Source organism: Sander vitreus, chromosome 12 (assembly GCF_031162955.1).
Source record: "Sander vitreus isolate 19-12246 chromosome 12, sanVit1, whole genome shotgun sequence".
Taxonomy (NCBI): Eukaryota; Metazoa; Chordata; class Actinopteri; order Perciformes; family Percidae; genus Sander; species Sander vitreus.
In genome coordinates this window covers 3,321-75,409 of record NC_135866.1, presented here as the reverse complement: position 1 = coordinate 75,409, position 72,089 = coordinate 3,321, and the positions used below count along the sequence as shown (strand labels likewise).

The window sequence follows — 72,089 nt, the reverse complement described above, 5'->3', positions numbered from 1 at the left end:
ACATTTGAATATCATAAGGACCTTCGCCCCCTGACGATGTCCGTGCTCGGGCCCTAATCATTTTAAACTTCATCTTGTAAACTGGAAAGCTGGGAAATTTTAGAGACTACACAATCAATTCCACTATTGTACCAGCCAGTAACAATAATACAATCGGGCTCCTTATGATGATTATTTAATGAATACTTATCATTGAGTTTTTTTTGTTTTTTGTGTGATCAACAATTTTTTATTAGAAAAGATTGAAATGTTACATTTACAGTCACATTTACTCTGAACATGCATAGCACAAACTACAGTACGACATTCAATACATAGCTCATGAGAGATAAAAGAGAAATGGTGAAGTAGATGAAAGATAGCAGTTAAAATGTTAAAATTAGCTACTCAGTATAAAGCATTCCCCAGAAAATAATTAAAAAATAAAAATAAGTAAGTAAAATTAAATAAAAAGAAACAACCATAAATCTACATTCAGGTCAGAATTTTCTGTTTCACAATGTGGTCTTGGATGGACAGTGTAATCTGTGACCATGCCTGGATGGTTGTTAGTTTGGCCTTGTTGAGGCGTGCAGTTGTACACTCAAGAGAAGTAATATACTGGTAGGCAGTTAGCCAGTATTGTGTTAGGGTAGATTAGAGTGGAACCAAAACCTTAAGATGGTCTTTTTTGCTGCCGTAAGCCCTGCCAAGAGTAGTCTACGTTGGTTGAGAGTAAGAGATAGCGGTGAATGATCGTTAAAAGGGCAGAGGGAGGGACTAGGTTGTACGACAACATTCAGTAGTGATGACATTATAGAAAATACTTCCACCCAGAAGCGTCTGATTGGGGTGCACTCCCAAAACATGTGCATTGTTGTGCCCAGTGCCTGATCTGGGCAGTGAGTGCAAATAGGATTTGGGACTAATTTAATTTTGAACTGTTTCAAAGGGGTAGCATATGCCCAATGTATCAGCTTGAAGTGTAGGAGTTGATGCGCAAGATTTTTTGAAGCACTACTCAGATTTCCCCATATATTTTCCCATAATGGAACTGGGCCCAGTGTTTTCAATTCCCTTTCCCACACCCTTTCTACAGCTAGGTGTCCCGAATGGTGAAGGAGTATTGCATTGTAAATGAGTGTTACAGTCCCTCTGGAGTTTTGCATGGGTCTGACCCACTTCTACATGAGATGCTCCGGAATCTGCTGATCCCAGGGCAGTCCGTAAGCCGTCATAGCAGATCTCAGCCTAAGTTAGAGGAAATATGACGTACCTGGCAGATCAAAGTTGTTTTTTATATCTAAAAATTGGCGAGGTGCTGCATTGTCAAATAAATCGCCGAAGACATTGACTCCTTTACGAGCCCAAGATGGAAATACAAATCGCTTCCCACCTGACTGAAAGTTATAATTGTTCCATAATGGGGATGTTTTATGAAATTTACTTGTTACACCCAGCATTTTTTCAGTTTTTCTTCAGACATTAAGGGAATTGATGGTTCCATAACGTAATTGGATATTTTTGCGACCTATGCCTGTATAGAGTAAGTAAGTCCTCTAAGCGGTGTGGTTCAACACGTGCCGCCTCTATTGCCCGCCATGGGATTTGTGAATCCTGGTGTCTCCACACCTGCAATGACCTAATTTGGAAGGCATAGTAATAGAAATTCAGATTAGGGACCACCAGGCCTCCTGTAAGATTACTTCTTTGTAAAGTTGTTAGTTTAATTGTGGTGCGTTTTCCACCCAAGATAAATTGTGACATGAGAGTGCATTTCAGAAATAAATTTAGGTGGAGGAGCAACTGGAATCATAAAGAACAGAAAATGTACACGGGGCAAGATATTCATTTTGATAGTTGAAATTCTGCCTTGCATCGAGACTTGAAGAGAGCCCCATCTCTTTAGATCCTGTTTTACTTTCTTTTTTATACCACAAAAGTTTTCTTTAACAATTTTATGAAGATTAGGATAAATCTCTATGCCAAGGTAGGTGAAGGACATACAGATAGGGATGTCAGCTGGTAGCTGAACATTCTTAGCTGCTGAATTCAGAGGGAGAATGGCAGATTTAGACCAGTTTATTTTATATCCTGACATATTGTGAAAATATCTGAAAAGATTCATAACTTGTGGTAAGGATTCCCGAATATTGGAGGAAAAGAAGGCAGTCGTCGGCATATAGCAAAAGATAGTGTCTAGAGTGGTCTACACTTACAGGGGATATTGCATTGCTGTCCCAATGGCCTGTGCCAGAGGCTCCAAAGACAGGGCAAACAATAGAGGTGAGCACGGACAGCCTTGCCTTGTTCCTCTGTGTAAATTAAAAGCTGCAGATTGAAAGGTACGAGTAAGGATGGAGGATGTGGCACCACTGTATAGCGTTTTTATCATAGAGATATACTTTGGACCGAAACCAAATCTCTCCAGGACCATCCATAAATACCCCCATTCAAGGCGGTCAAATGCCTTTTCTGCATCAAGCGAGAAATCAGCACAGTCTTCTTCAAGGGAGTCAGCAACATCAATAATATGAAGGAGCCTTCTGATATTATCAGATGCGACCCTCCCTTTAAGGAATCCTGTTTGATCACAGTGTATGAGTTTGCCCACTACAGTTTCCATACGAGTGACCAGCACCATAGAATAGATTTTCATATCTCCACAAATCAGTGAGATAGGCCTGTAACTGGAGCACTCCAGTGGGTCTTTGCCTTTTTTAAGGAGGACGGTTCTGGGACCATCCTACCTGGTCCCAGAACACTACATAAAATTCAGGGGGTAGGCCATCTAGACCAGGTGATTTGCCTCTATTCAAGGATTTCACTGCTGATTCAAGTTCTTTCAATGATATAGGATTTTCCAGGCCTGCCATGTCATCACTATCTAATGTAGGCAATGCTAGACTGTGAAGAAATGTGCCACACCTCTCCGCATCCAGTCGGCCTTCCGATGAATAGAGGTTACGGTAAAAATCTTTAAACTCGTTATTAATAGTATCAGGTTGTGTTACAACTTGGCCCTCTGTTGTACAAATTGCATTGATTAGTGGTTTTGATTCACATTGTTTAAGTCTGAGGGCTAGTAGCCTGCTTGGACGGTCACCATCATAGTAGTATCTTTGCTTTGTTCTATACAATATGAACTCTGCTTTTTCAAGGGATATACTTCGGTATTCCCCTCTAAGTGCAGTGAGTAGGTTTATTTTGGTTACTGAAGGCGTTGTTAATTGCTCCTGCTCTATTCGTCTAATCTGTCTCTCAATGTCATTAAGCCGTTTGCTACGTTCAGAATGCAATTTAGAAGAGAAGCCAATACATATACCCCTAATGAAACATTTAGCTGACTCCCACAGTATTTGAGCAGTGGTGCAGCTTTCTTTGTTGTGATTGATAAATTCGTTAAGTTGTTCTTTCATGTGTTAAAAAGGTCTTATTACTGAGGAGAAAATCATTGAACCTCCACCTGTGCACTTTGGGGTGATTAATAATTGGTGTCAGTGTACACATAACTGGGGCATGGTCAGAGAGTAAAATGGGTAGCATATTAACATGACTTATGCTATTTATGTGGTAAAGTAGTCATTGTTTTCAAAAAATTGTTCATAAACCTTCATTTGACTAGTTTATTACAGAACCCAGCCATCCGGCGCCACCCACCACCACAACTAATCTCTCCACCAGAGGGAAACACTGTCTACGTCTCCTCTACCACACCATGGAAGATGGGAGATTCATCTTGGAGGGGGAAAAACATAATACCACATCACAGATCTTTTTTATAAAGACAACGCCAGAAAACAGAAGGGATGGAGTTAAATTGCAGAGTACTTGGAGAGGAAGGTGCTTTTAAACACAGGATTGTTCTTTCAAGTACTTGTAGAGACAACAATAAAATCTGCGAGTCAGGCAGGCAAGATGCTCCGCTTCTGAGACACTCCCTGCGGTACACTATAAAGTTTCTACCATGCAAGGACAGGTCTAACAGACAAACAAACAATTAAAAAAGACTATGTCCTAAATGTATTATTATTTGGCCTCCCCTGTAAAAGAAAAGATTAGGCAGGGCTTGACATTAAGGCTTGTCCGGGACAAGTGGATTGTTTTGTAGGGCAAGTGGAAGAGAAATTTACTCGCCCCACTGGACAAGTTAAAACTCAAACAAACTAAAATGCCATGTTACTTAACGTTATGTGCCACTCATTATGTCTATGTTACCGATTTGAAACAAATACATAATTTCCCCACAATCCAGGGCAGCGGACCCAGCAGTAGCCGGTCAGCGAAGCGCTAACGTTAGACCCAGCCCGCTGTTCAGCTCATTCTCTGTAAACGATGCAGCTTGAAAGCACGGCGAGCCAGCCGGTGTTAGTTGGCTAAGATTAGCTTGCTAACTCCACCTTAACATTACCTCCTCGCCACATCGTTCACAGAAAACGAGCCGAATACAGATGACAATCGTGGCGATAGCAGTGTGCTTTGTGTGGATGAAGCATGAAGTTCATTTGGCACCTGGCTCTCTGCCTCGTAGCGTTACTACTCCGCTGCTCGTTTGTCCGTCAGTTATTGTAAAACCTCAGCTCCGTGACTTGCCGGATTCAATATCAGCTAATAATCAACTGTAAAGTAGCTACACCTTTCAAATGATCCCTTGGTAAATCAGCCTCTGCCGGGTACAAAGTGAAATTGTATTTAAAAAAATAAAATAAAAAATAAAAATAAAAAAAGTTAACACCAACATTTAGTGGCAAAATCCATTGTTATGTCTACAAAATTATTTTAGATATAGTACAAGTTCAAGTCACCACTACCTCTGGTCAAAATATTGACTTAGTATCTCAATATATTGAGTTAATATCTCAAAATATTGGCTCAGTATCTCAATTTGTGTTGACTTAGTAACTCAGAATATTGACTAAGAATCTCAAAGCAATGAGAACATTTAAAATATTGACTTACAATCTCAATATATTGACTTAGTATCTTCAATATATTGACAATACCTCAAAGTATCAAATTAGTATCTCAATATATTGACTCAATATCTCAAATATATTGACTCAATACCTCAAAGTATCAAATTAGTATCTCATTATATTGACTTAATATCTCAAATATATTGACTCAATACCTCAAAGTATCAAATTAGTATCTCAATATATTGACTTAATATCTCAAATATATTGACTCAATACCTCAAAGCATCAAATTAGTATCTCAATATATTGACTTAATATCTCAAAGTATCAAATTAGTATCTCAATATACTGACTTAATATCTCAAATATATTGACTTAGTATCTCAATATATTGACGTGGTAACTCAGAATATTGACTAGGAATCTGAAAGTAATGAGAAACTTTAAAATATTGACTTAGAATCTCAATATATTAACTTCTGCACACCGGCGTGCAAATATTACTTTGTATTATGGAGTCTGGAGATCCTTTTTTCCTTGTTGAAGGGGAAATCTATTGTTGGGACACGTTTGTTTCTACTGTTTCAACTGAACAACTACTGTTATTAATGCTGATATAGTGTTTGGATGCTTTCAACGGTTTGTTCAAATTCTGCATTAGCAAAACACAATTTTTTTTTATAAAATGATAAATCTTTACCCGGACAAGTGACTTTTGTGCATGGACAAGTGAAACGTAAATGTGCTTGTTCAAAGGACAAGTGCCTCAAAAAGTTAATGTCAAGCCCTGATTTCCATTCATTCCGATTCTGGTTCTTATCAATTCTCGATTCCGATTATTTAAGGGGTGGAGTCACGGGCTTATTCCATAGACAAAAAAAAGAACATTTTATTTTGATTCACTAGTGATTTACAGTTTTACCTGGCTTTTTCAACGCAAAATAAAGCCACACAACACAACAAGCGCCTGGAAGTACCGTGGCCTCTACGAAAACCAAAACTTGCGCAAGTGAAATTTTAATCCGATGATCAGATTCCAAACCGAATTTTCTTAACGATTCCACACAAAAAAAGATTCCATTAGAATCATAATTTTTGAAACAATTCCAAGTTGTAACCGGTTCTCAATGCCAAATGCTACCTGCGAGTAACCTTGGGTGGGTCTCGTCCTTCTTCACACTGGTTTCTTACTGTGGCACAGAGCAACCTGACTGCACACAGACAGGCAACCACCCCAAGGTTATGAATACAGAAAGTGAAAATTAGAGCAGGTTCGATGGCTTTAACAGTGCCAGTAATGAGAGCCCCATGGGCTCAGAGGCCATGTGTAAATTATTCATGGAGGACTTCAACACATTTGGGTGGTTACACAAGATTGAAATGACCAAAAGGAGTCTAGTGCAGATTAGAACCTGAAACTGAAGGGAAGCTTGTGTGCAAAATGGGTGACCTTTCCCAAGGCTATTTGTGAGACCCTCATTAACAAGGCACGTTTGTTTAGTCCTGTGACAAAAAATAAAATGAACACAGTATCAAGTGTCAAATATGATGCATCCCTATATTCCTGGTTGCCCCGATTGTCACCACAATGATTCTTGTTGGCAACCCGCCTGAGAAATATCTTCCGGAGACAGTTGCAGATTATTAATCCACAAAAAATGCAGTAAAATAATGTAAAACTATTGGGGAAAGTTATGGGCTTTCATGGCTGGCCATAATGAAGTATTTAACTGCCAAAAACTGTTTAATTTGTTACCAGCTACGCTTCCCAAAAATTGCTTTTTCCACAAACAAAAAAAATGATTGCAGTATCCTGTGTTATGAGAAGTTGAGTGTTAGTTATAGTTTTTAAATGCTGTATGTTTCAAAAAGATATTACAGACAAGTCTTGCTGACATGTATTAAATGTAGCTAAAGCTTCCAACGTAGTTTTGACGCCTCACATGCAAAGGTTTGGAAAGGTTAACCACTAACCCAAAAAAGGAAATTACAGCGTACTGGTAGGATCCTTTGATTTGACTGGATGTAGGAACATATTCAAAAGAGTGTTCGGTATGTGGTGTAAGTAGTAAAGCTGCACAATATATAGGTTGTTTATCGTCATCGCGATATCAACTGGCGCAATAAACCCATCGCAAAAGGCTGCGACATATCACAAGACACTCAGAGATTTCTTTCTGTTAGTTGAAAGAAAATATCAGTAGAAAATTGCACTTTATAATGTAACTGTTATTCTTTTTAGTGGTGCCTTTTATATTAAATTCAATGTATAATTTGTTCAATAAAAGAATGTTGGAAATAATGAACTTTCATTTGTTTTAAATTCAACAAGCAAGATTTTAACATCTGTTTATTTATCGAAAGTATTTTCCTCATATCATGCAGCCCTAGTAAGTAGGATGTTGCTATCCCAGGTTTCACTGAGATAAAAGTGTAAGTACATCTGAAGAAACTGAGGAAAATCAGTGAGAGACAAACTTTAGTTATAGTTTAGCAGCAGCAAGGAATGAAGTTATCCCAATCAGCCAGTTTGGTAGGCAACGGTCAATGTGGACATCCTATACTTGATGCTGGCTGGTTACACCCAAGAGTGGGGTGAGGCTTGAAAATACAAAGCAATAATGACAAGATGGTGATAACACCAGGGATGTTATAATGCTGGGGGACTTACCCATGGTGGTAGCTCCGAAGTTGGCACACTTTGCCTCACTGCTTTCTCTTCATGCTCCAGGAATGATAAGGCACGGTTTATCCTGTAGTCCTTACTGCCATGGTTTTTCCTCCAATAGAACAACACCGCGAGTCCAATTAGAACCCAACTAAAGCTAAACCCAAAGTATCCCAAGACGTAGATCGGGAAGATGATAGCGAACGTCTTGCCAAATTTCATCCACATTTGGGTGACATCTGTCAGAGACGAGCGTGGCTCTTCGTCCAGCTCTTCTGGGGACAGAGGTGGGCCTATAGTGGAGCTCACCGGAATGCTGGGCGCAGCAACAGGTCCGTTTGTCCTGACACCTGGTCCAGCCGACCCCTCCATCCTGTCAGTCATTTCCCCACTGGTAAGACATTTTTACAGACATGTACAGCAAATGTTAGGGTCTTCCCACACATGGCAAAGGTCAAAGAATGCCAAACAACACTATAGACATGCTGTCTGGAATCAAACAACATTAAGCATGACAAAGAATCAACAAGCCAACTATTGAGCATCATAAATGTACCATTGAGATTCTGTGTCTTAGTTTATTTGATTAGTGCCAACACAGAATAACACTAAATAAAAGTGTAGCGACAGCATAGGTGGAAAGATGTATAAAAAATATGTTCCTTCTAACAAAAGTCCCCAAAAAACCGACCTGGCTTTCTCTACTAAAAACAGTAAATACACATACTAGAAAAATAGTTTTAAACACTATAATATAATTTGAAAAGGTATCTGATATTATGAGATTATCTATCAAAAGGGGGACCCACAGATAATTGTTTAGTAAAAGGCCTAGAGGCTCCATGTTAACGTTACAGTAATTACCCTTAAACAAGAAGGCACTTTAAAGTTGTTAACATGTAACTTAAATATCTAAAACATTCAAACTGATCCTCATCTGTGTACTCATGAAAATACTATTCGTTTAGTTTAGTCCAACATGTTTTCACACTATGTAGCATATTCATACAGGTTCAACTGTTATGCCAGTGTCTAACCTTTTACATGGTGAGGACGTTTTAAGAAACTCCTTTGCAATAATGTCAAGTTGTGTTACCTTGATTCCTGGGGAAAGTGGCAACAGTACGAACTTGAAAGGTTAGAACCTACTATGCGAAACGGTTCGAATTACTCTTCAATTCGGCATATACCCAATACACCTACACACACGTTTTGTTATAGAATTTCAACTTTTAAAATTGCTTCAACCGTTGCCCCCGCAATCGTCTGCCACCAAAACACAGCGCCGTGGTGTGAAGCGGTTATGAAAGTGGAGGTTTTACTGAGATATGTGTTGTTTGGTTTGGTTGTATGTATGCCGAATAGAAGATCGCCGACTACTAAATCCAAAATCCACTTAAATTATTACTAAATGTGCGTACAATTTTACCGTTGAACACATCAACTGTTATTTGCCAGCTTTTTTGAACAGAGTCTGTCGTGACGTTCTCTCCACAAAGTGACACGTATCGGGGCTAGGGTTTGTCCACTAGCACTGCGTAAAAGCAAACACCAGCGAAAAACAACTTGACAACGCTGAGCAGGCAACCCACTTACCGGTATACGCCTGCGACATCCGCTCTTCCCTGAAAACTAAAATTCACTCTCCCAGCCAAGTCCACAGCATGCCGATCAGCAAAACTCTGATAATCTGTCTCCCCTTCCGTACATCTTGCTCTAAGGGCGGCCGGTCCCTCTCAACCAGCCTGCAGGAAACTGTCATTGTAGGAAAGAGGTCAGCCTCAGACAGGGAGGGAGCTTCAAATCGACAAACACAGCAGCAGACATTGGCGCCATCTTGCGGTTTGAAAAAAACGTTGCTATTCCACTGTTTTCACGAAATGTGAAAATGGGTTTTGAGGTCTTTGTTTTTGAGTAATTTAAAAATGTGAGTGTTAATGGTAATCCAGTCCAGGTTTGGCACGTCTAAATGCGAAATGTTTGTACTAGACCTGGTCCTATATGGTCTGGGTGGAGAAAAAACAGTGAAATCGCCCTTTTTGTTGTAGACTACATGGTTAAAGGTTATCGGAGTAAAGAGTGGGTTCAAACAGTAACAGTATGAGTCTACTTAGGAATCAAGACCAGGTTTGACGAGTTTTTCATTTTTATAATATAATAATATAATAGCCCCTTTTCTGTTTTTACAAATAGACTAAATGTGAAATTAGGTTTTAAACTGCACATATGGGTTTTACCATTATGCCTAGTTATTCAGTTAATTGTTTAATTCTATTTTCTGTAGGCTACATTTAAATGATCTAGGCTACTGGGTGGTTTAAACACCTTTACACTCCCAATAATAACATAGTGGTGGGGACACAGCCTAAATCATTGTATTTTATACTCCTGATAGTCAAATGTATATCAAGTATTAAAATAGGCTACACGACTCAGCCTGGGAGATACCAACCATGTGTAGTAGAACTAAAGCTAACAATTTTCCCTTTTTTTCATTTTATATATTTCTATTTTTATTCCCTAAAACGCAACTTGAATATGGCAGATATGCCAAAGTTGCGTCATAGTGTATCTGGTCTGGGGAAATTATACGACAGGTGATCAGGTCAACTCCATTCTTCCTTGGCCAATCCCTTAATGACATCAGGGATACACACGTTTGACCTTTGACTATGTCATCCTATTTGTTGCTAAGCATAGATAAGCCAGCCTGGTGTTTTAAGAAACATAGTTTAGTATGTCAAATTTAAAGAGAATATTGTGAAGTGGAATATAAACTAATTTTGAGCAGATTTAGAGCTGATACAAACTTGGATAGCACATAGTTTGCAGAGAGGGTATTTATCCACCATGTCATGGTAGTGTTTATAAACCGAGTATAAATCCATACACTGAAAACAACGTTGAGTGTCATTTACTTGGGAAAACCTAGGAAAGTTTTTACACTTAGAAATTGTAAGTAAATTCTACAAGGGCGATCATCAAGTAAACTTCAAACCTCAGGTAATTTACTGATGTTTATTAATATGGTTATTGAATTTTACTCTCTCATTCTTTGTAAGTTTTACTTAAACTCTGACTGCTTCAAACTGAAAAATCTCACCTAAAACCAACGGTTTTTCAAGGTCATTTTTAAATACTTTTTCTAACTTTTATTTATGGACTATATTTAAGTAACATTTACACAACATTTTACATAATTTTTCTGCAGTTTAAATTACCTAAATTTGTTCTTAATGTTTTTGTTTGTTGAAACAATGACTTAAAAAAAAAAAAAATCTGTGATGTGAAGGTTCTGTGATGATTTTTTTTTATCATATCATTGATACATCCCACAAGAATGCTCAACATTTGTTTGTTTTTCCCTGAACAAGGACAGAAACTGTTTTCAGGCCAACCAGCATGCAAAATAAAAAGTTGTGAACCACAAAGTGAGCCAAAATAATTTAACTTTTTATATGACTTTATGAGGATTTCTTTTCATAATTTTTTTTTTCCATTGGTGGAAATGGGCTTCCATATATATTACATTTTTGTTTGTTAAAAAACAGAAATATGAACAATTTTTGCAAATCAAATTTGGAGAATATTTGTTCAAACGGACCAATAAAGGCTCCATTTTAAAAAATTTGAATTTTCTGACAATTATTTGATGGTTCAAGCAAGTTGTATTTAAAGGGGAAGTGAATAAGAATTCAATATAATGTACTCAAGTGAACTTTATGATCTGAAAATGTTTGAATTTACCTTGTAGTCTTTGATGAGTTCCCCTGAAGACTCCCCCAGGAATTCCATCAGTGCACGAATAATGGCCTCCCGTCTCGCTTCATGTGTCGCTGTTTTAACAGACAGAAGATACTTGTATAGGAAGTACTACATGTTGTCAATAGAAGCAACATCAAAATTCATACAAAACTATGATATCCTGGATCTGCACTGGTTGGTCCTCTGAGGGCATTACTCTTAACTGCTGTAGGTTAATCCACTTCAAAGTAACTGTATGCATTTGAAACTTTAACTCACCCTTTCCCAAACTATGGGTCGGGATCCAAACTGTGAAATGTCAATTTTGTGAATTTATTTTCCAAATTAAAATAGAGCATGACTCTGTTCAGCTCAGGTGCATCTCTCTCTACCTCGCTCCATTTCTCTCCCTGAAGGCCGTTTCACATTGTACGCGGCATGCGCTCTGCTCGCCGCTAGGTTGTCCTATTCCCAACTATATTTGTTGTGCTTGCCGTCGGGCTCAGCGCAAATTTACGCCATACATGCGCCAATATTTGAATGCACGTCACGTCTGCGTCCGGTGTTTACATCAGACATGCGACATTGTGGATATTCAGTGGTGATTTGGTGGAGACGATGTTTCTGTCTTTGAAACAAATGAAAGCCTTGGCACTTGCCCTGGTTGTGAGGAGAAGACGGAGGAAGGCAGCGAGAAGAAGGGTGTGGGTGCACGAGACCCTCAGGTCCAGAGAGCAGTTGGGGGAATTCTAGCTGGTGAAGGAGCTCCGCTTTCACTGTGACCGGTTCCAGGGGTACTTTCAGCTCAACAGGGAGCAATTTGACAGTCTGCTGACGAGAGTCGGGCCTACGATTTCCCGGATGCAACAACATTCCGAAAGCCCATTTCTACAATGGAGCGTCTGGCTATTTGTCTCTCCCTGACGTGTGGCTCCAGACAAGACAGTATGGAAAAGTACTTCCGAGTCGGCCCCTGCACCACTTTTTTGTCTCCTCTCCTTTATGTACCTGTCCCTTAGGTTCTTCCACCTTTTCTTACACTCCTCCTCTAAATAGATGAAGACGTGTGGATTATTTTCATTTCTAAATAAAATGTTGCATTTCAACACTATGTGTCATTCCATGTTTATATACTTAAGTAAGAGGTCTGCAGTCATTGCAGTTGGGTATAATAAAGCTAAGATATGAGCCTACATTCATACATGCATCATTCATTCTCTGGAAAACACTTTGTTTAATGCATATGTGCAATTAATTCCTCCAAATCTGGAGCTTACACATTTGGAAATGGGTAGTTATTCTGTGTAAAGGCCATATACCTACCTATATACCTATATGTGAACTTCAATGAAAATGAACATGACTTGTGTCAATCAGTCCAAACATATTTTACATCATATAAACATACAAAAACAATATTATTATTGTGTAATAACAACCAAGTGTAAATTGTAATTTCCCCATTGGGGATCAATAAAGAGTATAAATTATAATTTTTCTTTTATAAAAAATACAAATATATCCTACAAATACCTGTATGGAGCTGTATAATCAACTAGGTATTTGGTTTTCGCAGCTCACAACAGTAGCTATAGTTCTTCTCAGTTGCTTTGGTGCATTTCTCAGATCAGAGATGACAATAATGTGTAACTTTGTCACATAGGGAATAGTGCTCCCTTTCATGTGCATTGTTGATTAGACTATACTTCCAGAGTGAACTGTTAAATATGGACAGCAACACAAAGCAGTTTCACTATCTTGGTATAAACAATGGCGTAAGGACTTGTCAGTTTGATTCCTAAATACTTGTTTTGGACACATTCATTGGTACTTGCTTTGGACACAAACAAAAGATTTCCAGCAAGATACCGGATTTTTCAGGTCAGTCACTATGCGGTGCAGTTTACACCAATTGTTTTAAGAAATGCACTCACTGTTGTGCAAATGCAATTATGATTTGACAAATGCACCAAAGTAACTTAGAAAAAAATGTAACATAGGATTGTATTTCATTGGAGACATATATGTTGATTTCACATAGCTAAAACAAATCTGAATGATTTAAATTAAGAGGCTACAATAATCTACACAGCTGGCATGCCTGTTATGGTGAAATATGCTTCCACAGCATAGTTTTGTGTCCGATGTCTCTGTACGACCTCGAACTTGTGTCGTAGCCTATACAGCTCTGGGAGATCGCTTACGGCCAAAATCAACCTCTCGTCCATGTTCCGTTTGTGGATCCACGTGTATTCTGTGTTTTTTTTGTTTTTTTTCCAGACACTTGAATGCACATCACAGCGCACTGCGGCCGCTCTTGCGGTCTTGAGCCGAAAAAGTTTGGGAACCCCTGCTTTACCTGGTTAAGTGAATCCAGAAGTGGTTGTATTTTGGTCCCAGCTACTCCGCCTTTTTTGCTGAATATCTCCTGGATTTTTGGAGTGTAGAAGTCCAGCTTAGTGAGAAAAGTTATTTCCAAGGGAACCATTGTGATTCTTTTGAATTCCTCCTTGATCTGAAAAAAGGAGGTACGATTATGCTATTTAATGCAACACACAGACATTTGTTTTACCTGAGCTTCAGAGAAAAGAGCAGGCCATCTCTCCTGGAAATCTTGCATGGCGGGGCACTGCTTTACAACTTCCTGTATTCGGAAGGAGAAAGATCTTTTCATTTTCTCAGATATTATTCGCTCATTGTTTTTCTTCTTAATTTCTTGCAGCATGTCTACCCTCTCCTTCTCTAAAATGGCTTCCGTGTCCCCAATTGGCAGTGGAGGCAGGTATTTTACCTCTGCTTTCTTGGGCTTTTTGATGCCTTTGCTTGAGCCATTCTCATTTGACCTCTGTCTTTTCAGCGAGTTCACTTCCAGCTCTGGACAGGCAAGTTGACGGCCTCTCAATTTTGCACGGTAATTCCCCATTTTCCATTTCATCCTCTGCTGCCACCCATAAATGCCATTAAAAGACCCTTTTTTCCCTGAGACATGGGAACTTTTCGATTAAGGCTTCGACCACTGTCAAAATTTGAATCCCTGTGGGGTATGCCGTGTAACCAAAAACCACCTCTGCAAGCTTCTCCAGTATGCTGCTTGTCAAACTTGGGTGGTTGAGCAGGGCACCATCTTTCAGGAATGCTTGGTTTCCAGCCTGCAAATGTTGTTCTACATCAAAGGAAAATGTTGGTATTTCAAATCTGGCTGGCCATGGTTGAGAGCGTTGGGAAGTTCTGCTTTCATCAGAGGAGGAGAGAATGATGGTGTCTGATGATGATGAGTGGGTGGAGATAGTATCAGAGGATTCTTGTGGTGGAGGCAAGTCAACCTCTATTTCTTCCACTGAACTGAGGGTGAGGAGAACTGGCTTTACTGGCACAACTTTTAATGTTGCCTTATCCTCCACATCTCCAATGCTGGTTAGAGTGAAAAACTGACCATTGAAATCCATGTCCTGATAATGCACAGAAAAATCCACAGGAATATCAAAAAGAATCTCTGATAGCACAAATAAGGTCTGTGAGGCTGCTTGGTATGCCTGCAGGTAGAATGAGTTTGCGAATATCGTCGTCTCCAAAAATGATGCGGAGCTTTGCTGGGGTGCCCATCCTGGCAGAGAAAGCTGCATCATAAACACAAAAATGGTTTGTTAATCTTTACAGACATTCACTCTGATGTGAAGTTGCAACTATATACAGTGTGCTGATGTTAGCCTTACTCATTAGAACATGATCATTATCTGCAGTTTTTCAGTTAAGTCCAGAAAAAAAGTCCTCATTTCTGACCAGAAATAAATGCTGGTTGTTACAAATACGATTCTAAATGCAGCATTGATATTGCCTGTGCATAGGGCTGTCGAGCTTGAAGCCTGTGAATGCATCTGCGGATGGAGCAGCAGGATAGGGGTGTGTAATGTCAGAACAAACAAAGCTCCAAACTCGATCGTCGACAAACATCCCGACATTTGTGTCTGCTAATGAGCTGGCATGTGGTGCATCAGGTTTACCAGGCGTCTTCCTGCCAGAGTGTCTTGCCACCAAAGATAAAAATCTGGAAGATCCTTTTGCTCAATTACGTGCCTCATTGCTTGTGCTCTCCAACTCAACAAGATCATCATTGTACCCTGTTTTTTTCTAGTCTGGTGACTGATACACTGGGTGTTATATGAACTACCATCATTTGTAGCACCTCAGTCTGTATTGAGCAACAGAGCATACCTACACCACCATTCCAGCAGCATAGGTTGTCCCTGAACAGTTCACAGAGCTGGCAATACTCAGTACTCTTTGAATCTATAGCTAATGCTTTGATACATCTTCAGAGCATCCAAAGACTACTCATGTTGTTTTTGCTAACCAAGTGTGTGGTTTGACTGCATTCGAGTTGCTGGGAGATGGTTTGCAATCATGAGTTCTGGTGCTTGTTTGCAAGAGAGAGCCAGATATTCTTGAAACATCCTGTGTATGTGACAACTCTCTGAAGAAGCTAGTTGTGCGTGGATCTCATGGGTCCACTGAGCAGCTGCAGGATCAAATTCTCGGATCAGCTCGATAGTGCTCAAGACATGGTGCCTAGGTATGAGCATCTGATGAGGAAAAAGCTTCAAGAAATACTGCGATGTTCAGATCTCAAAGCTGTCTGAGATAGCAGTATTGCTATCATGCAGCGTGAGCTTTGGTGACCAAACTATCGCCTCAATGCTTTTCAAAGTCATTACTCTGCCTATGCTCATCTTCAGGTACTTTCATACCTATCATCAGAGGCAGCATTGACATAACAGGCATCACTTTTCACTAAACATTATCACAGTTCTGAGTTTAAAATTTTGGGACAAGATGTAGTTAGTTTGTCTTATCACTCCACTTGTAAAGGAGACTGCAGTGGATGACATCATTTAGCTCAATGAGCGAAAAATCCTTTACTTGATGATGGACATCAAAAAGACGACACGATTCAATGGAATTTGATGCCTTCAAGAAAGGTCACGTACAAACATCTGGAGGTACCCAGATGTAGCATGAAAGTGCTCAGCTTTTCGGACAGTGCACTGTTTTCACACCATGCACGGGAATTATTCAGACTGGATAAGCAATCTGAACATACTGCATCTGCGCCATCAGTTCTCAGTTGAAGAAACAAACGGATCTGCTAGCTGATACTCGTTTATCAGACAGATAACGTGACAGCGGAGCAGAGAAAGAACTTTCAACGAGCCTGCGACCAAGTGAGCTCGCAGGTTGTCTGCTGCCACACACATAACTGGTTCCGTTTGCCAGCTTTTCGGAGATGGAACGACAAAGCCATCTCATTTCTAAAGTCCTCAGAATCCGTTAGCAATGGCTCTAACACTTTCTGGTATCCAGACTGCTGGTGTCCACTGCTACAATAGCAGCTAGTATTGATGGATGTTAATGCTGATTGAGACTGTGCTGGGATGCTTTCCAAGATCATACACAGCTGACCATTTGTGTGTCCTTGAGTTCCCAAAAGGATTGCACACCTCAGAGTATATTTACAGGATAAGACTAAGTCTGTACACTCAGAAAAAATAATTCTCCTGGAAGTTGGATCCATCATGAAAAGATTGGTGCTGTAAGGCTCTTGCCGAATTTCTATCAGTATCCAATAGTTTTTCTTGATTGCGTTTGTTGGCACATACTGGAATGTTTTGCCCTCTTTTTCATAGAGTATATACTCCTTTGGTTCAACAACTGAAACATGTTCCTTTATGAATTCTCTTCTCTTGTAGGATGTTGAAAAAGGACCAATGCTTTGCCAAAAACTGAGCTGGTTGGGTGTGCCTCGCTGAAATTTTAGCTAAATCAGAGATTATAGCTGAGTCCAACTCACAGCTATGGGTCCTCAGAGTAGACTTGATCAACTCTCTTATAACAGGAACTGATGCTGTGCATGATATGAATTGAAGCTCATCCACAATTTCATCAATGCACTTGTTTGACACATTAAAGGTGCTCTCTAACTTAAGAAAAAGGCTGCCAAACTTCTCCTTTATGATCCGAGATAGATCCTTGTCTTCCTCAATCAAAGGTTGAGGATCCTCCTCAGATTCAAACAATGGCTCATCCTGAGCAACAACTGGATCTGAGTATTTTTTCAATACTTCATCTTTAAAGTCTTCAAGGCCATGTGGAGAATGTTTCCCATGTCTGTGCGAGGCGAAGGTTGAATATATGTTTGAGCTGAAGGTGCAGTTTTTGAATACACATGCAACGACTTCAAATCTCCTCAAATGGCTTCCAAGATGTTCAAAATATTGCCTCTCTGAATCAAAATAAGCGGAACTGCACAGGACGCAACTAAAAGATAGAATATCTTTTGATGTCACTGCCACGGGGTGCTGCTTGGATAAATGAATATTAAGGGCATTGAACGTCTTAAATGAACAACGGCAATCCTCATAAAGGCAAGGTACTGTCTGGCCACGGCTAACCATTCCATGTCTTAGTCTGTAGTATTTCAACAGTTCTGGCCGTGTGTCAGCTTCAAATCTACATGTTTTACAAGGCCATTTCATCTTTTTTTAAATCTGGAAAACACAGACAGAAATAAATCAAACCTCATCTGAGTAGATTTTTCATATCGAGTATAAAGTAGTATAAGTCAACTTAAAACTAAGAATGAGAGGTACCTAGGGTTTTAGATTTACCTTACATTAGCCGTTCAAATCAAATACTGTAGTAGAAGAACTTTTCCGGAGGAGGCTGTAAAATACAAAGAAATCTATTAATGCATCATACACAAAGTTACTTTAATGCCAGGGGTAATGGAGAAGCAGCATTTCATGGGCTATATTCAAATCAGATTGTCCTTTCAACTTTTGTATACATTACATTTTATGCAACACATAACTTCACAATTCAAAATATATTCTGCTTCATTTTCATTTGGAATAGTATGTATATTCTGTGATGATCGTAAACAGCTTACAACTTATGAAGTGCAAAGCACTATACAATTTTTTTTTTACCTGAATAGCCAGATGGCTTTGCTTGTGACACAGCTTGCTGTAGTCGCTGCTTGAGAGGGCACCGTGTCACATGTACAAAGTTGTTGCTTTGGGCTTAAGGACAAAATAATACATTAAAACTACAGAATACTACAAGAAATACTACATTAAAAACTACAGAATCATGCAACCAAAATTAACGGTACCACTGTCAAACCAATATATTTTTGATAATATGCTGTCAAAATATTTGAAAATATCTATCTTTCATACAGAATCGGAACCATTTCCATATATGTTAAATCTTAAATTAAGAAAATCCTGCATTTTTGCCGCTGTGATTCTGTTCCTCTCCTCAAAAAAACGGGAGAGCATTGTTGGTCTAGATTCACGTTGTTGAGAGAGAGCTGTGTCATATGTATCAAGAATTATGCAGAATCAAAATTTAAACGGAATCAGAATAGAGAACAATGAGGCTTCATATCAAATTATGAGCAAAATATAGACGAGGGAATTAGAAATAAAGGGATCCAAATAAGGTGATGGTCCTTAGGAAGCATGTGGAAGGAAATTATCACAGCAAATGTGTTTGGATAAATCATTTTAATTTTTTCAAATTCCCACAAATTAATCTGAATTTCAGATACTTAAGGCTAATCAGTAGCTCTATAACAACTCAAAAAGATGGTAAATGCATCATTTCAACAAGTGGTGGTTCTTTTAGTTGAAATATGACACATAAAGTTTTTTCATATATGGAATAAAAATATACAGCCACAGTAAGAAACCAATCTGAAATGCCACTATATTAATCATATTTAACATGATAAACTGAGTGAAATTTTTTGGGAATGAACATCTCTCCTGTCCTCTGTTTGCTCTGCAGATGCATAGACTCTCTGTCTCAGTAAGATTTTAGATTTGTGGCAAACTAAGAGTACACTGCAAAATAACAAAGGATAGCTTCCTCTTTAGCTTATTTATAATAATTAGCATCAGGGTTTTGGTGAGGTCTGGCAGAGGCTGCTCGTGGCCTCTCCAAGCCGACTTAGAGATGCTGCGGATATTTGAAACGTTTTTTTCTCTTCCTTTCCCCGCTCCTTTGTGTAGTGGTTGTGTACTCTGTCGTTGCCTTGTGTTAATTCTGCGAAGGAAACTCATCATTTTGGCAAACCCACCATTTATTCACAGCATCTAGCGAAGGATTAATCATACAGCATGTGTCCCGGTTTACACACACACGTCTCACTGCAAGTGCAAAATAAAAAGAGGTCAGCTGGTTAGCTAGCGACACATGTCGCACTGGCCACATTACCACTGTCAACGTTACATTAAAAGAATGTGCTCGACCGTTCGGGAGCTACACGTTTCATAAACAAAATAAACCACTTGTTTTGTATAAAATTAAGATAATTAATAAAAACGATGGTGGAGCTCGTAACTTGTGCACTTACCAAGGGGACAGCAAGGTCTCACTGCTGTACCCTCGGGGTGCACGACCCAAGTCCACAGGTACGCACGTTTAGTGACCATAGTAAAATTAAGCTACAGTGATACGTGAAGGGTGATAATGGCAACTGGGATCATATTATATTATAACTCTGTTACATATGCAGGAAAAACCCTGAATGACTCACCTTCAAAATGATTTAGCTGCTCCTGCCTCCATTAAACGTGACCGCCGTCGTCGTCTTCTTGTGTTTTGGCGGACAACGAAGCGCATGCGTCCTGTAGGCGCGTCACAAGGCGCATGCTCGGATTCAAAACACCCAACACTTTAAACTTACTTGGTATTTCTAAGTTCATGTGCAATGACTATGAAACCTTTGACTATTATATGAAAATATATAATAAAACTTACTCTTCCCACACAGTTTATTTATTACATGAATTACATATTTAGTTTTACTTGAATAATTCCAGTTCTCACTGATACTTACATTTAGAAAATAAAAATTGTGACAGTTAACCTAATAAATATTACTACACCAAAAATCTTTTTTTTCAGTGTACCATAGACAGTGAATTATATTTTGAGAAAAAAGATTGCCGTGCAGTAACAGTTGATATAAAGTAAACTTGTGGAAAAACTTCTATAAAAACTATTTGAAACTGTACAGAGCAACAATCAATAGAATGAAATAATTTGCTGCTAAATAAAGTATCCCTTTTTCTGGGAAGTGAATATATTAATATTACAAACAAAAACAATAATTTAAAAATAAAAATAAATAAACACTTAAATTATGAAGACTTTTTTTGACAGCCTTTTTCAATTTAAAATCAATTTTTCATTTCTATTTATAGTGTCAAATCATAACAGAAGTTATCTTGGGTCAGTTTACAGGTAGAGTAGGTCTAGACCACAATATAGACCCAACAATTCCCCTCAAGAGCGAGCATTTGGTGGAGTGGTGAGAAAAAACCTGACTCTTGGTTGATGGCCATCTGCTGCTACTGGTTGGGACACAGAGACACAGATACAGACATACAGATATACTGAAATATGATTCATAATAATTATAGCAGTTGACATGATGAACAGTGGCAATTATAGTAAAAATAAAGATAATAGAACTATAACTAGTAATAATAGTAGTAGCAGTGCAGGGCGTAGCAGGGCATCGAGCAGGACTACAGCAGCAGCTGCAAACATGATCCAGGTGTCACCACAATCCAAGGAAATGTGCAAGGTGATAAAACAAACGGGCTCAGAGGAAGACGATCCCCAGAGCGGAGTCAGTAAGCACACAGATGGAGAGATAGAGAAGGAGCGAGGAGCTCAGTATGGCATAACAAGTCCCTCTCCAGTCTAAACCTATAGCAGCATTATCTGCTGCTGCTTTGCCTTGGCTGGTCCAAGGAGAGGAGAGGAGAGGAGCCTGATTGGTCGACTGTGATTCTGTGTTTGAATAGGGTAACCCTCTTCCATCTACTCAGCATCGTGACCCAGCTGGGGCAGGACTAATTATGTGATTGGTTGGAAATGACAGTGGGGCAGTCGTCACAGGTCCCCACCTATGTTTGCCGCACACTTTGAAAAAACAACATACATTTTGTCTCACTGTGCTTTATACTATACTATTTAATATATATATATATATATATATATATATATATATATATATATATATATATATATAGATTGTGCAGGTTTTCCTACTTACACAGCATGTAGAGGTCTGTAATTTTTATCATAGGTACACTTCAACTGTGAGAGACGGAATCTAAAATCCAGAAAATCACACTGTATGATTTTTAAATAATTAATTTGCATTTTATTGCATGACATAAGTATTTGATCACCTACCAACCAGTAAGAATTCCGGCTCTCACAGACCTGTAAGTTTTTCTTTAAGAAGCCCTCCTGTTCTCCACTCATTACCTGTATTAACTGCACCTGTTTGAACTCGTTACCTGTATAAAAGACACCTGTCCACACACTAAATCAAACAGACTCTAACCTCTCCACAATGGCCAAGACCAGAGAGCTATGTAAGAACATCAGGGATACAATTGTAGACCTGCACAAGGCTGGGATGGGCTACAGGACAATAGGCAAGCAGCTTGGTGAGAAGGCAACAACTGTTGGCGCAATTATTAGAAAATGGAAGAAGTTCAAGATGACGGTCAATCTCCCTCGGTCTGGGGCTCCATGCAAGATCTCACCTCGTGGGGCATCAATGATCATGAGGAATGTGAGGGATCAGCCCATAACTACACGGCAGGACCTGGTCAATGACCTGAAGAGAGCTGTGACCACAGTCTCAAAGAAAACCATTAGTAACACACTATGCCGTCATGCAGCGGACACAACGTCCCCCTGCTCAAGCCAGCGCATGTCCAGGCCCGTCTGAAGTTTGCCAATGACCATCTGGATGATCCAGAGGAGGAATGGGAGAAGGTCATGTGGTCTGATGAGACAAAAATAGAGCGTTTTGGTCTAAACTCCACTCGCTGTGTTTGGAGGAAGAAGAAGGATGAGTACAACCCCAAGAACACCATCCCAACCGTGAAGCATGGAGGTGGAAACATCATTCTTTGGGGATGCTTTTCTGCAAAGGGGACAAGATTGAGGGGAGGATGGATGGGGCCATGTATCGCAAGATCTTGGCCAACAACCTCCTTCCCTCAGTAAGAGCATTGAAGATGGGTCGTGGCTGGGTCTTCCAGCATGACAACAACCCGAAACACACAGCCAGGGCAACTAGGGAGTGGCTCCGTAAGAAGCATCTCAAGGTCCTGGAGTGGCCTAGCCAGTCTCCAGACCTGAACCCAATAGAAAATCTTTGGAGGGAGCTGAAAGTCCGTATTGCCCAGCGACGGCCCCGAAACCCGAAGGATCTGGAGAAGGTCTGTATGGAGGAGTGGGCCAAAATCCCTGCTGCAGTGTGTGCAAACCTGGTCAAGAACTACAGGAAACGTATGATCTCTGTAATTGCAAACAAAGGTTTCTGTAGCAAACATTAAGTTCTGCTTTTCTGATGTATCAAATACTTATGTCATGCAATAAAATGCAAATGAATTACTTAAAAATCATACAATGTGATTTTCTGGATTTTTGTTTTAGATTCCATCACTCACAGTTGAAGAGTACCTATGATAAAAATGACAAACTTCTACATGCTTTGTAAGTGGGAAAACCTGCAAAATCGGCAGTGTATCAAATACTTGTTCTCCTCACTGTATATAATACTGTACATAGAATATGAAAATATTTGATTTGCATATCATAGAACAGTGTTTCTCAAATAGAGCTCAACAGTCCCGCCCACAGCGGGTTCTGGAAGTAAAAATACAATGCAATTTCTCCATTGACAAATTGGAGTATAAGCCATACAATTTTACCCGTCGATGGTAGACTTAAAACCAGCTACGACATGACTCAGCGATTGTATATGCTCATATAGATGCCAAAAGTTCATGGGGCACCAACCTCGTTTTGAGATAAATGTCTTTTATTTGCGATGTCTTGGATAAGTACTCCATTACCCACAATCCTGAACTGAAATGATATGTTGTATGCTTATGAGTCACATCGTAGCTGGTTAGCCTAAGGCATGGTCTAAAACTCTTTATGTACGGATTTTTCCAGACATCAATGGGAGAAATGAATTGGAAACTTACATCTGGAACCCAAGGTCTCTTGGAGGAAGGGCGGGACTATTGAGCTCTATGGGGGTACACATAGCCCCTAGGGGTACTTTGAAGTACTGCAGGGGGTATGTGAGATGATTTTCTTTAAATGTTAATTTAAAAAAAAATATGTCATGCATAATTCCTAAAATAATTATACTGTAATAATGAATGAATTTGGTGATTCTAAACATTTGAAATAGCACTTAAGTGTTTTTCAATTACAATGTTGTTGTTTAAAGTGGCTAGATGTAACTTTTAAATGTTTACAAGGGTAGCAGGTTATTTCTTTATATATGGCTAATTGTATTTTAATGTTATTTTAGAAGTTATCTGTTGTAGTTATGGCTGATACTGGGGCAGGACCATCACATGAAAGAAGGGAATTAAACAAAGAACTAGAAAATGCATTTCCTGCAGAAAATGCTTGTGAATGCTGAATAGCTAAATTGCTAAAGCTAAACTGGATGAATAGCATAAATCCGTAAGAAGAAGCTGAAGTTGTGAGAATAGTCGGAAAAGTGGGAATGGTTTTAATTAGTATGAATTTCATTGACAAGTTCAATAATATATATATATATATATATATATATATATATATATATATATATATATATATATATATATATTAAGGAATTTAATAAGTTCAAATGGGCGTTTTACAGCGAGGACTTAAATGAGCTTGAGTGTACTCAAAAGAAGTCAAGGTTTCCTTAAAGTGTCTTTGTTGGAATACGGATAAAACATCAGATGAGGGCTAAAGCCTGAAGAGTTGGACTATAATAACTTATTTTTTTTATTATAAAATTTTTATTTGTGTGTGTGTGTGTATGTGTGTGTGTTACAGACATTAACATCAAGATTAATTTATATTAATTATATATATATATATACTGTATACTACGGTGGCCCTGAAGTGCAAATCACAACGGCAAATATGAAAACACAACAGCAAATAGTAAAACACGACAAGAAATATGAAAACACGACAGCAAATATGAAAACACGACAGCAAATAGGAAAACACTTCAACGAATCATAAAACACAACGGCAAATATGAAAACACGACAGCAAATAGGAAAACACGACAGCAAATAGGAAAACACGACAGCAAATATGAAAACACGACAGCAAATAGGAAAACAAAATGGCATTAACTTCTACGAAAAGGTAGGGCCTATCTAGCAGAGGACGGAGCCTTCTGATTGGACAGACAGACTGTCTGTCTTTTAACAGGAAGGAAAGGTGAAAAACACGGAAAAGCGCCTACTTTTAACAGAGAGACAGTCCGTCTGTCCAATCAGGAGGGTCCGTCTTCTATTAGATAGGCCCTACCTTTTCCGGTAGAAGTTAATGCCATTTTGTTTTCCTATCTCTGTAATCAGCTAATGACCGTATCACCAGCTGTTAGACTGCTCCCATTAAGAGACACAGAGAGCGACCTGTGAAAAGAAGCTCAGACAGCCTAAACGATAGATGGCACCAGTGAAATGGCCTCATCCTGAGCACCACAAGCCCTTTGCGAACGTATTGGTATCATTTGTGTAGATACAAATAAAAAATTGCTCAGAAATCGCAGTTTCAAAATACTCTACGTTTGCGTTTTGGCTCAAGAGAAAATGAGGATAAATAACATTATCATCAATGAAAGATCCACCAACCGTCTTGTCGCTCTGAACAGATAATTCAAAAACTCCAACTCATATCGCTTAAATGAACATATTTTCTGAAACTTGACAAGCATACCTATGTTTTCTCATATAAATCATGTATGACAAGTAAGAATTGTGGGCGTGAGAGCAATTTATAGAGAAGAGACTAAGATGATTTTTTTCAGAATCAGAATCAGAATCAGAAAAGGTTTTATTGCCAAGTACGTTTTTTACACATACAAGGAATTTGTTTTGGTGTTGTAGGTGCATGTCACACATTCTCTAAAATAAGTTAAACAAACAGGTTAAACAGAACAAAAAATAGAAGTATATACACACACACACACACACACACACACACACACACACAGAATGTATTAAAATAAGAGAGTAACAATTAAGATAAAAAGAGCAGATTAAGTACAGTGGCATGTAGAGCCAGAGGGGGGGTGTGGAGAGAGTCAGGGTGGTTTCCGGGCCTTGTTGGTAAGGCTAGTGGCAGATGGGAAAAAACTGTCCTTGTGACGTGAGGTTTTGGTCCTGATGGACCTCAGCCTCCTGCCAGAGGGGAGTGTCTCAAAGCGTTTGTTGCTGGGGTAGGAGGGGTCACCCACAATCTTTCCAGCACGCTTCAGAGTCCTGGTGGCGTATAGGTCCTGGAGCGGCAGCAGATTGCAGCCAATCACCTTCTCAGCTGACCGAATGACACGCTGCAGTCTGCCCTTGTCCTTGGCTGTGGCAGCAGCATACCAGATGGTGATGGAGGATGTGAGGATGGACTCAATGATGGCTGTGTAGAAGTGCACCATCATTGTCTTTGGCAGGTTGAATTTCTTCAGCTGCTGCAGGAAGTACATTCTCTGTTGTGCTTTCTTGACGAGGGAGCTGATGTTCAGCTCCCACCTGAGGTCCTGGGAGATGGTAGTTCCCAGGAAGCGGAAAGACTCCACAATGTTAATTGTGGAGTCACAGAGGGTGATGGGGGCAGGTGGGGCTGAATTCTTCCTGAAGTCCACAACCATCTCCACTGTCTTTAGAGCATTGAGCTCTAGATTGTTTTTCTTGCACCAGGTCACCAGGTGGTCAGCCTCCCACCTGTAGGCGGACCCGTCACCATCAGAGATGAGTCCGATGAGGGAGGTGTCGTCCGCAAACTTCAGAAGCTTGACAGACTGGTGACTGGAAGTGCAGCTGTTGGTGTACAGGGAGAAGAGCAGAGGAGAAAGAACACAGCCCTGAGGGGATCCGGTGCTGATGGTGAGTCGGAGAAGTCTTTCCCCAGCTTCACATGCTGCTTCCTGTCAGACAGGAAGTCAGTGATCTACCTGCAGGTGAAGTCAGGCACACCAAGCTGGGAGAGCTTCTCCTGAAGCAGAGCCGGGATGATGGTGTTAAAGGCAGAGCTGAAGTCCACAAACAGGATCCTGGCGTAGGTTCCTGCGGAGTCCAGGTGCTGGAGGATGTAGTGTAGGGCCAGGTTGACTGCATCGCCTACAGACCTATTGGCTCTGTAGGCAAACTGCAGGGGGTCCAGGAGGGGGTCAGTGATGGCTTTGAGGTGAGAAAGCACAAGGCGCTCAAAGGACTTCATAACCACAGAGGTCAGGGTGACGGGTCTGAAGTCATTAAGTCCTGTGGTCCTTGGCTGCTTGGGGACAGGGATTATGGTTGAGGTCTTGAACCAGGCTGGCATGTGGCATGTCTCCAGTGAGGTGTTGAAAATGTCTGTGAACACTGGAGACAGCTGGTCAGCGCAGTGCTTCAAGCTGGATGGGGAGACAGCATCCGGTCCAGCAGCTTTCCTGGGGTTCTGTCTCCTGAACAGTCTGTTGACGTCTTCCTCATTGATGGAGAGAGTCATCACTGAGGTGGGTGGGGAGATGGAGGGGGGGACCTTTAACGTGGGGGAGGTGGAGGTGATTCACTGAAGCTGGAGCTGTTGGGAGGTGTCGCGGGGGATGGTATCAGGGAAGACCCTTTGTTGGGAGGTGTTGAGGGGGATGGTTACAGGACTGACCCATTGTCCATCAAAGCAACAGTAGAACTCATTAAGGTCCTTGGCTAGGCGTCGGTCGTTGGTGGAGTGGGAGACTTTGGGCTTGAAGCTGGTGATCTGTTTCGCTGAGAACTGGTTTTGGAGTTTCTCAGAGTACTGTTGTTTAGCCTCTTTCACCGCCTTGCTAAACTTGTACTTTGCTTCTTTAAGTCTTTGTCTCCACTCCTGAACACCTCTGCCTTATCCAACCTTAACCTTCTGAGTTTGTGAACCAGGGTTTGTCATTGTTGTAACTCACCCTGGTGCATGATGGAACACAGCAGTCCTCACATAAGCTGATGTATGTCATCACAGCCTCTGTGTACTCATCCAGACTGTTGGTTGCAGTCCTGAACACATCCCAGTCAGTACAGTCCAAACACGTCTGGAGATGCTCCACAGCTACACTGGTCCACTTCCTTGATGGCCTCACTACAGGTTTGCAGAGCTTTAGTTTCTGCCTGTAGGCGGAGATCAGGTGGACCATGACGTGGTCAGAGAAACCCAGTGCAGCACGGGGGACAGCGTGATAAGCATCCCTGACTGTGGTGTAACAGTGATCCAGAATGTTCTCCTCTCTGGTCGGGCATCTAATATGCTGTCTATTTTTAGGTAGTATATGAGTGAGGTTTCATTTGTTAAAGGACAATAACTAGGGAGTCCGGGTTGGTCCGCTCCACACACAGTATCTGGTCGGCGAGCATGTGCTGTGCGACCTGCGGCGGGATGTAAACACCGACCAGAATGAATGAATAAGGCTCCGTGCTCTAGCGATGACATCACCCACTGTAAGTCACAGAATACACACCCATTATAATCAATGAAAATGCCTGAAAGAACACTAAACTGAAATGCTTAATAGACCCTGAATAGCTGAATTTGTCCTGAATGTTTTAAATTTGGATGACATCTGTAGGTGAAAGTATGAAGGACATAGATTTTGAAGTTAAAGAGGATTTAAAGAATTTGAAGCCTGCTCTCATTGACTTTACTTGAAAAAAAGCTTAATGTTTTAAAAAGTATTAATAGCAGAACAAATGTTGAAGAAGTCCCATCATGTGCTTAAAGAGCTGAACATTTTGAGATTTGAATGTTTTTTGTAGCTGAATGTATGCAGAAGTTAGAGACGACCAAAAAATGTACGGAATACTAAAAATAAAGAATTGAATAACAATACTGTGAATGCTGCTGAATCAGCACAACAACTAAAAGCTTAAAGGGAAAGTGAAAGACGACGGGGAAATCCGAGTCACACTCAGTCAGGCTTTCAACAGATGGTGACAATAACGGGATTGTTAATGATTTAAAGTGGCCATATTATGCTCATTTTCAGGTTCATAATTGTAATTTGAGGTTGTACCAGAATAGGTTTACATGGTTTAATTTTCAAAAAACACCATATTTTTGTTGTACTGCACATTGCTGCAGCTCCTCTTTTCACCCTGTGTTCAGGTCTCTGTTTTAGCTACAGAGTGAGACCTGTCATTGCTGTAACATCTTTGTTGGCAGTTGCACATGCTCAGTAGCTAGATAAGGACTACATGAGCTAGCTATTTGTTTCTCCAACTTCGGCCTGTACAAGGCAGGATTAGATGGAAGACTTTTTCTAAATGAGGGCACACTTCCAACTTTGCGTGGAATACCTGTAGAACAGGGACATGGAAGTAGTTCTATACAATTTATTTTGTCGATTAGGTGAATTTGTGTGTTGTAGCAGTGTTTTGCCATTGAGAACGAGCTAGCATGCTAACGGTTAGCCCCCCTAGCCCCCTCGTTGCGGCTAGTGACGTAAAAAGAGTTTGAACAGCTCACCCGGAGACTGAAGGCAGGACACATTCAGAAACCGTATCTCGCTCTAAACAGCATGGATGGTTTTTTTCAAAGTTTGTATGAAGCACAAGAGACACACAATTACACCCCAAATAAGACCCCAGAAAAAGTGTTTTTTTTCAGAATATGTGCACTTTAGAACTGACCCCGAATTGGCCCTCAGGTATGTAATATGTCTATTTCCTTTATAAAATAACTTTAGATTGCACAATGTGGTTGTTCATCAGTAGCCGACATTAAATTATGCCCCCCCTTCCATTTAGCACAGATGTGTTATTCCTTTTAGTCCGTGTTTGTGTTGGCCTATTATTTTCTTCTCCCTTGTCCCCCTGTACCAGTGTAAAGCGTTGTGGGTTTCATGAAATGCGCTATATAAATCAAAGTTATTACGTTGGTTGCTACAACAATCTCTTAAAGTGCTCATATTATGCTCATTTTCAGGTTCACATTTTATTTAGAGGTTGTACCAGAATAGGTTTACATGGTTTAATTTTCAAAAAACACCATATTTCAGTTGTACTGCACATTGCTGCAGCTTCTCTTTTCACTCTGTGTGTTGAGCTCTCTGTTTTAGCTACAGAGTGAAACATCGCACTTCTGTTCCATCTTTGTTGGGAGTCGCACATGTGCAGTAGCTAGGTAAGGACTACTAGCTAGAAGCTAGCGCTGCTAGCGGTTAGCCACCTCGTTCTCAATGGCAAAACACTGCTACAACACTATAGAACTACTTCCATGTCCCTGTTCTGCAGGTATTCCACGCAAAGTTGGAAGTGCGCCCTCGTTTAGAAGAAGTCTCCTGGCTAATCCTGCCTTGTACAGACTGAAGTTGCGTGTGGAAGCACCAGAGACACAAAATAACACCCCAAATCCCAGAAAAAGTGTTTTTTTCATAATATGGGCACTTTATTGCTTTGGCTCGTGACACAGTGACAGTGATACCATTACCCTATTCATCTCACGAGACATCCTAAGTTACTAAGTTACTGTATGCAACACTTGAAATGTAGCTATGCGTCTGTAACTTATTCTTTTATTGTAAATGCATAATTTTCTGTCTGAGCTAAACATTCATCGCAATTGTCCAAAGTGGCCGCTAGAATCAACACAAACTGAATGTTACATATAGCCACCTTAATTTAGATACTGATGGCTTTAATGTGCCTCTTTCTCTGTCTCACAAACTTGTACACATTTATGGTGTGTGTAATGGGTAAGGGTTAGGGTTAGGATTTTGATTGCATAGCTTTGTTGGGAAAAACTATTCTGGTCAGGCTAAAAAGATATTTCAATAGGGCCAGAAGTTTGAGAACCATTGTCATAGAGGACTATTGGCCTTGTGGTCTGTCCATTTTGAGTGCCCTACTAGTTAGAATTGTATAGCTGTATATGGAATGTACATGTGATAAGGTAATGGAACATGCCCCGTAGTGAAAAGTCATATCAGGAAGTTCCAATAGTTCATCCATAAGGTTGTAAAACTGCTGAAATAAAATACACACACACACACACACACACACACACACACACACACACACACACGCACACACACACACACACACACACACACACAAACTCACGCATACACACACACACACACACACACACACACACACACACACACACACACACAGGGCACTGGGACACAGTCTATATGACTGGGAAAATGATATTGCACTCACATATGTCACGCTGGAGATTTTTCCTTCTACTCCAGCAGGCTTCCAAGTGGTGAGTACAACAACCTTATCACTCACTTGGGTGTAAATGTTTTTCTTTTAGAGGTTTCCTCTGTAGACTATTTTTTATTTGTTATTTTTTCTGACAGTTTGTTTAAGTCATGGCCCTCCAGTGCCTGGGGTTTCTTAGGCTAAATCTACACTAGTACTTTTCAGTTTGAAAAACAAATATCTTTTGCTACGTCCACATTACTCTGGTGTTTCTGAGCCCCTAAAACAGAGACATTTGGAAACAGTGCTGCCTCCATTTTGGTTTGAAAACTCTGGGGTTGCTTTGTATTCTGGACAGGCACAAATGGAGACCTTTGGAAACAACGTTGCACATCAGTTAGTCTTATCTGTTACGGAGAGTTAAATACCTTTCAGAAACAGTTTCAGCTTGTATATTATATAAGTGAATAAAATAGCCTTGCCAGCCTACTTACTAGAGTTCCACAACTACTGAAGCCATGAACTCAGAAAAATGTGCAATTTATTTTTCATTACAGACTTTGTGGACGTGTAGCGGCTGATTTATCTTGGAGATGTCTCCTATGGGCTTGTATTGCCTTCTCTTTATCTCTGTCTTGGTGTGTTACTGGGTGCCAGCAGGCTGCTATGCCAACGGCAAGGTCACCAAAGTCTGTGCCAGCATGGAACCCCACCATGGTGTCCCCAGTCAAACCGCTCACAGCCCCTACAGCCTAGCAACCAACAGCACTAAGTTCAGTCCCGGAGATCAGATCAAAGGTACCTAAGGACTGTGACAAGTCAGTTGTCAAGATTTGCTGAAATGTTTAAACCTAGCACTGCCAATGCATGCACATCGATGATAAAGCCTCTAATGTGAAAAATAAAATGTTCTATTTTGATCCACTATTTCAGGAAATCCACCCTTACACAGAATCCATACTGTAAATGTTACTCCTATTAGCTAAAACAGTTTCTTATAAGCTACTACAGTTTTTTACGATTACTATGACAATTTTTTCAAAACTTTTAAGAACTTTGCTAAACTCTTAACACAGCACAACATCCGTCTGTGTAGGCTATACATTTAGCACATTTCTTGTTGCTTTGACAGAAAATGCATACAGTTAACACACATTTTAAATACTTGAACTTCTTTTACACACAAGCTCCACCAAGACCAAAACAATGGATCTTTACTGACCCATTTACAAATGCTTTCACTCTGTATGTCAGAACAGATAACATCATGTTCTAAACCTAACTTAAAGGTTAAAGTCAAAGTGAACAGCTGATCATATTGTAAATTGAAACATAAATACAGTCCCCTCCAAAAGTATTGGAACTGCAAAGCAAATTCTTTTATTTTTGTTGTTCACTGAAGACATTTGGGTTTAAGATCAAAAGATGGATATGAGACAAGAGTTCAGAATTTCAGCTTTTACAGTTTTTTCCGATCGCTATGACAATTTTTTGTCAACAACGACACAATGTGTCCTGTCAATTTTTTGTCAACAACTTTCCTAAACTCTTAACACAGTTAGCACAACATCCATCTGTGTAGGCTATACAATTAACATATTTCTTGTTGCTTTGACACAAAATGCATACAGTTACAGTTTTTTACGATCGCTATGACAATTTTTTCAATACTTTTAACAACTTTCCTAAACTCTTAACGCACCAACACACCTACAACACACAATTGACAAAACAGTTAATTTCATGCTCAAAATCACACATTGAAAATTAAACTCCAACACTAATTTTCAAAATATAATAATACACTAACACAATACACTATGTCCACCAAAACATGTCTCAAAATCAAATAATTATTCCAAAACACTTTCCCAACAGGAACATTTAGTCAATCACAGCACAATGTCATACAAAACGCTAGTGTGTAGATTGTGTTTTGCACTGCAGTTTCTCTTGAAGCCTCTCTACATTTTAATTTTTTTTTTAAGATTCATTTTTGGGCTTTTCTGCCTTTATTTGACAGGACAGCTAGTTGAGGAAGGGGAGAGAGAGGGGGGGAAGACATGCAGGAAATCCTCTGCGTCGAGGCATAAACCTCCCAGTATATGTGCGCCTGCTCTACCCACTGATCCAACCCGGCCACCATTTTGTTTCTTTTGCTGCAGAGATTCAATACAAAAAATGAATGACCCATCTCAGAGTAGCTTTATAGAATGTACGGTTTATGAAAAAAAGGAGACAGAGACAGAATTGTCCTGGTACTCCTCTTCCTCTCCCTCGTGAAGGCATTTTATTTTATTTTCTGTGTTCATCTACAGTATATTGTTCAAATAGGTCCTCTTTTACTGTATGTACTACAGCAGGGTTCCCCAATTAGATTTCCAAAAGGGCCAAATTTGGTCAGGCATGCCAAGCCAAGGGCCAAAATGTTTGTTTTTTTGGCGACAGTTTTATGCGCGGATGTAACTTCTATTGTGATTTTATAATTATTAGTAGTGGTGTTAGGAGTCACATAAGAGAAAAATGAAAAATACTAAATTAGTCCAAAACCAACTATTTAATTATGAAATGCCCCTGGAGCATATTCTGTGCAAACAGTCAGCAAACAAAAAGTCCAGCAAACACATTCTCACACACACACACACACACACACACACACACACACACACACAGCGCACACTTCTGTCTGGAACACCCAGGCTTTGGATATCTGCATTCAGATGGTCTTTCTAAGAGACAGAAGGACAAACACAGACAGACAGAGATTTTTAGTTAGTTACTTTTCAAATGTGTTATCAGAATATGCCACATTAGTTTTTAAACTTTTAAAATATGTGAACCAAATAATATCAAGCTGTTAACGACCAAAAGTGTTTGATTTTAATGTGACAATATAATTAATTAGCTTTTATTTGTGTATTATTTTTTTATTGATGTGTATTAAGTTTTAAATTTGACTAACTAGTTGGATGCCATTTACTTTTAATTAAGCTGTGTAGCATATTTAGTAGGAAACATGCTATTACATATTAAATGGTTTCATTGGTTTCATTGTAATAATTATTATACCACAAGAAGATTGACAAAAAGCATAAAATAATTGGATCTGGTTCACTCACCAATCAGTGAGAGAAGTGAGAGCGACGGGATGAGGCAACCTTTCTGATGTCAGGCTTGTATTCTGTTGGGGCAATCCTGAGGCACTGTCCAAGATGTGAATCTGAGAGTCTGTTTCTGTCCTGGCTCTTTATAGCATTCATTGAAGAAAATGCTGATTCACAGAAGTATGTTGAGGGGAACATCGTGAGTAGGAGCATTGCAATATCTCTGGTGTTTTTAAAACGAGCTTGGGGAACCACGTTGATCCAAATGTAACTCACCAGTGCATCTTTGTGTTGAGCTTTGAGCAAATCAGATGTTCCCATCTCGAAGATCTCCATCTGAAGAGCCGCCTCATCTATGGAAGGCACCAGCTTTTTGGCCTCTGCAGTCCACTGGCCGTCAGCTGACACAGAAAACGGCTGTCTTACGAAGAGAAGGATGTCAGCTGGGAGTTTAGGGGAGCTTTCAAATCTTTCCTTGAAGTTTTCTGCCAGCCTGGACACAAAATCCTTCATTGCTGGATCTTCCTGCATTTTATTCTTCTCACAATGCTCACGCAGACGTGGAAAGTGCAACTTTCTCCCATGAATGTCTCTCTCCAGGAGGTGCAGCTTTGACCGGAAAGCTTCAATCGCCTCATACATGTCAGCAACAGTGTGGTTCTTGCCTTGTAGTCGCAGGTTAAGGTGATTTAGATGAGACATGATGTCACACAAAAAAGTAACATCTGATATCACCTTGTTGTCAGTTAAAAAGCTCAAAAAGGTGCTGGCTTTTTGGCTCTGCAGGCTGGATAAAAATGACACAAGTTCATCACGCAGGTCACACACCCTGTCCAACACATGGCCTTTGCTCAGCCAGCGAACGTCATTGTGGAGCAAAAGATCCTTGTGTTCAGCTGACATTTCCTCGAGTAATGCTCTAAAAAGGCGATGCTGCAGACTAGAGCTCTCACGGACAAAGTTAACTAGTCAAGTCACAGTATCCATGGTCTCTTTCATTTTTCCACACAGTTTTGCGCACAAAACTGACTTGTGAATAATGCAGTGAAATGCCAGGAGTGCTGGGTTAACGGCAGAAAGCCTGCTTGCCAAGCTCTGGCGGTGTCTGACGGAGCCCCATCGGTAACAACAGAGACAATTTTACTCACATCTAAGCCATTCCTTTCGAAGAACTGTGTCAGCTCGTTGAATATTTTTTCCCCGGTTGTGTGCCGGGTAGAGAAATCAAACACAGTAGCTCCTCCCGGAATGTCTTCCCATCAAAAAATCTTGCGAACACAGACAGCTGTTCCATGTCGGTTCAGTCACAAGACGAGTCTATTGCCAGCGAGAATGCTTCGGTTTTCTTCAAATCTGTGAGTAGACTAGAAAAACACTCCTCCGCTAAAACTTCAACTCTTCTGGTTGCCGTGTTAGCCGACAGCGGCACTTGCTTCAACAGCTCAACAACTTTTTTTTATTTGTTCCTCTTAGTTTAAAATTTTGGCAGCCATGTCGATTGCACATTGTTTAATTAACTCGGCATTGGCGAATGGCTTCTTAGCTCTTGCAAGCTTCCAAGAAACGTGTAATGAGGCAGCTGTTGCGCTCTCTTGTGCCGATGTTGTTTTACACATAGTTAAAACCGAGTGCTTGTATGATGTTAACATGCTTGCAATTTTTTGTTTGCGCTGGTCAGATTTTTCTTGGTAGTTTGCATTAAAACTGGCAGCATCAATAGAGTTAAAATGTCGCTTCAGATTATCCACTTTGATTACAGCTACATTCTGCATGCATATTAAGCATGTGGGCTTAGCACTGTTGTGGTCCGGTAAAAAAAAACAATACCTCTCCGTCCAGTCAGTTTTGAACTGACGGTTCTCCTGGTCTACCTTGCGTATCTTGGCGAATGCCATGTTGGTTTGACTGCATTTAATAATTTTTTGTGAGGAAGTGGTCAGTCCTTTTGATGAAAGAGGGCTAGCTGGCGAGCGGCTGCGGCTACTGTGTGTGTGTGACACTACACTAGCTAGTCGAGTGGAGAAGAGTACGCAAAGCGCGTGAAGCATGTCTTACGTATGCACGCGGTAAAGGCCACAGGTCAAGTGGAAGGTATGGGATCATTTCAAAATAAAGCAGAGCCGCAGATATTAAATTCATGTTTATTATAACAAGTGAATGCCAGTGCTGTCAGTGTGGGCCAGACATTTGGCTCTTGCTAATTGGGGTTGGCTGTACTACAGTAACATATGGTCATGCGATTGAAAGAACCTCAACACCTGAGTGTGTTTCCTAGAAGGGAATCAGCTGTGATTGCTCTATTTGCATAACTTCAATCAGCTGTTTCTGTATAAAATTGGTCAGTAAAGATCCATTGTTTTGGTCTTGGTGGAGCTTGTGTGTAAAAGAAGTTCAAGCATTTTAAACGTGTGTTAACTGTATGCATTTTGTGTCAAAGCAACAAGAAATATGTTAATTGTATAGCCTACACAGATGGATGTTGTGCTAACTGTGTTAAGAGTTTAGGAAAGTTGTTGACAAAAAATTGACAGGACACATTGTGTCGTTGTTGACAAAAAAATTGTCATAGCGATCGGAAAAAACTGTAAAAGCTGAAATTCTGAACTCTTGTCTCATATCCATCTTTTGATCTTAAACCCAAATGTCTTCAGTGAACAACAAAAATAAAAGAATTTGCTTTGCAGTTTCAATACTTTTGGAGGGGACTGTATTTATGTTTCAATTTACAATATGATCAGCTGTTCACTTTGACTTTAACACAGACACAAATTTTAAATACTTGAACTTCTTTTACACACAAGCTCCAGTAAGACCAAAACAATGGATCTTTACTGACCCATTTACAAATGCTTTCACTCTGTATGTCAGAACAGATAACATCATGTTCTAAACCTAACTTAAAGGCTAAAGTCAAAGTGAACAGCTGTTCAGAAATAAACACAAATATACCCCCTCCATTTTGTTCCATTGCTACTGAGAAACAGCTGATTGAAGTTATGCAAATAGATCAATCACAGCTGATTCCCATCTAGGAAACACACTCAGGTGTACTGTAGTACTTTCAATCGCATGACTATATGTTACTGTAGTACATACAGTAAAAGAGGACCTATTTGGACAGATTTTGTGTGGAAAAGGAACAATAAAGATGAACACAAAGAATGTAAGAAAAATTGCTGCATGAGTGAGATGAAGACAAGTACCAGGACATCTTTGTCTCTGTCTTCTTTTTTTCATAGACCGTACATTCTATAAAGCTACTCTGAGATGGGTCACTCATTTTTTGTATTGAATTTCTAAAGCAAAAGAAACAAAATGCATACATTTACTAAACCCAACAAAACAAACATGTAGAGAGGCTTCAAGAGAAACTGCAGTGTAAAACACAATCTATGATCCATACAATATACTTTTGTCTATCGTATAAGGGCAGACCTGACACATATAAAATAATGCAGTTGCTGTAATTCCATCTGATGTTAGTGTTTTGTATGACATTGTGCTATGATTGACTAAATGTTCCTGTTGGGAGAGAACATGTGTTAGTGTTTTGGAAGAATTATTTGATTTTGAGACATGATTGCATTGTTTTGGTGGACATAGTGTATTGTGTTAGTGAATTATTGTATTTCGAAAATTAATGTTAGAGTTTAGTTTTCAATGTGTGATTTTGAACATGAAATTAACTGTTTTGTCAATTGTGTGTTGTAGGTGTGTTGGTGCGTTAAGAGTTTAGGAAAGTTGTTAAAAGTATTGAAAAAATTGTCATAGCGATTGGAAAAAACTGTAAGACATGGGCTCCCCTGAAAACGTGATTTGTGAAATTTTGGGGGGTCTCTAAAAATATTGACAATGTGTCATTTTGACGTGCAATTTCAGTTTTGTGTAATGTGATCATCGTGGATTATTATGTGTGAAATTGCAAAAATATCATTCATTCATGCAGGACGACGATTTAAACCTAATTCACTTGAATAAAGATAACTATACATGCTGTTCTTGTCATGAGGTTCAAGGTGTGGTGGCGCTGCGGTGCAAATTCAACTCATGTTTAGTACATGTTAACTCAAAGATTAACATAAAAAATATAGGGCTGTCAGCGTTAACACGTTAATCGCGATGCGATTAAGGACAGACTTTACACTTCACTCGGCTTTGCGTCGTGCCTAACAGCTACTATTTTGACCCTTTGCAGCACCGTTACTTATCATCAAGCCACTTCCTCCTAACACATCCTGCTGCTGCAGGCTGCAGCATGATGGAGAAACACAGCAGCAATAAATCTGAATGGAGCTTTTTATTTTCCAAAACTCCCGGACGGCTCGTAGACAAGTCGAAAGCCATATGCACGTTGTGTAAAGCTGAATGAAAATATCACAGAAGCACGTCAAGCTTGAGCTACCACCTACGGAGCTAAGCATAGAGGTACAGTTAACGTGATGCTACTTGCCGACCTGTGGATGAAACCAAATCCCAAAAAATTACTACAGCTCTTGCGAAACGGGTGGCAACTAACTGCAGACCTGTCAGCATCGTAGAGGACTCGGGTCTTAAAGACATACTACGGTTGACCTGTGTCGTTGCTGTTGAGGGGACAGTAGTTTTCACGGATACACAGCCTGTATGACACGGAGAAAGCAGCCACACTGGAACTGCTGCAAGGTGCTGCAAACTTTGTCTCATTAACCGGTGATCACTGGACGTCAGTGAGTAATCAACATTATTTAGGAGTTACTAAACACTAGATTGACTCTAGTAAGGATAGGGAATTTTTAGTTTTTTAGTTAGGTACTTGGAGGAATTGTGCAATAATGACAGATTCACACATTTTTCTTTTGTTTACAGTAAATAAATAATTACAAATCTTAAAATCAAGTTCATAAAGTAACTTTCTTTGCATTCATTTGATTCCCAATCAAGATACACTGGTAAGAATAGCTTTTGATTGTTAATATGTACTTAAAAACTGTTCTGAAATGCAAAATAATAGAATTTTAATCATGTGATAAAATATGCAATTAATTGCGATTAACTATAGAAATTCAGCGATTAATCGCGATTAAAAAAAAATTAATCGTTTGACAGCCCTAAAAAAAATATAAATGTTGGAGGCCATTAATCGGCGTGCAAAGTCCTTGAAATCCATTCTGCAGTTAGCATCACACATGGCAAAAAGAAAACAAGGCAGTTTACTTGTGTTTGTAGTGATGACGTTAACAGCACGACTGATTCACCTGCTGCAAGCACTGTTAGCACACCTCTCGCCGGGGTGACAACGCAAGAAGAAGCTGAAGAAATAATATCCTCTCTGGGTGAAGATGGTGGTGGTAACAGCTCGTCAGAGGCCGGTCACCATCCTAACCTCTCTGACTGAAGATGGTGGTGGTAACAGCTCGTCAGAGGCTGGTCACCATCCTAACCCCTCTGACTGAAGATAGAGGTGGTAACAGGTCGTCAGAGGCCGGTCACCATCCTAACCTCTCTGACTGAAGATGGTGGTGGTAACAGCTCGTCAGAGGCTGGTCACCATCCTAACCCCTCTGACTGAAGATAGAGGTGGTAACAGCTCGTCAGAGGCCGGTCACCATCCTAACCTCTCTGACTGAAGATGGTGGTGGTAACAGCTCATCAGAGGCCAGTCACCATCCTAACCCCTCTGACTGAAGATAGAGGTGGTAACAGCTCGTCAGAGGCCGGTCACCATCCTAACCTCTCTGGCTGAAGATGGTGGTGGTAACAGCTCGTCAGAGGCCAGTCACACATTTCAGTCATTTTGTTTGCAAAAGGCTCAAAACATTTAAAATATGCAACAAAAGCTAATTTTGCCTTCAATCAACACAACTTGCAAACAAGCGTATGAACTCTTCCAATCAACCATTACACAGTGGACAACAAAATACAAAATACAGCACTCAGTGGGAATCAGTGCACCATTGCTTGTCACTGTAGCCCATTACTGTACATAGCTTTCATGCCAGTGACATTTGTTGATCCAAGAACTGGATCCAGAATCAGAAATGCTTTGATGCAAATTTTATTGATTCCATTGATTCTTATTTCAAACTGTGGCTGAAAACTGAAATACTGTAAATATTACACAAAATACATGTAAACCAAAATAAAATCTATTAGAGTATAAGAAATTAAGAAAATAAAAACAAAATCTCTTACAGTAAAGTATAAACATCTATTACTGTAGAGTATAAGAAATAGCCACTATTGATACTGAGTCTCTTTTGTCTTGATGATGGGGCCACATGGCCATGATTGATAACGTGATCAATAACAGTTGCCCGAATTTCATCAGAAACCTGAGCCCTTCCAACTATACCTCCACCTCGTCTCGGACTCCTCTTCCTCGGACCCCTCTACCTCTTCCTCTCACTCTCATCTTCCTTTGACCTCTTCCATCCATGTTGGCAAAGAACAGCACAGACGCTGCACCTTTAAGGCCTGCAGACTGATTGCTAATTGAAGATTTGTGTGAAGGAGTGTCAAACAGGTGCTTCAGTGATTTCATACTGATGTAGGTAGTTTCTAATAGTTAGGAACAGATGGTTTCTGTTTGGTTACCATAGCTAAAACAATGGGGTTTGGACTGCTTGAATGATTGTTAACTGTTCTGCAAAAGGGTGGGGAAAATGTGTCAATCCAATGAGAAAGGGTTAAGGTGTCTTCTGCTCTGCTGAGACAGTGATGATGAAAACCAAGTGGATCCCAGTTTCTTTAAGCAGGTCAAAGCAATCAAGAAAAACTGTAATCTTGTGTCGCTTTTCCATCACATGGTATCTGCTCAACTCGCCTCGACTCTACTTGCCTTTTTTGGTTTTCTCATTACGAAAAAAAGTACCTGGTACCTGCTAACAGGTACTATTTTTAGTACCACCTCAGTCGAGGTTCCAAGCGAGCTGAGCCGATACCAAGTGGTGATGTGAAAGCGACATATGGGGATGTCCTGAACAAACCCGCTATTTTTAAATAGTTCAGCCAGCTGTGTTTTTTTTTGCTGCCTCCAGCTTCATTTGAAACAAAATGTGTCTTCTGGCAACAACAACACACCTTCCACGTTCTGTGTGTGTGTCGCGTTAGGTCACGGCAGTTTACTGTGGCGCCGCTTGTTTTACAGTTCTGCGGAGGCTCGCGGCAGAGCTTTTGCCGTAGCCTATGTACACACATACATGCCGGCTCGATGCACACACCTGATGTTTATACTTGCGCTGGTGTGTGCGTCGAGCCGGCATGCCACGCTGAGGCGGTACTAAAATCTGCAATGGAAAACGGGCGCACAGTGTGTCCAGTCGAGTTGAGGCGAGTCAAGCAGATACCATGTAATGGAAAACACCATTAGTCTCATCAGTCCATAAGATTATGTTCCAGAACTTTTGCGGCTCATCTCTGTACTTCTTTGCATATTCCAATCTGGCCTTCCGATTCTTACTGCTGATGAGTGGTTTGCATCTTGCGGTATGGCCTCTATATTTCTGCTCTCGGAGTCTTCTTCGAACAGTGGATTGTGATACCTTCACCCCTGCACTTTGGAGGTCGTTGGTGATGTCACTTACTGATGATTTTGGGGTTTTCTTCACAGCTCTCACAATATTTCTGTCATCAACTACTGTTGTTTTCCTTGGCCGACCTGTTCGACAGTAGTTTTTCTTTTCAGGACATTCCAAATTGTTGTGTTTGCTATGCCCAATGTTTGTCCAATGGCTCTGGTCGATTTTCATTCTTTTCTCAACTTGAAAATGGCTTGCTTTTCTCCCATAGACAGCTCTCTGGTTTTCATGTTGGTTTATCCTCTTTAAACAAGAAATTCAGTCTTTATAGGTTTAAACCAAGTATAAAAAGGCAACACCTGGGCAACAAGAAGCATCTATCAGTCACATGTTCCAATAGTTTTGTCACTTGAAAAATGGGTGGGTTCAAACAAAGGGTGGTATGTCCTGAGTTGTTTAACACATCTTGACATAAATACCAGGAAATAAAAGCTGAAATTCTGAACTCCTGTCTCATATCCATCTTTTGATCTTAAACCCAAATGTCTTCAGTGAACAACAAAAACAGGAATTTGCCTTGCAGTTCCAATACTTTTGGAGGGGACTGTATATCCCCTGCATTTTATTCCATTGCTACTGAGAAACAGCTGATTGAAGTTATGCAAATAGATCGATCACAGCTGATTGACATCTAGGAAACACACTCAGGTGTTGAGGTTCTTTCAATCGCATGACCATATGGTAATACATAAAAGAGGTCCTATTAGAACAATATAGATGAACACAAAAAAGGGGGAAAATGCCTGCACGAGGGAGAGGAAGACGAGTACCAGGACAATTCTGTCTCGGTCTTCTTTTTTTCATACAGTAAACCGTACATTCTATAAAGCTACTCTGAGATGGGTCATTCATTTTCGGTATTGAATTTCTGCAGCAAAAGAAACTAATAACTAATAAAGGCAGACCTGACACATATCAAATAATGCAGTTGCTGTAATTCCATCTGATGTTAGTGTTTTGTATGACATTGTGCTATGATTGACTAAATGTTCCTGTTGGAAGAGAACATGTGTTAGTGTTTTGGAAGAATTATTTGATTTTGAGACATGTTTGCATTGTTTTGGTGGACATAAGTGAAATTGTGTTAGTAAGTTATTGTATTTTGAAAATTAGTGTTAGAGTTTAGTTTTCAATGTGTGATTTTGAGCATGAAATGCTGTTGGTGCGTTAAGAGTTTAGGAAAGCTGTTAAAAGAATTGAAAAAAATTGTCATAGCGATCGTATAAAACTAAGTATGCAGTACTCCATAAGGAAGAAGCCAGTGAACATATTCTTTTGTAATTGTAATAAAATAAGGGATCAAATATAAATAAAACTTTGACCAAACTAATCATATTTAAGACTCCATTGAATATTTAAAATGCAGGTCCTACTAAGTTATTAGTTTAAAATCAAATGAATAGAAATTATTGATATTGTTAATTTAATTTCTTTTAATTTTTACTTTTGAAACACCGTTTTCAGTCACCCTTTTCGGAACGTATTTTGAGGGCTTTCTACTTCAGGCCAGAGATGCAGCCAATCAGAGCTTGGTATCCACAGTTGGCACCTTTACCCTGACCAATCTGAAAAAGACACAGCTGCTCACCTGTAATAACCACCAGGTGAACATATGCACATATCACATTCACGTAAAGACACAGTAGTTGATATATATGTGTAATAAATATGTAATAATAATAAAGTATGTAATAAATAGTAAAAACATATTTGATCACAAAACCAACATACTCAGATAAGAAAAATATAGTAAAAACAAAACCTGTGTGTGTGTGTGTGTGTGTGTGTGTGTGTGCGCCCAGGGTTCAGCAGTGAGCCATACGAGTGATGCCAGACAGACAGAGGTTGTTGTCATCTGGAATGCTCCCACATATGCTCCCAGACAGGTTCAGTTTTTGTGAGTTTATATTTATGAATTTCATTCAAAGCTAATTTATGAAACTTTTGTTGAAAAGTGGCCACTGCGCTAACAAGTTATGATTGCGCTATAATTTGATACGCAAAATAACAGCAGAAAAGTATCAGTAGCACAAGTAGAGAAGAGTCATACAATCAGCAAACTGACTCAGCAATGTCAGTTAAACAGCATTGAGTGTTATTAGCATTATTAGCTAATGTCACTTGACATAAGTGAGCTCTGCCAGACACATGTGAAACTGGCTCGTTTAGCAACCCCTTGACTCTGTGTTGTGTCATGTTGGCTGGACGAATGGATCAATTTCTGAGTTGCCACTTTCTGTCTGAACAGTTAGACACTTTACAGATAGAGTAGGTCTAGACCACACTCTATAATTTATAAAGTCCCAACAATTCTAGTAATTCCCCCAAGAGCAAGCATTTAGTGTGACAGTGGTGAGGAAAAACTTATTTTTCAGAATCAGAATCAGAAAGGGTTTTATTGCCAAGTACGTTTTTTAACACATACAAGGAATTTGTTTTGGTGTTGTTGGTGCACGTCACACATTCTTTAGATGGAATATTAAACAATATAAGTATAGGTACCAACAATATAAGTATAAGTATATTTACACTGTATGTATTAAGTTAAAAATAAAGAATAAATAACGATATCAATAAAAAATAAAGAGCAAAGAGCATTACAGCAGAGAGAGAACAGTGGCATGAAGGTGGAGAGTCAGGGTGGGGTCCGGGCCTTGTTAATAAGGCTAGTGGCGGAGGAGAAAAAGCTGTTCATGTGATGTGAGGTTTTGGTCCTGATGGACCTCAGCCTCCTGCCAGAGGGGAGTGTCTCAAAGAGTTTGTGGCCGGGGTGGGAGGGGTCGGCCACAATCTTTCCAGCACGCTTCAGAGTCCTGGTGGCGTATAGGTCCTGGAGCAGCGGCAGATTGCAGCCAATCACCTTCTCAGCTGACCGAATGACACGCTGCAGTCTGCCCTTGTCCTTGGCTGTGGCAGCAGCGTACCAGATGGTGATGGAGGATGTGAGGATGGACTCAATGATGGCTGTGTAGAAGTGCACCATCATTGTCTTTGACAGGTTGAATTTCTTCAGCTGCCGCAGGAAGTACATCCTCTGATGGGCTTTTTTGATGAGGTCCTGGGAGATGGTGGAGCTCAGGAAGCGGAAAAGACTCCACAGTGTCAATTGTGGAGCCACAGAGGGTGATGGGGGCAGGTGGGGCTGGGTCCACAACCATCTCCACTGTCTTTAGAGCGTTGAGCTCTAGATAGTTTTTCTTGCACCAGGTCACCAGGTGGTCAGCCTCCCACCTGTAGGCGGGCTCGTCGATTGGAGGTGCAGCTGTTGGTGTACAGGGAGAAGAGCAGGGGGGAAAAGAACACAGCCCTGGGGCGATCCGGTGCTGATGGTCTGTGAGTCGGAGACATGTTTCCCCAGCTTCACGGAGAGAGTCTTCACTGAGGTGGGTGGGGGGGTGGAGGGAGGGACCTTTATGGAGGGCATTGGTGGGGAGGCCCAGGACCCTGCTGAGGTAGGGGAGGTGGAGGTGAAGCACAGTGGCTGTAGCTGTAGCGAGGTGTCTTTCAAATCGACAGTAGAACTCGTTCAGGTCGTTGGCTAGGTGCCGGTCATTGAAGGAGTGGGGGTTTTAGGCTTATAGGTGGTGATCTGCCTAAATCCTTTCCAGACAGTCGCAGAGTTGTTAGCTGAAAACTGGCGTTGGAGCTTCTCAGAGTACTGTTGTTTAGCCTCCTTCACTGCCTTGCTAAACTTGTACTTCGACTCTTTAAATCTGTCTTTGTCCCCACTCCTGAAGGCCTCTTCCTTAGCCAGCCTTAACCTTCTGAGTTTGGCTGTGAACCAGGGTTTGTCGTTGTGGAAACTCACTCTGGTTCTTGATGGAACACAGCAGTCCTCACAGAAGCTGATGTATGACGTTACAGCCTATGTGTACTCATCCAGACTGTTGGTAGCAGTCCTGAACACATCCCAGCTAGTAGAATCCAAACATGACTGGAGATGCTCCACAGCCTCACTGGTCCACTTCCTTGATGTCCTCACTACAGGTTTGCAGAGCTTTAGTTTCTGCCTGTGTGGGGATCAGGTGAACCATGACGTGGTCAGAGTGTCCAAGTGCAGCACGGGGGATGGCGTGATAAGCATCCCTGACTGTGGTGTAACAGTGATCCAGAACGTTCTCCTCTCTGGTCTGGTATCTAATATGCTGTATATATTTAGGGAGTTCATGAGTGAGGTTCCCTTTATTAAAGTCTCCAAGGTCGGCAGTATCTGGTCGGCGAGCATGCCCTGTGCGTCCTGCACGTTGGCCTGATGTGAGATGTAAACACCGACCAGAATGAATGAATGGAACTCACGGGGTGAATAAAAAGGCTTACAGTTTATGATGAAATATTCCAGGTCAGGAGAACAATGCTGTTGGGTCACTGTCACGTCGTTGCACCAGCCGCTGTTGATGTAGAAAGAGATTCCTCCACCTTTAGTTTTGCCAGAGAGGTCCGTGTCTCTGTCCACTCTGAAAAGCTGGAAGCCTGCCAGCTGCAGCGCAGAGTCCGGTATTAATCCACAGAGCCATGTCTCCGTGAAGCACAAAACAGTAGATGAAGAAAAGTCCCGGTTTCCCACCAACAGCAGTTGTAATTCCTCCAGTTTGTTGGGCAGTGAGCGCACGTTAGAGAGGAATATTCCCGGGAACGATGTGCGTAATCCTCGCTGGCAGAGACGCACAAGCGCATCGGCCCCGTTTCCCTCTCCTCCGACGTTTCGCTGCGTGAGCAAAGGTGAGCGCACCTTTGACCAGAATGTCCAAAACTTCCAGTGAAGGGAGAAGAAAAGTGGGAAATAAGTCCAATGGTGTTGTCCCCCTGAAGTTCACGAGCTCTTCACTGTTGAATGAGATACGGCTACCATCGCAAGAAACAAAGTTAAAACACAAAACAAAAGAAAACATAGTGCACCAACACACCGTGTCACCATTCTGCGGCGCCATCTTGATTACATTTTTAGGGAGAAACCTGGGACAGACCCAGGCTCTTGGTAGGCGGTGTCTGACAGTGCCGGTTGGGGGTGTGATGAACAGTGGCAAAAATAGTCACAATAAAGATAATGGAACAGTGACTAGAAATAGTAGTCATAGTAGTTCATGTCATATGCCATATTATATGAATTGGCTACATTTGTGCAGAGTGCTCAGCTCAACAATCTACCCATATCTCTCATGATGTCATTTTATTAGTTACACCTTTGTTTGATACGTCAAGATGTCTGCCTTAAGAAAGGTCTAGGCAATATCCTGTGTCCAAGTGAGAATTTTGGTATACAAATGGATGTACAGAAAAGGCAACAGGATAAACAAAATCTACAGGGCTCGTCCTATGGGACTACAAATATCCACAGATATTAGCCATTTGGGTGTCTAAAATGTACAGGCTTCATCTTCTGCGTAGCATTAAAATCTTGATTTAATTTTGATAAACCTTATTTATAATGGAAATTTTAATGACCTAACGATGTTTTGAAAAGTAAATATATGCTCATTAAAATACATGTTTGCATGACTGTGCGACTGTGTTAATCCTTGACTTTATTCTAAAGATTTGTACATTACTTGACAGAATATTCCACAGTGAGTGTTTATCTATGGCTATATTTTTCAGTGTGACTGCAGTGAAACACTACAGTCTATTTTGGGTGAAGCTGCCTGGGCCAATCATCTATCAGCATGGTGTTACTCCCCACCCACCTCAGTCAGACACTACACCTCCTCCAGTACAACCTACAACCACAGCCTCCATCCTGCCTGGGGTTGTAAGTGTCACAACATTTGGACTTCTGATTGTGACAGTGATTTCCTGTCTGAACATGTAGTAATCAATAAACTTCCTCCCCATCTTACACATTTAGTTTACTTCTGAGGGATGTGGCCAGTCAAAATCCTGCCTGCTTGATCCTCCAGGCTGTGATCCAAAAGAAGACCCTCACTGCTTCTTCCTGTCCATGACTACAGAGGGACCAGACAAAACGGTTTGACTTTTAACAGAACTGGTACAATGAAAACAACATCGATGGATTCTGATCACATTCAAACTGGGACGCTGTGTGTCACCAGGGTGTATTTTCCAGATAATCTGATGGATTGCCTGCAGCACAGAAGAACAGAACAGAAGAACCTATTCATGTTGCCAAGTTTCATTGTGTTTTGAGTGTTAAATTACATTTGCCAATGAGGCTATAGTTTTTAATGATGCGCTGGCGGGGATGCTGTTTTACCAAATTATAAATCTCACTAAAACAATAGGGGGTAGTGACAGAAAGGAAGGTCCGTCTCTCAAAATAAGGCAGCTGATCTTATAGCTGATCTGGCGGGGGAGTTGGGGCAGTCTGGCATTAGATTCCCAGCGCTGGCTTTTGCACTAGCTTAATTTGAGTTGCTCTGGAGCTGCCATACTCTTTTCTCCTGACAAAGAGATAACACCGTCAAATTAACTTCTTTCTGCCACTTTGAATTTAGGATTTAATATCACCTACTGATCTTTATCACTTTTCTCTGCAGTCTATGATATTTGAGCTGAGTGGCCCAGCAGAGGGATACATTGCCTTTGCACTGTCCTGGGACAAATGGATGGTAAGCTAGCCCCTCAGTGTAACACAACATTCTGCATTAAATATGTATCTTCAGTAATTAGAAAAATACCTGCAGCTGTAAAGACATTTTTGTTATGATCCATTTACCAACATGTTACTACTACATACTGTATATATTTACGCGTGTGTGTGTGTGTGTGTGTGTGTGTGTGTGTGCGTGTGCGTGTGCTCAGGGCAATGATGATGTGTATATGTGTGTAAAAGATGGGGATAGAGTATTAGTGAGTGCTGCCTTCGTCAGTGGACGGACACACCCTGAAGACCAGTCTGAGGTGAGAAATGAAAAGTCTTTCTGAATACATCTAATGTAATATAAACGGAAGAACAGGAACAGAGAACATTGAAAACTACAGAAGATATCAGTGAAAAAAAAATAGACTTTAATGCTTTCCTTGATTTGTTTTTTTTAAAAGTCAAATTTTACTATGGTACAATTTTGTTCTTGAAAGTATTGAAAGGACTAACTAGTTTAATCAGAAGAGACCTATTTTAGATCAACAATTATTTATTGACGCACAATAAAAATGATAACTGAGAAAAGTCTTTGGCGATTAGACACTATCGTGACATAATGAAATTCCCATCGGGACGTTATCATATTGTAAAGGGGGTCGAGAAGCGTCAGGATACCCCACATGGAGTCTAGACACTGGTGGTGATGAATGAAGAGGATGCTATGATCTGGATTAATGAGAAGAGGATTAAGCTCAGGTGAGCTCAGACCTGGTACTGTAAATTATGAACTGGAAGGAAACGGGGTGGAGGAGGGTCATGACGACTAATGAGCAGACAGACAAACAGATATCCTGGAGCACAGGGAACAAACAATCATTAACTTGATTAACAAGCACACAAGGAAAACTATTTCTCAAAGATTCTACAGCTTGGCCTGAGCATATAGCTACCATTGTGATTGGAACACACAATCTGGCACAGAGTGGGAGATGAGCCGGGATTGATATGCTGGAGAGCTAATTACAGGCAGGTGTGTAGGAAGAGCAGGGACCCAGAAATCAGGAGAGTGAGATGAGTTTCCATTCACGTATTTCTATGCACATTCTGACGAAGCGAACATTTAACACACAGGACTGATCAGCTGTTTCTGCTGCACAGCTGAAACAGCTTTTCATGCTGTGTGTGTGTGTGTGTGTGTATGTGTGTGTGTGTGTGTGTCTGTGTGTGTGGAGAGGCTGCCTCAGCCCTGCCTCTGCCTCCGACACAGAAAGCATATGAGATGACAGAGGCGGTGCGATTGACTAAAATGTTGGTAACATTCATGTTTATGTCAAAATGAATGAATATACTCTTTATTTTCAATTATAAAAATTAGCAATTGCAATATATTGCGTCACCAAAAGCTACCAAGCTCATTTCCATATATCATGTGATAAGTCCATATATTCACTATCGCGACAGGCCTACAAAACACATTATCAGTACTTTAAAGGTGCGTAGGATTTAGTGGTATCTTGCATGAGGTTGCAGACTGCAACCAAATAAAACATGCCAAGTGTGTAATAGAACTCCAGTGGCTGACATGAAGATGCAAAGGGCCCTATCTAGAGCCAGTATTTGGTTTGTCCATTCTGGACTACTGTATATAGATATAAAAGGCTCATTCTAAGCTAACATAAACATAGTTATTGATATAATATTCCATTTCTACCAATAGTTTGCCCTAAGTCCTATACACTATAACTTTAAGTTACAGACAGGAGATTTATATCCATCTTCAGGACAAGGGCAGACTGCAGCGTAACATCTGGATTTTCTCTTAATCGGTAAATGGCTAAGGGGCCGTTTTTTAAGGGGCGGTATTTATGGAATGGACCACCGGAGGAAAATAGGGGAGGGTCATGTCTTTTTATTAGGGCTGTCAATCGATTAAAAAATGTAATCTAATTAATTACATACTCTGTGATTAATTAATCGAAATTAATCGCATACGTAATTAACGGTGCCTGAACCGATGAAGGAAAAGAAAAAAAAGGGTACTAAACAACAGTCGGTGACATTAAAGAACGGCTTGTTTATTGCTAAGGCCATATGGTCAACATTAAATGATTTAATAATAATGTATAACAATAACTCATCACTAGTAAATTGCTGTTGAACGACAAAAACACATTTACAATAACTTCAAATGCACCACGAGGCTGTAGTTTACCGGTTTCATTGAACGCACCGTCTGTGTTGTTTCTCCGACGGCAGCTGCAGATTGTTACATCCCGGTGTTGAATCCTCTACAGTAAAACACAGTCACACTTTACACCGTTTTAACCGTGTTCAATCCAGCTACTAGCGAGCGGTAGGCTAACGTTAGCTGCTGTCGAGTACAGTGTTAACTAGCTAGCGGTATGCTAACCTTAGCTGCTGTTGAGTATAGTGTTAATTAGCTAGCGGTAGGCTAACATTAGCTGCTGTCGAGTATAGTGTTAACTAGCGTCACGTGCAGCGGGGTTTGTGTTGCCTGTGTCATCTTCAGAGCATCAGAGAGAAGAGCAGACATATCAGTGGCACCAGATTTCGGTAGCCAGGGTTGGCAGGAAGAAGATTTTTACAAGTAAATGTTCCAATTAATGATCCAGGCAGAACATTCTCGTCTCCCTCCTTCATTTTACAGTCCAATGGCTCGGGTCAAACCTCAATATGGAATGGATTAATCTGCATTCTTTTTTTTTATGCGTTATTTTTTCTGAGATTAATTAATCGAAATTAACGCGTTATTTTGACACCCCTACTTTTTATTCTTTGTTAAGTCATCCAACTTTTTTAGTCTAGGGGGGAGGGTCACCCAACTTTTGTATTCATGAAAACAGCAAAATTTCAAAGTGGCTTGTTTGGTGCATACTTTTCCATATAGATCTCAGTCTCGGCCCCCCATCACTATCAGATGGGTCTGACCCAACAAAAATCGCAACATGACAGTAACACGAGTTTGGAGTTGCTGTCTTTGAGAATGCAACCCTATAGCTAACTGCGCCATCTGTTGCCAAAGTATCGTCACTGACATAAAGATGGAATATAATGAAGCTGACTAGCTCAAAGGTTTCACATTGCCTCGAGCTGGAGCACCCATGGAAAATACTGAGCACCCATGTGTGCCAGACTGCCTGTAGGCTACATTCATTTAAAAGTAAACATTGCAGTTGTTGCTAAGTGGAGCATGTGAGCGCTGATGGCGGTTACGTGTCAGTTAAACTTCTGATCTCCAATCCAATCTGTATCTGTGAGGAGTGGCGCTGTCCTGAGTTGAAAGCCTACTTCACGGATTTATTATCGAGTTAATAGGCGTGTGCGTTCGTGTCGACCGCTGTCCATTTCCTAAGGTTCTGAAATGCAAACATTTTTGGACTGCTTTTTTTTTTTTAAAGGGCGTGCGCCCGTGAGCACCCACGGAGGAAAACATAAATTGGAAGTGAAGTTCCAGTTGTAGTTCCGATGAGACAACCTGTAGGGGGACCGAAGCAGGAAAAGTTCTCTAGTGTTTTAACTTTGAATTCTGATTGGGAGGGCCAGCTGTCAATATGGGTTATTACCCATAGTGTGCTTTGTTGAATGGTCTCAATGTTTTCTTGTTTTATTTCATGTGAATACTAGTTTACTAGAGGAGTAACTTAGTATTAAGAACACCAAACCCGAGGATTAGTTAAAGTAAATTAAAGTTTATTCAAAACTTATCTATTATTGATTAAACCAAAACTATGGGAGTCTGGAGGTCTGGCCAAAAAGAATAAAAGAAAGGAAGAAGCCTGAGCCAACCCATCAAGGGCCATCAAACCCAGAACTTCCCCCCCTAAACTAAAGAGTAGTGACTAACTAACAGAAACAAAGCCGCAAAAACTACACTACCAGACCTCCATCCTCAAAGCAATAAAACACAAAAGAAGACAACAGAAGACGTTAATCAGAGCTGCTTCAGTCTCAGAGACCCAATCTCTGTCTCCCAGCCTTCCTTATATACAGGGGTGGGGCCACACTGACAATCAGGAATCAGGAACACCTGAAATGAACAGAGAGGAAGAAGAGAGCAGGGCGGGGAGCGTATAACAGATCAAATGTGTGAAATGTTCTTATGACATTTCACAAAAAAATATATTTTGAATGAATGGTTGTGTGGTGGGAGATGTTTACAATCCAAATGAATGGTACATTTTGAATGAAAGACTGGCTGTGTTACAAGGGTAATGAGTTTGGAGTTTTGCACTAAGAATTGTGAAATTGTATCACATGGTTGCGATAATAGTACCAAAGCGATAAAAAAAACTGTAATATGTTTGTATATGTATGCACCATCACTAAGGCAAATTCCATGTAAGTGTAACTTATGATGGCAATAAACCCTTTTCTTATTCTGAGTCTCACGAAGAAACCAAAAATGTTTCCCTTCTGAAATATAATTGGATTTTCTCTGGATTGTGTGTGTGTGTGTGTGTGTGTGTGTGTGTGTGTGTGTGTGTGTGTGTGTGTGTGTGTGTGCAGTCTGTCCTCTCCTCAGTGTCATGGCGGCTGGCAGATGGATATATTCAGTGCAGGTTAAGTAGACCAGTCAAACTGACTAATCAGAAAAGAGCCCTCTATGATCTGGACAAAGACTACTTTCTGTTTCTAGCCAACGGACATGCTCAGTACGGTAAGCTAGTTACCTTGGAAACTGAACCCATTCACCCTTGCAGCCAAACTGTGTCTAAAGGGGCCAATTAATGTCCTTATCAATCTATTGAAGCTTTATTATGACAGTTTGATCTGATAATGGTGTCAGGATGTCATTAACAGGAAACTATCAGCACATAAAGTACAGGCTTTTCCACTGTTGGCTTTTTCTAACACTCAATAGTTCATGGTTAATTGGCCTTTCAAGATTTAAGTGATTTATTAATGGATGACACAAATGCTCACTTGCTCACAAATTCTCACTAGAGAGAAAATGTTATGAAGAAGCTGCAGTTTGAGTTTAACTATAAGTAGCAATTTAAGTTGATTTTTTTGAATGTGTTTATTTGCACAATGAAATCAAGGCAACAGAAACACAACAAGAAATTTAAATAAATATTTAAAAAGATTGTAAGGGTGAGATTAAGAAAATCCCTAGGGGCTTGATGAATCTCACCTTGAGGAAAAGGGGGAAAAATGTTTAATGAACAATTACAATTACAAGAGTCCTATCTACAAATTAAACACAAGTAAGCACTGAATAAAAAAAAACTAAGGTTGGCTACATAAAACAGCAAAGGCATGAAATAAATTACAAGAATATAGATAAAATGAGAATGTGTGGACTTATGATTGAGTAGTTATGAGAGACAGGAAGGCCAAACAAAATCAGATATGAATAGTTCAGATCCATACAGACAGTTAAGTTTGGTTCATCAGACAGGTCCTAAGCCTCTTTTTATAATTTTTGAAAGTTGACTGAAATGCAGTGTTGATACAACTATTCTATAGCTGTGCTCCCTGTATCTAATAGAGAATTGAAAAAAAGCCTAGTACGGAACATTGGAAGGTGTAAATATTTGGCATGTCTTGTATTATAACCGTATACATCAGCATTAGACTGAAAAAATCCTACACAAGGCATCGGAAGGGAAGCTGGCTGGTGCAAAAATGTGAAAATAAAAAGACAAAAGGCACTTCTATGTAAAACACATTTGATGGATAAGGATTCATTTTACTACTGCTTGTTCAAAGGGTGTGTCAACCCATCCTGCTGGCTCTGTCAGCTATATCTGACTTCAAAAGGTCTGTGACTCATAGACTGACTGTTAATCAGTAACATTGAAAACTTTTATGTCCCGCTTATGTTGAATGTACCAGGGGAACTAGTTTGTTAGTAATAGTTTATTAGTTTGCTGACATATATATAACTAAAATTGTGTCTCTCATCTAGGTAAAGTGTGGAAACATAGCCAGCAGCCATTAATCTCCAGCCACAGAAAACATATCACTGGACCACCAGAGATCCTCAGAGGCTCCCGGGCACCCATCATTATGAAAATGCATGGTTTGTTGAGTGCTTGATTTAAACATGTAGGTCACTGTGTGTCTGATGCAGTTAAACTAGCCCATTGATAGGTTTTCTAAGCTTAACACGTTTATATTCCTTTTATTTTCTCTGAGTTACTACAACTTATATGTAAAATATGTAAATGTAATCATAATCAGATTTCTTAATACACAGTCAATGATGCACACACAGCCAAGTGTCAGAAATATATATATATATATATATATATATATATATATATATATATATATATATATATATATATATATATTGTAACACTGGTTGCTGAAGTACTGTGACACAGGAACACAGCTATGATCTAGTTTACCGCTGGGGCCCATCTGCCCCCAAGTTGAGCACTCCAGACCAGGAAGCCGTGGTGATCCCAGAAATTATCCCCCAGAGCTTCACTCAGCGCGCACACCCTACAAGAAGGGTTTAGCCGAGGCAACGGTTGCATCTGTGGGAGAAACACGTTTTGACAAGAGGTTTGTAAAAGAAGTAAAGAGAGCGTGCAGCAGGACAATAGACTTTAAAAAACGTTTGCTCTTGGCATCCCGCTTCTCGTCACTGGGGGCGTGTGCCAGTTGCTGACACACGAGTCCTCGCTCCAAACCTCTTTCAATTAATCTTCTACACCTCTGCACCACTTTTGCAATAAGAAGCTACTCTTTTCATGTCTGTGTCTAAATCGGTTGCATGTTACATACAAAAGGATATGGCAAGCCCTTTGAGCATCAATTCCATATCCTTGATATCAGACGTCAGGTTGCTCCACTAATTGGCTTTTTGTCAGTACTAGTTGGAAAAAATCTTTTACTTGTCACTTGTTTTCAGCAACTAGTGGAATATAAGCCTTACTAGTGACGCAGGGCATGCGCTCGTAGCACCAAAGTCCAAACTAGTCAGCTGTTTGACGCACTAGTGGTCCTGTGAACTGAATAAGTAACACTAAAAGTCTTACTAGTTAACTAGTGACCTGAAATCCAAAGTGCTTACTTGTTAACTAGTAGCACAAAATGCTAATGAGGAGGAGGGGACAAGGGCTTTCTATTGGCTCTCCAGTGAGAACTCCCTAAAGTCTGAGGAGCTTTCTGTGTCGATACCGACAGCTCCTTAATACGCTATCCAGAGGAAAACATGATCCTTTTTATATTAACCACAATGAAAAAACATAGAACATTTTATGTTTAATAATTCTCTGCTTGATGTATTTTTCCTTTTTGACTTTTTCACAGTAGCCTAAGACACAAATATATGCAATCATTTTTTTTATTAATCATGAACCTGAGGGCTGTGTTGTCTGGAGCTTTGTGCTCCTGGTAGGGTCTCCCAAGGCAAAGTGGTCTCAGGTGAGGGGCCAGACAAAGAATGGTTCAAAAACCCTATGAGAAATCGAGGTAGAGATGGAGTGACCCTGCCCGGAGGAAGCCCACGGCCCCCGTCTGGAGCCAGGCCCAGATGGAGGGCTCGTCAGCGAGCGTCTGGTGGCCGGGTTTGCCACGGATACCCTCACCTATGGTCATGAAGGCTGGGTCGTGACCGAAAGAACAAGATCCAGGGTACAAGTGGCCGAAATGGGTTTCCTCAGGAGGGTAGCTGGCGTCTCCCTTAGAGATAGGGTGAGAAGCTCAGTTATCTGTGAGGAGCTCGGAGTAGAGCCGCTGCTCCTTCACATTGAAAGGAGCCAGTTGAGGTGGTTCGGGCATCTGGTAAGGATGCCCCCTGGGCGCCTCCCTAGGGAGGTGTTCCAGGCACGTCTAGCTGGGAGGAGGCCTCGGGGAAGACCCAGGACTAGGTGGAGGGATTATATCTCCAACCTGGCCTGGGAACGCCTCGGGATCCCCCAGTCAGAGCTGGTTAATGTGGCCCGGGAAAGGGAAGTTTGGGGTCCCCTGCTGGAGCTGCTACCCCCGCGACCCAATACCGGATAAGCGGACGAAGATGGATGGATGAATTATAGCATTAGGACTAGGGTTGGGTATCGTTTGGGGTTTTTCCGAAAACAATACTTTTAAAACGGTGCCGGTGCTTAAACGGTGCCTGAACCGATACTTAATTAGTATTGTTTTTCCGACAATGGCAGCTGCACCTCCTGATGTTGGAATCCTCTCCAGTGAAATACAGTCACACTTTACACCGTTTAGCTGTCAGCATTTAACTGTTTAATCCAGCTGCTAGCTAACAGTAGGCTAACGTTACCTGCTGTCAAGTGTAGTGTTAACTAGCGTCACATGCAGTGATGCCTATGTTGCCTCTAATGTCCATTTCAGAGCATCTGAGAGCAGCGCTGGCATTTAATTGGCACCAAAATCCACGTTGCTAATCGGTCCGGTAGATACCGGTCGTTTAGGCACCACCCTGAACTCAGGGGCCAATAACTGAACAAAAACAGTCTCAAAGGTGCTGATCTCTTTAAAATACAGATCTTAATTAATTTGATTCATTTATCTGGTATCTTTAAAAGGAACAAAAGAAGGGTGAAAATCAAGCACTGATCTGTATAACCAGCTGTTAATACAACATGTACACAAATAACAACTTCTTGTTAAAGTCTAAATTAACTTCAAAAATACTGATGGTCAATCAATAATTCTTCAATCATCAAACTCTATCGACTTGTTACAGTTCTAGCAAACAAAGCAGCAAGCAAGCTGGGATATGTGTGTGTGTGTGTGTGTGTGTAGGACAGGAGGAGGGAAGAGAGGTAGGAGTGGCGGGGGCCATGTGGTCGGGCTAACCACGCAAAATCCAAGATGGCGATCGGGGGACCGTGTGATTTGAGGCTATTTGTAAGTCTAGTACAAAACCCCAAAAATGGCTACTCCTAGCGCTGAAATGGCGGGGAACACCGCAAGATTTCAACACGTGTTACAGACAAAGGAGACACACCACAGAGCGCTATTTTGGTGCCGAAATGGCAGTGGTGACGCTGTGTTACGTTCTCACGTGACTATGGCGCCTGTCGAGGCCAGCTGTTCAAAATGTGTGTGTGTGTGTGTGTGTGTGTGTGTGTGTGTATGTATGTATAGAAAAGGGAGGGAAAGAAACAGAAAGGAAACACGATTGAAAAGAAGAACAAACACTTGAAATCTTGATCCTCGCGGAAGTGACAATAGCCACTCTCCTCGTTCACTCAAGACTCTGGCAACAATAACCAGTTTGTCTAACACAGGTCTACGATATAATGGTCTCGTTATGTCGCAGCGCCGTGGTTTGAGTGATGAAAGAAAGGGTTATATCTCGCTTGTGCAGTAACTAAACTTCTCTGCGGTGGGAGGTAGCAATTACAGTTTCAACACAAAACTTCAACAAGTATCGTGATCAGTGATACCTTCACAGCAATAAATAGGACACGGCGGTCCCGATCACATTAATGGCAAGAACGTTGCAGCAATAGCACTTACTCATTAATAAAACACACTGTTCTACATCTGCCCACAACTATAAGCCTCTTACTTTGTGTTGCATTCTCCACGATGGACAGAAACGGGTTAATCACTCGCCAGTGATTAATGAAACAGCTCCTTCCAGGGCAGTGGAGTGGAACAGTTCTGTCGACTTTGAAGAAAAAGCAAAGCGTGATGTCCTTCCTTTTCCTAGAAAAACAGGGTTGATTACCCCCTCTGCAGGTTTGGTGAGATACTGGGTTTTAGTGTCTCACTAGGATCCCTTGTATCACGAAAGATACAGAACAACTCACTCGACCAGTGAAATGATAGTATTTAGTCACAAATGTTTGCGTGTGCAACCTGTCGCAGCTCGCGCATGCAGTGGATGACAATGGTTTGTGGGTGTCGCCGACTTTAATTCCTCAGGTCACCTGGTCACAGTCACGGTCCCCTGCTATGTTCAGGGTCCCCAGCCAATTATTATTATTATTTATTTTTATTGTGCAAACAACCAGCAAAACCCCTCCATGTACACTATCAAAATTTGGTCTGCTGGTGCTTGATTCAGAGGTGGCGGCCTTGGCTATCTTGTTCAAACACTGACCAATCAGAATCCTTGAGTCTGATTTATTTACATGCAGTCAACTATACTACTAGCAGTACTAGTAGTACTAGTGGACTGTATGCTGCAGTAGAGATGCCTGTAAAATTTACTAGTTGGACTTTCTCTGGACGTTACTAGTTAACTAGTGAGGCTCAAAATGTCTACTAGTTAACTAGTGGGGGCATTTTTTACCTTACTAGTTAACTTGGTACACACATTTGATCTTATTAGTTAACTAGTAAGGTCCAAAAAAAATCACTAGTTAACTAGTGACACTGATGTTTTCCGCAACTAGTTAACATGTATGACACTTGCACCATCAGTTGAATGTTTTTGCCTTGACTAGTTATGTAAGCGGCAACCTGCAGCCACTAGTCCACTTGTTTCAGTTCCTTGGGCCAACATGTTAACTAGTGCACACCATGCAAATTAATTAGGCAAGATAGAACAAAATATTGAGTCCTGATTGGTTTGTATCTTTTATTTTGGACTGGAGAGCCAATAGGAAGCGTCAAATTCCCCTCTCTCCTCCTCCTCATTAGCATTGTGTCCTACAATTTAACTAACTAGTGTGCACTTTGGCTTTTACTAGTAGACATTTGGGACAAAAAGTTGTTGTCATGAGTTATCAGTATTACATTTTAAATAATTCTTTAAATGTAACCATATGGCCTTAGCAATGAACAAGCCTTTCTTAAATCTTTAATTTTATTTAATTTTTTTGTTATTTAAGATAAAATACTATTTCAGTTGCCCTTTTGATAAGAGGACAAATCTGCTGTTTTGCAGTTTATATAAATAAAGGAATTGTTTTCAGTTATTTCATTCTGTTAAAATTTGGGTAATTTGATTTGGGTATTTACAGTGATCATTTAAATTTATAAGGGTTGTAAATAAAAAAAATAATAAAAATAATGGCAAATGAAAATGTTGAGTGGCTAGTAACTTTGGGAAACCACTAGCCACAGTGCCTGGTGAGCAAACAAATTGCCAAGCCCTGAAGATAAGGATATCAGTCTGCCAGGTGATTTTGGTCAGACTGCGGATATGCAATAGTCTTGCCATTTTGATGTTGCAGAGTAGTATTAAACTATGTTTAGTCCAACATTTAGTGTTAACTTTGAGAAGCGTGTTCAGCTGCAGAAAGTAATTGCTGAATTTCCACTTCTTCTCTAGGTGCACTAATGCTGTTAGCCTGGATGCTAACAGGAAGTGTTGGTACCTTCATTGCCAGCTTTTACAAACCTGATTGGCCAAATCAAACTGTCTTCGGCCAGAAAATCTGGTTCCAGGTAGATATCCTTGTGATGGGGCACGTCACACACACAAATAAAAACAAAGTAATTGAAATGGCAATACCATGCTGTTAATTACTGTTATGATGTGTGTGTGTGCGTGTGCGTGTATAGGTTCATCGAGGCCTAATGATTCTAACTGTGACTCTGACCAGTGTAGCCTTCTGCCTCCCATATTTCTACAGGAAAGGTTGGAGCAAGGTACAGTATACAAACAGATTTATCTTTCAATTAGTCAGAGCACAAGGTCCATTTCTTTTATTATTGAACATGCTAGTTTACAGTAAAACAATGCAATGCACCCCTTAATTGATAAAACGCACAAACACAAAAACCTTTGTGTGTGTGTGTGTGTGTGTGTGTGTCTGTGTGTGTGTGTTTGTGTATAGCATGCAGGTGTCCATCCATACCTCGGTTGTTGTGTTCTAACATTATCTCTGACTCAACCAGTGATGGCTGCGATCAGACCATCACCTGACTCACACAGGTAAATATCTATTACATTTACATGCAGAAACAATGGTCCCTCATCATCTGAGGCCAGTTTAAGCACAAAGGATTATAGGTGACAGATAATTGACTTCTTAACTCTTGTGATACACAGGCCCAGAGCAGGCAACTTCATAGTTTTCAAACACGTGTTCACACCAAAACGGATGTATTCACTCCATTTTTCAAAAAGAAAAAAAAGATGTCCCTCTAAATGTAGCCAGCATGGTGTGTACAAACTAACTCTAAGTAAGCTGGATAGCTGCAGTAAGTCAAACCCAGAACAGCTGTGTTTACTTTCATCCTGGTTCGATATTGGGAGGGGAGAGGCTGATTTTTATCTTCTTGTTTTTAAAGACAGGCCCCTGATTGTGTCACCATATGTAAACTACAACTAACTACTAAGTTAATTACCACTGGGATCATTTGATCCTACTTATTAGAAAGAAGCCAATATTGCTTGTCTTATCTATTGTGCCAGGGAAACTTTCATTAATTATTAATGAATTATGTTCAGCTAATCATCTATAAAGCAAGGAAACTGTGAGTGTGTAAGTAATTAATACATTTATGAAGCACTTTTCACAAATAAAATCACAATAACATAAAGAAACATACAAGAGAACACAATACATAATTGAAATTCCATAATAATACTAGGGATGTAATGATACACTCAACTCACAATTCTATACAATTTTAAATTCATATAGATTTTCTCAGGATTTTTTAACATATTGAGCTGCAGACAAATGACTGAAAAATTGTTATGTTCCGGGAAGTTGAGGACCCAAAGGCAGAGAACAGGCAGGCAGTCAGGAGAAAGTTTGAGGTGGAAAATGTATTAGTCCATAAAACAAAGCACAAATAAACAAAGGGAGTCCTGAAAGCGGCAGGCAAAAACTAATTCAGAGTGAAGAAAACAAAAACAGGGAATCCAAAAAACAAGAGCAGAAAACAAACCAGAAACTTGAGAACAAAGAAAATCCAGGGAGCAAAAAACCAGACACGAACTGACACTGAGAGACACGACAGGCACGAGGAAACACAAAAACACACAATGATCTGACACAGGACAAGGGGAACACAAAGACTAAATACACAGGGTAACAAGGTAACACAAGACAGGTGACACAAGGGCTGGGAAACAGGTGGAAAACATCAGGCAATCACAAGAGCGGGAACACACAAGACATGAAGTAAAACCAGACACGACAAGACAGAAAATCAGACTATCAAAATAAAACAGGAAACAGAACATAAAACAAGACCGAAAATCACACAATCACAAGGAGACAAGACATGACAAAAAAACAGGCTAAAATACGACAAGACAAAACACCAAAACCATAATAAAAATATGATTTTATTTATATAAACTGTTCAAAACAACAGATGTGTCCTCTTTTCAAAAGTGCAATTAAAAAATGTGAAAAATAAAATAATAAATAATTTTTTAAACAAATCTCACATAATAGATAAAACCTTTAAAAAACAGAGTAGACTGTAATACATCAAGAGGGCTAGAAAATAGCTTAATTTTAATAAACAAATCCAAGATATCTTATAAAGTGACGTAAAAAGCCATAATTTGTATCAAATTAGAAGTTATTAGACATTAAACAAACAGTTATACCCTAACTAGATTTTATTTCTAAATGTCTTATTTATTTTTGTATTTATTCCTAAATTATGCTGTAATTATAAAAAATATAATGCTGTATTAGAACCAAATAAACACGTAATAAAACATTGTATCAATTTAGACCATAGTCTATATCGATGACATTCGACTTCCTCTCAGAACAGACAGCTGTCAGCGAGCATGTGCGGAGATATGAAAAACCTGATGTCTTTCTATGCCATGTAAACATCATATCCCGGCCACAATAACACATAAACTCCAAAAACACATGCAACAGAAAAACACTGCAAATACATAAACGGTGCACAGTAAAACAAAAAACACAGGATGCAAGTGATAATTTCTGTATTCTTAACTCCAGCTGTTTCTCTCCTGCTTCTTTTAGCCTACTGCATTAATGAGCATTGACTTAATAGCTCCTATACATAAACATAATGTTCCGTACTGTAGTGGATCCACTTTTTGCAGTGATGTCTTTGGTGCAGCATGTATTTTACAACCATAACCTATTGTTGTTTAAATCTGCCCCCTCAGTCATATCCAGCCACAGTTTGTAATAGATGTATGACATTTTTGCTTTTAATTGCCAAATGTTTTATATGCACTTTTCACATATATTTGCTATCTAGCCAAATACCCAGATAGTCCTACTTAAATTCAGACAACCTTTTTATCGGCTGAACATACAGGCCTAATGTTAGGGTCATCCACACCAAAAATGATAACTATATGTGGACATCTACTGTACATGCAAAGCACATACATAATTCAGTCATACACATATGTTGCCATTATCATTTCTCTGTCTGGTAAATGTACTTGTGCAATGTTTTCCCCTTAAGTAGAAGTACACAGCAAGTCAGTAGTACAGAGTTTGGCTGTTTTGGGGGCCTTCTGTAAGTAATTTTGGTACAATGGTTTTGGAAAAAGCTGTAAGCAGCAACACAGGAGACCAAGTGATTGGCCGGTTCTGAACAGGTATGTTTTAACGGACACTGCACTAGTTTTAAAAAATAACCAGTTTTGCCTTTAGGGTTACTCTGGTAATTTAACTTTTGAACTGTACTTGAGTGGGGACTGTTTCATTAATAAGTGAGGATTGAGTGATTGAATGTGTAAATGTAAGATTTATTTGCATTTCTATTTAATGATATTGTTATTGCGCTATATCAATATCAATATATTCATATTATTTATATCTGTGTCCAGTAGATATATCTTTAACTGGGGCCACTGGGGAGTTGGGTCTGTGACTGAGATCATAGCAGGTTGGGCTGCATTCAAATACATTTCCAGATATATTTAAATAACACCTTTCCTACCTGTTGATTAAAGTTACATTGTGTCCTTTATGACTGCAGTGGCAGCCATGTTCCTGGGGATGCGTCAATCATCACTACTCCTCCCCCAGCCATGGGCAACACATGTTCTGATTGGCTATGTGACATGGCTGGCCTTATTCAGGTTGCTCCTCCTGATGCACAGGCACATTTACATAAAAAAATGTATGAAAACTTCTGATGAATTTGATGACACTGAATAATTCTTTATGACTAAGAACACTGTTAAAGGAGAATTCTGGCCAATTTTTATGTTAATCTTGATCGCTATAGCTACGTGAGTACTTTCGATAGAAAAAAACCCAACCCGAATCAATGCAGGTAACATGGAGTAGCTGCAGCTACGTACTACACGCGTCCCCTGAGCTAAAACGGCAGTTGTCGGGGCAAGAGTGCCTTTGTGCCTCTTAACAGACACAAAATGCAACTAATATGTCTGTGCCACATGAACAGGGCCCTTGCGTTTTCAACTCAGACATTGTTTAAATTCACCTACCCTGGTCCCTGTCTCGAACCTGCTGGTAGCTAGCTTGCCCTGCTAGCTGATAGCCGTTAGCCGTTAGCTGCCATCCGGTGAGTGTATTCAGCCAGGCTTCTGTGATAATCATCCCAATAACAATCCATGGAGAGACATTGGTCTGGTGGATGTCCTGCATAGGACAGATCATGCCTTCGCAGCGAAACGTTTAGATTATTTCCCCCTCAAAAATAGGTAATTGAGCACTGTAGTGGTTATGACCATATCAGTGACTATGTAACTACATGGAAACAAGATAAACGATGTCTGTGGCTTGCACAGTAATAGCGTTACTGAAGCCTAGCTGTAGCATCGCGCTGTCTCCTGGGAATTCAGTTGTAACAGGAAAAGGTAAACAGTAGTGTGCAGATCGGAGCGTAGTGTGTGAAGAGTGAAGAGCAGAGTTGTTTAGAAGGAAAGAAGCTTGGAGTAACGTAACTATGGAGAATATAGCAGATATACAACACACGGAAGAGCCTTTTGAGTGTGATGGTCGTCCTTATTTATTCAAACCCGAGTATACAGTCAAAGAACTAGCCTCACAAGAGTTGCAAAGAACGAGACAGACAGAGGGGCAACAGGCAGATGAACTTGCTGCTCCAAGCACAAGCTAAAGCTAGCCCTCAGTAACTGGAGGACATAGCAACACCATCGCCGATCTGTGGAATGTTATTGGGATGATTATCACAGAAGCCTGGCTGAATACACTCACCGGACGGCAGCTAGCAGCTAACGGCTAACGGCTATCAGCTAGCAGGGCAAGGATGTTGAAAATGCATCTTCTTGACACGTAAGGGCCCTGTTCATGTGGCACAGACATATTAATTGCATTTTGTGTCTGTTAAGAGGCACAAAGGCACTCTAAAACTTGCCCTGACAACTGCCGTTTTAGCTAGAGCTACTCCGTGTTGCCTGCACTGATTCGGGTCGGGGTTTTTTCTATTGAAAGTACTCGCGTGGCTATAACGATCAAGATTAACGTAAAAATTGGCCAGAATTCTCCTTTAAGGGATTCCCTACATACAGTACCTGCACGCTAATCTAACTGTTGTTTGTTTGACCAGCAGCCTTGGGACCAGATGATCAACAAGCCATCCTCTCTGACCCATCAGAACATGGTTGCTGGGTAGGTGTGCCTGTACCAGGGCCTTGCTATTCTTAAAATGGTTCACTCTCATTGCTTACTGACACACTAAAATGAAACAGAGTCATCATTAGTGTTTAAGCCTTTTCTATGATGTCTCAATCAAGATAAATTAGGATTTTGGAAAAGGGGGAGAGAAAGGGGATAACATGCAGCAAAGGGCTGCAGGTCGCATTCGAACCTGGGCCACTGCAGATGTCTCAGCCTATATGGGGTGCACACTCTACCGGGTGAGCTAGAGGTCACCCCTATTCATTTATATTTTTGATTGAAATGTACATACATGTATACAGAGGCAGCACTTTTGCCAACTGGCCAATGAAAACATAAACTTTATAAAGTCATATTGTCACCAGCCTGAACAAGAAATAATCAGTGTGAGCTTTGGAGGTGCTGGTAGGTGTTTTTTGTTAACTTTGATCCAGGCTAGCTGTTTCCCTGTTTTCAGTCTTTATGATAAGCTAAGCTAACGGCATGTTTATGATGTCAAACTATTGCTATAATCAATTTGTTATATTAACAATATATATTAAAGATGTTGCTCGTAGTGACACCCACAGAGAGCAACCTACTTATTTTAGCCCAAACCATGATCTTTTCCTAAACCTACAGTAAACCAAGTAGGTTTGTTGCCTAAAATTATATTTTTATTGTTGTGGTGACACACAAATAGTCTTAGCGTGTATCAGGTCAGATCATATATTGATTGAGTCAATATTAAAGCGATTTTAATTAACTTACTATCAGATCTAAGATGTTGTATGAAATAATATCTAGAAATTTGCACCCTACTGTTTATTAGGGGCCGAGCAGTGAAGCTTCTTCTTCTTCTTAAGAAATCCATGTCCCCATGCACGGAAACTCACCAAAGTTTGCACATAAGTCCAGTCCTATGCCAAACACAGTCAGTGCGATTTGTGTGCTAATTGTCTTGATGGTGGCGCTACAACAGCCATTTAAATTTCTAAACTTTAAATATTCATAACAAATCAGCCATACATGCTACAACGTTGCAACTTATGCCAAACTGTAGCCCCAATAGAGCAGAAACTCTGCTCTGCTGTTACCTTGTAGCAATTTTGAAGTCCATCACTCTACTTTTTGAAAAAAAACTACAAAACTTCTTAAACCTATCTCCTCCCACTTGTTTGTTTCAATTGACACCAAATTTGGGCAACTTCATCTTCAGACTGTCCTCCACAAATTTACCATTCAAATTTTTGATTCATCAAAAATTTAGCCCACAGTGCATTAAAACATTTTACTGCATACAGTAGCATAAACAAAATCCAAACTAAATCATTGATGTTGATGGAAAAAATTCACAACATTCGAAGATGACTGTAAATTTCAATATTTTTAATCAAAAAGTGATTTTTTTTTAAATGTTTGAATTGTGTCCCCATCTACGCATTGCAGTCAATGCAAAAAAGAGCATCTTTAAACATCAGTTTGGCATTTATTGATCTTTTTGAAAAATAAATTACAGGCATCTCTATATTGTCTTAACCAAGTACACACATTCTCAGAATTTTTCTAATAAGAAATACATTTTTTTACGGCAGCTTTAAATTCTGCATTTTCACGCAAGCCTGCTCCTTGTCTACTAAGTGTTGCGATGCCACTTGTGACATCACCCAAATTATAGCTCCCTGAGATCAGAACCTACCTACAGCCTCAATGGTTCTGAGTTTAAGCCCATGGTGTTGCAAGATACACATATCTAATCAGGCATTATGCTGTGGACAGCTACCCTGCATATTTTAAATGTATGTCTGCATTAACACACCTGATTTTGATTATCAATCAGTCCAGTTCCAGTTCAGGAAAGTCATGTTATTGAGGCAACCCAGGCTGACTCACTCAGCAAGAGTGACAAGTGAATTTTAAATTCTTAATGTTAATTACAAACCAGTTTGCCGTATCTTTTCCATAGAACTGACAACGGATGGGCTATGATAATTAGGTCAGCCTGAACCGACTACTGGGGGCTTAGTTACAGCAGCTAACATTAACAATTTAGTTTCCCTGGTGTGGAGCCTTGCCTCCAACACAGGCAAATAAACAACAGTTAAACTTGTACAATTATTACTATAGGAGGCATAGGAATAGCTTAACATTTAAAACGTTGACCAACAGCAAGCCGGAGAGTGAGAGAGAGTGAAGCCCTCGCTAACTGCTTGCCCTGCTACGCCCTGCAGTGTCCTGCTACGTCCTGTCACTTGTATGTATCTTATGCTGCTGCCTATTGTCCAAGGTTTGATCTTTATGCTACCTATCCTGGTTAAATAAAAGGTTACATTGAAAAAACAAAATGGTGAGAACACCTGCAGGCATTTGTACCATCTAAATGTGGACTGACTCCTGTAAGAAGGGCATATTATCAAGGGTTTGAGAATGTGTATCTACTTTTTACTTCTACCTTTACTTTCTGTTTCAGGGATCCTTCATAAAGTCTCTCATCTTGGCTGCCTTGGCTCTTGGAAACTCTGGCCTATTAATGGCCTTGCTGTCTTCTATTGCTGAAATTTGACATGTATTAGAAAAGATACGCAAATACCATTTTAAAAGGTGACTTTTTTGTTGGAATACTTAGCCTGATATCAGACATAACAAGGACCTTACCTTTAGTATTCAGCACAACACACATTCATTTTATTTTAACCAAATCTATGCTTCTTTTTTGTATATCTGTGTAGTTACATGTTTAGTTCATTCCTAAACAACTCTAATTAAAAGTTCATATTTTAATGCAATTTTGAGTAGCATTATTAATGTTTAATAGTAGCTCCTAGGAAATTATTAAATAATTCATTAAGTAAAGAAAGAGAGAAGCATTGAAAATGTAGGTGGGACAATCATAACGGGGGGTTTAGTGGTCCTCCACCAGAAAATCTTTAACAGAGCAGATGTCATTTCCTTTATGCTGGTGCCTTTTAACAGGGGGTTTAATATTTTTGTCTGGCTGACTAGCATGAAAATAAATGTTGTAATTTCACCCAGAAGAAGTGGTCTGCCATTTGATGATATTAAAAAGCTGAAAGTACAGAAATTGATTTGATGACTAATTCAGAGCCATCGTTAATAATAACCACTCATTTCTTTATTAAAACTAGAGGATTTTTTTATGCTTTCATATAAATCCAATTTCTGTTAAATGGATTTCATTGTTTAAGTGCCCCTCTGCATTCTCCAAAAACTACATTCATCTTCCATCCATCCATCTTCAACCGCTTATCCAAGGTCGCGTCACGGGGGTAGCAGCTCCAGCAGGGGACCTCAAATTTCCTTTTCCCGAGCCACATTAACCAGCTCCGACTGGGGGATCCCGAGGCGTTCCCAGGCCAGGTTAGAGATATAATCCCTCCACCTAGTCCTGGGTCTTCCCCGAGGCCTCCTCCCAGCTGAATGTGCCTGGAACACCTCCCTAGGGAGGCACCCAGGGGGCATCCCTACCAGATGCCCAAACCACACACAGCTGTCTCCTTGTGACGCAAAGGAGCAGCGGCTCTACTCCGAGTGCACTGTCCCAGACTTCCACGCAATGTTTTTTTTGTGATTAAACATTTTTTATTTTCACTTTTCAACAAATACAAAACATACAACTTGCATGAACAAATCCCCCAACCCTTAGTCATCACCACCCAGCCAGACAAAAATCAAGAGAAGCTGACACAGCTACTACAATATTCAAGACCAGGTGAGAGATCTCCATAGGTGAGCCCTGTCTTGTTGTCTTGTTTTCAGCATCGAAGGAAATAGCAGCTATTGTGGATTGTCTATCAGCTACAGACCATGCAATATTAATGAGACGCCTAATATTATCTGACGAGTTTATCTGACATTTTCAAAGCCTTTAATTTTAAAATCCTACATGAGAATGGTCCAATATTACCGGAGTTAAAGTCTGGGGGTGGTTTACTATCACTCTGAGGTGAAATGAGTCCGTCTAAACAGGAGGTTTCGCTTTTTAGAGCAGCCTTAAAAAGAGTTACAATATAGCTTTAATTGGACATTTTCAAACCCTTTAATTTTAAAATCCTACATCAGAATGGTGCGATAATACCCGAGTGACAGTCTAGCGATAGCCTAGCTAGCTGTCTGGATTTACCCTGCAGAGATCTGAGGAGGAGTCAACAATAGTCCTACACAAATCTAAAATTCCAACACAAAGAAAGCAGAAGGAAATGAAAAATACTTGCATCCAGAGCAATCCTGGAAGTTAAACGCAAAGTATATAGACTAGGGTAAGTTAAATACACAAAAAAAATACAATGAAGGAATGTTAAAATTACAAGTACAGAAAAATGTTAAAAAACAAAATAGAGAACAAGATAAAAGTAAAGACAAAAACAAAGCTAGTTACAGATTAAAACCGAGTTATGTAACCATTAAAGCCACAAATCTAAACAGAAATCTTTTGAGTCCAGATTTAAATTATATATATATTTTTAAAAACATTATGAGGAGAAACTGGACCAAAAACACACAAACTGTTGGTAAAGCTGAGACATTTGCAGTTTTTTTGTCCAAGACACAGACATCCACAAAAACATTTAATATGCCCGTCCAATAACCTCACATGCTGTTTATTAATGCCATGTCCAGATCATACTGCAGTTTATTAATGTCATGTCCAGATCATACTGCAGTGTTTCAGCGCACTAAATGTGTTTGTGATTTCTGTTCCCTCATGAAGTTGCAGAGATTTGATTTTTGTTTAACAGTGACTATCACATAAAAGTTACTGTATGTTTTAATCTCATAGTTTTAGGGTTTAACAAAGTACTTTTACTCCAGTACTATACTTCAGTCCAAATGTAGAGGTACTTGTGCTTTACTTGAGTCTTTACTTTTCATGCCACTTTCTACTTCTATTCCGCTACATTTCAAAGAGAAATATTGTACTTTTTACTCCACTACATTCATGTGACAGCTTTAGTTACTAGTTACTTTACACATTAAGATTTCTGCACACAAAACACATGTAGTTTATAAAACCTGATGTTTTATTCTAAATGAAACTAGCCAACAATATAACGGACTACAAGTCCAGGGGTCCGTTTCAGAAAGCAGGTTTAGTGAAAACCCTGAGTTTGTTAACCCTGAGATGAGGGTAACTCTAGGTTTTCTGTTTCAGAAAGAGAGGTACCTTAACCTCAGAGTTAGTTACTATGGTAACTGAGTCTGTGAACCTAACCTGGTCGGGAGCAGGTTTTCTTCTCTCAGTCTCCTCCCTCTGACACAGAGCTCTTTCATGTCCTCATTCATTCAGTCAGTCTGTATCAGGCGCATTTTAGACCAGTTTGTTATCTGCATGAATAAAAAAACAGGGTTGGTCTATTAACTGTGTTAGGCAGATTATAAAACTTTTTTTTTCTCAAAACATGGCATTTCCTTTTGTCAGCGTTCCCGTTGATGAAGAAGCTGTATTACTTCGCAGGGAGTTAAACATGTCGGGAGATGATATTGACGTCCCCACTATAGATGCATTTTCATTTCCAGATACTAGCCTACCTTTCTGAGAGATGATTATATATATATATATACCTATTTGAGTGGTATCGTTTTTCTTCCCAGTCTATCAGTTATCTAGCCTATCCATCCTCATATCACTAACGTCACCCATCGTGGACATGCTCTTACATACATTCTTTGTGTCGCATTAAGTTTTTTTTGCAAACGACAGTTTTCTTTACAACATTGGTGGTGCGGATCATATTCGTAAAGCCACTGTAGCAAAGCACCGTCAGAAGAGTGTGACTTGATCGCTCTGAAACGTGTTTTAAACATTTTTGTAGTGTTCCCTGGACACAAGCCAGTAAGAGCCATTAAAAAGGAGTTACACAGTATTGCAGGTGAATGATGTAAACCTTTTGAAATAAAAGATTATGAATTATAATTCTGTTAGTGATGGTGCTGCAGCCTCAGAATGGGATTAGTAGGCCTAGGATTTTTTTTCATTTTCATTATACTTATGATTAAATATGATATTAATACATTATATTGGAACTTACGCATTTACTCTAGCAGCAATTTTCTCCCACGCAAATTCTCTCTCTTTTGCAGCAGTCGCTGTGTTGCATTTTTAACTAAATATATGTTTAAACTTGCTGTATGTGCGCATGAGTATTTCCACCAACCAATTTGTTTGTGGTTGTTACCATGGTGAATCGTAGGATCATGGCTCCATTCATGCTGCCTTTTTATAGTGGTGGTGCACGCGCTTAACTCTGAGTGAACCTACTCTGAGTTGATTGAACCAACTCAAATCAGCTGTTCTGGAACCGAAAACTCAGAGTTTCCATCTCAGGGTAAATCAACTCAGAGTTCAGGGTCAGACTCAGAGTTTGTTAAACCTCCTTCCTGAAATGATTAGACCATTAAACAGACAACTGTTTGGATCCTTTACACTTTCTAAAATGTTTTGATACTTTAACTACATTTTCCTCATGATACTTACAGACTTTTACTAAAGTAACATTTTCAATGCAGGACTTTTACTGTAACAGAGTATATTTACAGTGTGGTATTAGTACGTTTACTGCAGTACAGGATCTGAATACTTCTTCCAGCGCTGCTGACAACAATAAAAGCAGACATCATGTTGACCATGGTAGATGATAGGGGCTGGCTGCCGTTCAGTTTACTTTGAGTTGAAGATTATAGAATATGTGATTCATTCCTAGGTAACATATTATCTTCATTAATAAAATATTCTGCCACATTATGAGTCAGAAAGAAAAGTCTGGAGAATGTCTCAGAGACACAAAGTCATCTTTGTGTTGATGGTAGTTAAACTTTTAGCTAAAAGATACAGAAACATGCCCTCAACTGGATGCAAAAGTAACATTTTCATCCTTACTCCTTTCCTTGTTTCATTGAATATTTCTGGCCTCTTTTTCCATTTATGTTGGGGTTTTTTCAACATTTTTGTGGCTTTGTTTTAGAACATGCTGTGACAGACCCTTACCCACTTTAACCCTGACCCAACATCTGGATGTCTAAGTGAACTCCAGTTTTCTCCAAACTCTGTTAAGAGTAATTTTGAAGTAAACAACACGTGACTCAGTGTCTCATTTTGTTTCACAGCAGATTTTGATCCCAGGATTCTTGTCAACTTGTGATTCCATTGAAACTGTTCGGAGTTTGCATGTGAGGAGACCAGGGGTCCGTTTCAGAAAGGAGGTTTAGTGAAAACTCTGAGTTTGTTAACCCTGAGATGAGGGAAACTCTGAGTCAGTTACTATTGTGACTGAGCCTGTGAACCTAACCTGGTTGGGAGCAGGTTTTCTTCAAGAAATCTCCAGTTTGTCTCAGTCTCCTCCCTCTGACACAGCGCTCATTCATTCATTCAGTCTGTATCAGGTGCATTTTAGCGCAGTTTGTAATCGGCATGAATAAAAAAATTTGTTGGTTTATTAACCATGTTAGGCAGACTATAAAATGTTTTTTTCTCGAACATGGCATTTCCTTTTGTCGACGATCCCGTTGATGAAGAAGCTGTGTTACTTCGCAAGGTGTTAAACATACGTCGGGAGATGATATTGAGGCCCTGACACATTTTAATTTCCATATAACTACCTATTAGAGCAGTATAGTTTTTCTTCCCAGTCTATGCAGTTACTGTATGTAGCCTACATAACCTTATCCATCCTCATATCACTAACGTCATCCATCGTGGACATGCTCTACATCAGATTTTTTGTGTCACACAGGTTTTTTTGCAATCTGCAGTTTTCTTTACAACATTGGTAATGCATATTAGTAAAGCCACTGTAGCAAAGTGCTGTCAGAAGAGATTCGCTCAGAAACTTGTTTTA

At 40.1% G+C, this 72,089-nt stretch overlaps 2 protein-coding genes across 5 annotated transcripts in view; one reads left to right on the top strand and one right to left on the bottom strand.

Moving 5' to 3' along the window:
• The window catches only part of esyt2a (extended synaptotagmin-like protein 2a), a 98,930-nt gene extending 89,607 nt beyond the window's left edge, over nucleotides 1-9,323 (bottom strand). Inside the window, exons 1-2 of one of the 2 annotated variants that reach the window (XM_078263899.1) lie at nucleotides 9,163-9,323; nucleotides 7,570-7,957 (exon numbers count right to left, since the gene is read on the bottom strand). In XM_078263899.1, coding sequence (XP_078120025.1) covers nucleotides 7,570-7,950 — 381 coding nt within the window. In that variant the 5' untranslated portion in view covers nucleotides 7,951-7,957; nucleotides 9,163-9,323. The remainder of the gene's footprint in view (nucleotides 1-7,569; nucleotides 7,958-9,162) is intronic. The other variant, XM_078263901.1, reaches the window with a different exon arrangement.
• A 21,808-nt stretch (nucleotides 9,324-31,131) lies between these two features.
• Nucleotides 31,132-67,298, top strand: frrs1a (ferric-chelate reductase 1a). Of its 3 annotated transcripts, none has more exons than XM_078265013.1 (16): nucleotides 31,132-31,391; nucleotides 42,718-42,857; nucleotides 43,056-43,150; nucleotides 46,849-46,999; nucleotides 47,096-47,215; nucleotides 47,745-47,816; nucleotides 48,010-48,108; nucleotides 52,319-52,469; nucleotides 53,724-53,837; nucleotides 59,013-59,128; nucleotides 59,246-59,332; nucleotides 59,521-59,618; nucleotides 62,475-62,533; nucleotides 62,627-62,770; nucleotides 64,190-64,248; nucleotides 66,707-67,298. In XM_078265013.1, the coding sequence occupies exons 1-16, from the start codon at nucleotides 31,187-31,189 to the stop codon at nucleotides 66,797-66,799; spliced, it is 1,803 nt and encodes a 600-aa protein (XP_078121139.1). In that variant the 5' UTR covers nucleotides 31,132-31,186; the 3' UTR covers nucleotides 66,800-67,298. The 3 variants fall into 3 exon arrangements, with proteins under 3 accessions (XP_078121139.1, XP_078121138.1, XP_078121140.1); XM_078265012.1 differs by having other exon boundaries at nucleotides 64,187-64,248; XM_078265014.1 differs by having other exon boundaries at nucleotides 62,627-62,729; nucleotides 66,707-66,795.
• The last annotated feature ends 4,791 nt before the right edge of the window (nucleotides 67,299-72,089 follow it).

What these genes read in the sequence shown, in the direction of transcription:
- frrs1a (XM_078265012.1), top strand. Translation starts at nt 31,187, where the DNA reads ATGTCTCCTATGGGCTTGTATTGCCTTCTCTTTATCTCTGTCTTGGTG. An exon ending in TCACCTGTAATAACCACCAG is followed by an intron (nt 42,858 to 43,055) that starts GTGAACATATGC and finishes GTGTGCGCCCAG; the next exon opens with GGTTCAGCAGTGAGCCATAC. An exon ending in TGTGACTGAGATCATAGCAG is followed by an intron (nt 62,534 to 62,626) that starts GTTGGGCTGCAT and finishes TTATGACTGCAG; the next exon opens with TGGCAGCCATGTTCCTGGGG.